At 42.2% G+C, this 72,089-nt stretch overlaps 1 protein-coding gene across 2 annotated transcripts; it reads right to left on the bottom strand.

Moving 5' to 3' along the window:
* Positions 1 to 18,767: 18,767 nt before the first annotated feature.
* On the bottom strand, positions 18,768 to 63,636 carry ANKRD10 (ankyrin repeat domain 10). 2 transcript variants are annotated; one of them, XM_054011318.1, is made up of 6 exons: positions 62,116 to 63,625; positions 55,839 to 55,991; positions 51,616 to 51,707; positions 32,637 to 32,857; positions 23,271 to 23,366; positions 18,768 to 20,382 (listed from the first exon to the last, which is right to left on the bottom strand). In XM_054011318.1, exons 1-6 carry the CDS (start codon positions 62,314 to 62,316, stop codon positions 19,916 to 19,918), a joined length of 1,230 nt encoding a protein of 409 aa, XP_053867293.1. In that variant the 5' UTR covers positions 62,317 to 63,625; the 3' UTR covers positions 18,768 to 19,915. The 2 variants fall into 2 exon arrangements, with proteins under 2 accessions (XP_053867293.1, XP_053867301.1); XM_054011326.1 differs by lacking the exon at positions 23,271 to 23,366 and having other exon boundaries at positions 62,116 to 63,636.
* Positions 63,637 to 72,089: the final 8,453 nt, after the last annotated feature.

The raw sequence follows: 72,089 nt of genomic DNA, 5'->3' as shown, positions 1-72,089 counted from the left end.
GCCCTGCAGTTTAACAGCAGGTGTACCTCAGTCCCCAAGCCCCTTTGAAGCATTCACCTGTAGTGTCCAGCCCCTTCTCCACTGAACACTCACAGTGAATCCCATGTCTGCTTTCCCGAAGAGAACAGTGTGCATGCCAGCTTGTATGGGTCAACTCAGGATCAGCATTTTGCTTAATATCACAGCACTGAGACATATGTATAGTGAAAACAACAATAAGTTTATCATCAAAAATTCAAGAAATAGTGAGTAAGGATAATGGAAATAAAGGGGTTACATATAATACAAAACCATAACACGTCTTCTAGAGACTAAACTTAACTTAAGCTAACCTCCTCTCCCCAATCAAGGCTACTGAAGATCCCGTTTTCACAAAGGTAAATGCACTGCCCATTTACTTCCTAGGTGCAGCATAAAAAGGTGTGTTCCTTGCCTTTTCCTTATATCCACAAAGTTAATGTCTATACTCAGAGGCAGTATAACCCTCCCCCCACTCCATGGATTGTTTTTCTGGTGTGCTGCTGCCCTGTTGATCTCACGTCCCTCTGGGAACGTCGTATGTAGATGCGTAGCCATTGTGTTGGCTTACAGTGCTTAATTTACATGCTGACAGACAGGTAAATAAACATCTTCTGTCTGACAGAAAACCTGTTTGTCAACGCAGGAGAAGCAGGAGAAAACTGCAACTAAAATATTTTCTGTCCAAACTACCCTGAACTCAAATGGGGGCATAGGTGTGGGAGGTGGATAGACCTGTGAAAGCAAATAGAAATTTGGGACCATCCTTGGAAAAATGAGGGCAGGGTTGGTGCCATTGTGTGGGCAACAAAAGAGCAGGGCCCCATATATTCTGCAGTCCCATGACTGTACCGTTTACTAAACTATCTACTACTTCATAATTTTGTAACAGATTCTAAACTTTTCTTTTTAAGAAAATGTTTTCTCTTTATGGTTGCAAAGAAATTTTTTCCTGTTTTCTTCCAGGCTCTGAGGGCAGCTTGAAACAATAGCTGTGAACTGTCCCACTTATTTCAATGGTGTGTTAAATTTGAAATTTAATGATCGCAATTTCAGTGTCAACATTGCTAATTAGTTCACTGCTAACCCTTTAGTGAAAAATCTGCCTAACAAGCTTATCCATTGTTGCTGGGAAAATTCTGTTTTATCTGTGAATTTTCAGTTAAGGATGCTCCATCTCTGACAGGTGTCACAGTGGGGTGTTCTTCATTTCCATGGCAACTGAAAGCCGACCAGATCTTTGCTGTGAACCTGAGCTTAGAACCACCGCTCAGAAAGATGGCTCCAGAACAATAGCTTTCAAAGCTGAAAAATATGAAGTGTATAAAAGTGCTATTTAACTCAAATCATTTGCAGCAGAGCCTTGACACAAAATTTAGAGATTTCCTGGAGAAACACTCTCTTCCTTTTCAAACTACTTAACAAGTGAGGGCGTAGCCAGGAAAAAAACCTGGACATAATACAATCCTCTAAAGGAGGTTCAGAATTTCTGGCGTAGGGAGTCCTAGAAAGAAAAGCAGTATTGCCAACTTTTGCAATTTTTTCCCCCCACAAGAGACAGGATTTTGGAGGGTTTTGCAGCCCGTCTCACAATGACCTGAGAAGCTCCAGCGTCCAGTCCCCTCGAGAAGTTCAGCCCTGCCAGAAGCCAGCTGAGTCTCCCCCCATCCACTCTGTTTTCAAAGGAGGGGATTGGGGAGGAGGGAGCAAAAAGCCCAGCACCCCAGCACAGCTCCCCCTCAGCCTCACCCCTGTGAGAAACACAGACACTGACAGAATAGTACCTCTGCATCTCCCCTCTGCAGCACCCAGTCTGGGAAGGAGAAAAGGGGGGTGAAGAGCCCCTGGAGCTGTCCGTCAGCCTGGGAAGGGAGAGAAGGGACTGTGCTGCAGCGCCTCCCCCGCCCCCCAGCTGTGGGAGAGGGAGGTAAAGAAAACTAGGAGGAGCAGAGGTAAGGTTGGAGTGGGCAGAACTGTGGGTTGGGAGTTGATGTGGGGGCTGAACTGAGTGGTGCAACCTGGACTGTGGGACTGCTGAGCCCTCCAAACCCACCAGCCTGGGCTGCCTCTCACCCGGTGTTGCTGATGTCAAGCTGCAAGCCTCTGACAGGCACTGCCCTCACACAGACATCCACAGGCCAGGACACAACCAAGTTACAGGAATGATCTCCCAGCCACTCATAAACTATCAATAGAGAGGCTCCAGTCAATTCCTCCCAGCTCTCTAGTCTTGCACCCCAGAACTGTATTGTCTTGCACTGGTCAGAAGCCTGGCCAGTGTAAATTCATTACCTAGTTCACCACCCTGTCAAAGGAAAGTGGACATGCACCAGCCTTCGTAACCTCAGCAGATTTCCCAGGCACTTTAGACAAACTCACTGGTAAGGATAAAATATTAAAATAAGTTTATGAACTACAGAAAGATCGATTTTAAGTGATTATAAGTGGTAGGCATAAAGGTCAGAAATAGTTACCTTAAGGAAATAAAAAATAAACATGCATTCTAAATCCTAAACTTTTAGACTAAGCAAGAGCTGAGTCAAACAGCTTTTCTCACCCCAACAGATGGCACAAGCAGCTTCCAGTTCTTCAATACACAGATTGGACCCTTCTCCAGCCTGGGACAAAACTCCCTCAGTTCAAAGTCTTTTTCTTCCAGACCTTCTTCCAGACGTTGAGATGGGTGGGGGCAGAGGCCAAGTGATGATGTCACTGCCTGTCTTTTTACACCTTCTTCCAGCTGCTAGAAAGATCCTTGCTGTGACGTGGGGGTCAGGCAGTCCCCATTGCTCAAGCAGGTTTCAGGGTATCATAGAATCATAGAATATCAGAGTTGGAAGGGACCTCAAAAGGTCATCTAGTCCAACCCCCTGCTCAAAGCAGGACCAATTCCCAGCTAAATCATCCCAGCCAGGGCTTTGTCAAGCCGGGCCTTAAAAACCTCCAAGGAAGGAGACTCCACCACCTCCCTAGGTAACGCATTCCAGTGTTTCACCACCCTCCTAGTGAAATAGTTTTTCCTGATATCCAACCTGGACCTCCCCCACTGCAACTTGAGACCATTGCTCCTTGTTCTGTCGTCTGCCACCACTGAGAACAGCCGAGCTCCATCCTCTTTGGAACCCCCCTTCAGGTAGTTGAAGGCTGCTATCAAATCCCCCCTCATTCTTCTCTTCTGGAGACTAAACAATCCCAGTTCCCTCAGCCTCTCCTCATAAGTCATGTGCTCCAGACCCCTAATCATTTTTGTTGCCCTCTGCTGGACTCTTTCCAATTTTTCCACATCCTTCTTGTAGTGTGGGGCCCAAAACTGGACACAGTATTCCAGATGAGGCCTCACCAATGTCGAATAAAGGGGAATGATCACGTCCCTTGATCTGCTGGCAATGCCCCTACTTATACAGCCCAAAATGCCGTTAGCCTTCTTGGCAACAAGAGCACACTGTTGACTCATATCCAGCTTCTCGTCCACTGTGACCCCTAGGTCCTTTTCTGCAGAACTGCTACCTAGCCATTCGGTCCCTAGTCTGTAGCAGTGCATGGGATTCTTCCGTCCTAAGTGCAGGACTCTGCACTTGTCCTTGTTGAACCTCATCAGGTTTTTTTTGGCCCAATCTTCTAATTTGTCTAGGTCCCTCTGTATCCGATCCCTACCCTCTAGTGTATCTACCACGCCTCCTAGTTTAGTGTCATCTGCAAACTTGCTGAGAGTGCAGTCCACACCATCCTCCAGATCATGAATAAAGATATTAAACAAAACCGGCCCCAGGACCGACCCTTGGGGCGCTCCGCTTGAAACCGGCTGCCAACTAGACATGGAGCCATTGATCACTACCCGTTGAGCCCGACGATCTAGCCAGCTTTCTATCCACCTTACAGTCCATTCATCCAGCCCATACGTCTTTAACTTGGCGGCAAGAATACTGTGGGAGACCGTATCAAAAGCTTTGCTAAAGTCAAGGAATAACACATCCACTGCTTTCCCCTCATCCACAGAGCCAGTTATCTCATCATAGAAGGCAATTAGGTTAGTCAGGCACGACTTCCCCTTCGTGAATCCATGCTGACTGTTCCTGATCACTTTCCTCTCCTCTAAATGTTTCATAATTGATTCCTTGAGGACCTGCTCCATGATTTTTCCAGGGACTGAGGTGAGGCTGACTGGCCTGTAGTTCCCCGGATCCTCCTTCTTCCCTTTTTTAAAGATGGGCACTACATTAGCCTTTTTCCAGTCATCTGGGACCTCCCCCGATCGCCATGAGTTTTCAAAAATAATGGCTAATGGCTCTGCAATCTCACCCGCCAACTCCTTTAGCACCCTCGGATGCAGCGCATCCGGTCCCATGGACTTGTGCACGTCCAGTTTTTCTAAATAGTCCCGAACCACTTCTTTCTCCACAGAGGGTTGGTCACCTTCTCCCCATGCTGTACTGCCCAGTGCAGCAGTCTGGGAGCTGACCTTGTTCGTGAAGACAGAGGCAAAAAAATCATTGAGTACATTAGCCTTTTCCACATCCTCGGTCACTAGGTTGCCTCCCTCATTCAGTAAGGGGCCCACACTTTCCTTGATTTTCTTCTTGTTGCTAACATACCTGAAGAAACCCTTCTTGTTACTCTTAACATCTCTTGCTAACTGCAACTCCAAGTGTGATTTGACCTTCCTGATTTCACTCCTGCACGCCTGAGCAATATTTTTATACTCCTCCCTGGTCATTTGTCCAATCTTCCACTTCTTGTAAGCTTCTTTTTTGCGTTTAAGATCAGCAAGGATTTCACTGTTTAGCCAAGCTGGTCGCCTGCCATATTTACTATTCTTTCTACACATCGGGATGGTTTGTTCCTGCAACCTCAATAAGGATTCTTTAAAATACAGCCAGCTCTCCTGGACCCCTTTGCCCTTCATGTTATTCTCCCAGGGGATCCTGCCCATCTGTTCCCTGAGGGAGTCAAAGTCTGCTTTTCTGAAGTCCAGGGTCCGTATTCTGCTGCTCTCCTTTCTTCCTTGTGTCAGGATCCTGAACTCGACCATCTCACGGTCACTGCCTCCCAGGTTCCCATCCACTTTTGCTTCCCCTACTAGTTCTTCTCTGTTTGTGAGTAGCAGGTCAAGAAAAGCTTTGCCCCTAGTTGGTTCCTCCAGCACTTGCACCAGGAAATTGTCCCCTACACTATCCAAAAATTTCCTGGATTGCCTGTGCACCGCTGTATTGCTCTCCCAGCAGATATCAGGGTGATTAAAGTCTCCCATGAGAACCAGGGCCTGCGATCTAGCAACTTCTGCTAGTTGCCAGAAGAAAGCCTCGTCCACCTCATCCCCCTGGTCTGGTGGTCTATAGCAGACTCCAACCACGACATCACCCTTGTTGCTCACACTTCTCAACTTTATCCAGAGACTCTCAGGTTTTTCTGCAATTTCATACCGGAGCTCTGAGCAGTCATACTCCTCTCTTACATACAACGCAACTCCCCCACCTTTTCTGCCCTGCCTGTCCTTCCTGAACAGTTTATATCCATCCATGACAGTACTCCAGTCATGTGAGTTATCCCACCAAGTCTCTGTTATTCCAATCACATCATAGTTCCCTGACTGTGCCAGGACTTCCAGTTCTCCCTGCTTGTTTCCCAGGCTTCTTGCATTTGTGTATAGGCACTTAAGATAACTCATCCATCGTCCCTCTTTCTCAGCATGAGACAGGAGTCCTCCCCTCTTGCGCTCTCCTGCTTGTGCTTCCTCCCAGGATCCCATTTCCCCACTTACCTCAGGGCTTTGGTCTCCTTCCCCCGGTGAACCTAGTTTAAAGCCCTCCTCACTAGGTTAGCCAGCCTGCTGGCGAAGATGCTCTTCCCTCTCTTCGTTAGGTGGAGCCCGTCTCTGCCTAGCACTCCTTCTTCTTGGAACACCATCCCATGGTCGAAGAATCCAAAGCCTTCTCTCCGACACCACCTGTGTAGCCATTCGTTGACTTCCACGATTCGACGGTCTCTACCCCGGCCTTTTCCTTGCACAGGGAGGATGGACGAGAACACCACTTGCGCCTCAAACTCCTTTATCCTTCTTCCCAGAGCCACGTAGTCTGCAGTGATCCGCTCAAGGTCATTCTTGGCAGTATCATTGGTGCCCACGTGGAGAAGCAGGAAGGGGTAGCGATCCGAGGGCTTGATGAGTCTCGGCAGTCTCTCCGTCACGTCGTGTATCCTAGCTCCTGGCAAGCAGCAGACCTCTCGGTTTTCCCGGTCAGGGCGGCATATAGATGACTCAGTCCCCCTGAGGAGGGAGTCCCCGACCACCACCACCCTCCTCCTCCTCTTGGGAGTGGTGGTCATGGAACCCCCATCCCTAGGACAGTGCATCTTTTGCCTTCCAATCGGTGGAGTCTCCTTCTGCTCCCTTCCCTCAGATGGGTCATGTTAGTCTGTATCTGCAAAAAGAACAGGAGTAGTTGTGGCACCTTAGAGACTAACAAATTTATTTGAGCATAAGCTTTCAAGAAAGGTGCCACAAGTACTCCTGTTCTTATTGCTCAAGCAGTCTCCACTGCGTAAGTGCTTTCTCCAAGAAGTCTCTGGGATAGTCAGGGCCGGCTCTAGGCACCAGCAAACTAAGCACGTGCTTGGGGTGGCACATTTTCAGAGGCGGCATTCCGAACATCTTTTTTTTTTTTTTTTGCTTCGGGCGGCAAAAGCCTAGAGCCGGCCCTGGCAGCAGCAGCGCGTCGTGCATGGGGGCAGCCTTGGGGCCGCTGCGGTTCGCGCTGTGGGGGAGCAGCACCCACACCTTGTGGCTGGGTCGGGCAGGCTGCGAGCGCGGGACACTCGGGCTGGGTGCCGCCCCGCAGGGCACACGGGGCCGCCTGCAGGTGCCGCAGGGCAGCCGCCCCCCAGCGCCGCAGCCGGGGCTGGGCAAAGCAGCCCGAGCCGCCCAGGGACTGCAACAGGGCGGCCAGAAGAAGCAGCACCAGCGGGGCCATAGAGGCCGGGGTGCTGCTGTGCGGGGCCTGCGTCCCACTCTCTGGGGCTCCGCTCCCTCTGGGGCTGCCCTGCCCCGGCTCCTCAGCCCCCTGCCGGGGCGGTCCCCCGGCTCTGCCCTCCTGCGTCCTGGCCGGTCCTGGAGGCGGAGCCCTGGCTGGAGGGACCCTGGGTTGAGGCGCGGCCCGGGAGCCCCGTTGCTTACCCCGACCCTGCCAGCGCCGGACCAGCTGGAGGCGAGGGGGGAGTGGACGGAGTCAGCACTGGGGGGGAGCCCAGAGCTGGGGCAGCAGGGGGTGGGGTTGGGTTGGGGTCGGGGGGAGAGCCCAGGGTTGGGGCTGCAGGGGGTGCAGGTGGGAGGGGGAAGAGAGAGTCGAGGGCTGGGGCAGCAGGGGGTTCGGGTGGGAGAGGGCACTCGTGGGGGGAGGTGAGAGCCCAGGGCTGGGGTGGGGGCTATCAAAAATTTTTTTTGCTTGGGGCGACAAAAAACCTAGAGCCGGCCCTGGGGATAGTAGATTGGGTGTTAATGAGCCATTAACGATCATCTGATCGGTGATGGCTACTCTTTTGTTGTAACTGAAAGGCTGGTGGTGGGTGTTCCCAACCTCACAACATATGTCAGTAACATATATATAGCAGTACCTCATAACTTCCCATACAATGATAAGCACATACAATCCAACAGGATATTATGGTTCAACAAATCAAGACCTTACAAAATGATACCCCACAAGGCATACTTTGCACAAAACGTATAATCATATCACAAAGGTGAATATGGGGTTTTCAGGGTGCTACTTTGAGGTACAGAGTGTCACAACCATGTAGAAACTGAACGTGAAATATAGACTTACTGAAGCACTCTGTTCCATAACACCCTTCTACCAAAGGCTGTCTCAGCAGGGGTGAGGATATCTACTCCCAAGCATTTGAAAAAGTGTGGATGGAAGAGCCTGTAGGAGCCTTTCAGACCGCCTCATAAAATGCGTGTGATCTCTCTGCCCACAAAAATCACTGCTTTTTTTCCACAGAGCTTTAGGAGTTGTACAGGGTTTTCAGAGAATCCCAGCCTTGTTCTGCCAACTCCCTAAATGGCAGTGGCCTCTTCCTAATGTGTAATCTCTACGTCAGACCCTGGAGAAGCCACAGTTTCAAAGGGAACACATGCTGAGATAAGGGAGCTCAACAGTTCTCTCACTAGTGGGAGGGAATTGTTCCCTTGTCTAAAGTCTCAGTGATGGCTTTGTCTCTGTTCCCCCCAAGAGCAAATAAGCACAAATGTTTGGAAGGATATCAGCTGTGAGCCTGCAATTCCAGTTTCTTCAAGCAGAGCTATAGTTGACTTCCAGGACACATCTTTGGAAGTTTTTGAATGTACAGCAACTCAGAGCCAGGTGAAGCATCAGCCTGAAAGTTGCTAGTGAGATCCAGTTTAAAGTAGATTGTGTGTAGTGGTTTTGTTGTTGCTGTATTTTACTTTTAGGTTTTTTGCTCACACTCACAAGGACATCCCAGTTGAGCACAAATTCCACAATAAGAGATTACAGCCAACAGTTTAAGGGCTGAGGCTGATGTCTCCAAATTTAGTCTGAGAGATCTTATTCTCCTGTCTGTGAGTATGGCAGAAATACTCCCTCAGCTAGTATTATTTTCCCCTTCACTAATGAGGCCACAGCAGGCTTAACATTATGCAGAGTAATGAAGACCTTTAATCCTTAGGCACAAGAAGGACTTGCTAGGTAATTTCCACTCCACCTTAATTATGTCCTCCTGAACCAGATAAGGAAGGATTATACAGCTCTTCAGCTTTGCAAGGTTGTTGTTGTTTTTTTGCAAAAAGAACAGGAGTACTTGTGGCACCTTAGAGACTAACAAATTTATTAGAGCATAAGCTTTTGTGGACTACAGCCCACTTCTTCGGCTGTAGTCCACGAAAGCTTATGCTCTGATAAATTTGTTAGTCTCTAAGGTGCCACAAGTACTCCTGTTCTTTTTGCGGATACAGACTAACACGGCTGCTACTCTGAAACCCGTTGTTTTTTTGGTTTGGGGTGTTTCATTTTTTAAAACCATAAGCATCTATGAAGTTAGATTCCCATTCGTGCTTAATTCTGGGAAGTTTAGTTGAGAGACGGCGGTGCCTCGCTTAAAGTACCCCAGCTTTAGAGATTTCTCCTTCTCTGTAGAGGATCCAGAGGGGAGACTCCCTCCTGAGATGTGTTGAGACTTTGTGCTGCCCTTTTAAGAGCTGATTGAGAGCAATATCCTTCACCAACCCCTGGGCCAAACCCCTGAGAGGAAGCAGAGGAGCCTGTGAGGGGCCGAGTGCGTTATCAGGGAGATTGAAAGGACAGGGCAAGCATATGTCCTGTATGTCTCCCTGGGGACACTACTAGCCGCCTGATGGCCTCCTGTGGGACTCCTGGAGGCTGGAGGTGAAGAGGAGTTAGGCTCATCTCCCGAGGAAAGGGATCTGAATCACTTCACACTGTGCTCCCTGCTGCTGGGGCAGGGCTGAGTGGGGCCTGACTGCACAGAATGAGCAGTGAGCTGGAGCTGCTGGACACCAAGGACTCATTGGTATCAGAGAGGTCACAGGAGCTGGCACCTTCAAGGTAGCTGAGGTCTTGCAGGTAAAACAGCTTCTGGCATAGCTACAATGCTGCAGTCACCCCAGGGCCCATGATATTAGAGGGGCGCATCCAGCAGAGCAGCAGGAAGTGGCCCTGCTGGGTGGCTGGGGAAGCTCTCCACCCCTTCCCCAGCCACTCCTCATCCTCAGCTCAGGCACTGAGCAGCTTGGGGCTGCTCCTAGCAGCATCTCCAGCGCTGGTGGAGCTTCATCCCCCACAGGGCCAGGTAGCCCCTTGTCCTTGCCCTGGCCGGTGCCATTGCCATGGACTCACACTGTGGCTGCTACTTCAACAGGGAGAAGCTCATCCGAAAAGGTGGTGGGGGTGGACTGGGGTTTGCAGAAGTTACAGGGGCCAGACAGGGGGTGCCCATGTCCCGTTGTGGTTGAGCTGAGCGGCTCCAGGGGAAGGGTTGGGCGGGCAAGGGTCTCTGGCCCCAGGGATGAAGGATGAGGAGGCCAGAGGAGGGGGGAACCTAACCTATTCTTGCACCAGGGCCTCACTGTCTGCCTTCTCTGGGAGGAAAGGTGCTGTCCTTCAAACCCACCTCAGAAAAATACTTTTTTATTTTTTGAGTATCAATTTTGAGGAGAAAATCCTCAAAGCCAATGAAGAAACTGAGTGACATTTGGTTAAAAGTCTTTTTGAAACTCCTTGGAATCTGCTGCATGTGCCGCCTGGAGGCAGAGTTCTGGAGAGCTTTTCCCAAGGGACAGTCCTACTCCCAGGCTCAGAGCAAAGATCTCCAGTTTGCCAGTTAGACAAATCCCACTGTGAAGGCTGCCTGACATGGGGAGGACTGACAAACAATGGGGCATATGAGAACGGGGCAATTGGGGCAGCTGGCTGTCAGGCATTCACCAGGCTCCCCTCTGACAGCACTTGAAAGGGAAGAAGTCGGAACATGAAAATGTGCCCCCTCCTTACCCACTGCCAGAAGGCTCAAGAGTGTGGGTTCCAGATTCTCAAACTGTTCTTATGACTTTCTGGATCCCAGAATCCCCAACCTGCTTCTAGCCTCTCCATTTCCTTCCCCCTACCTCTTCCCCCCGCCCCCGGCCGCTCCACCCCAAAATGGCAATGGTTACAATACAATTGTGCGTTTTCAATACAAAATTTTGTGGCACACTGGAAATTGAAAAGCTGTGTTGGAATAGTGTCATATAAGTTTAATTTAATATCAAAATAAGTAACAAAGAATACTGATTATTCATTTACACAGTAATTAAATAATAATAAAAATGCTAACTTGTGGAAGCATTTCTAGTTTGCTGCAGAAAGCAGCATCAGAATTTAGGTTCAGACCACATGGGGGCTTCTGGGAGACACCCATCAAGCACTAACCAGACACAGCAGCACTTCAGGTAACGCCGGGAAATTATGACTTGCCACATCATTTGATATTAAGCACATGCTGGAAGTCTACAACTTGTAAAAAATAATCTTTAGGGACCATTATTAAATTCTATCTGAAATTTTCTTCAATATTTTAAAACATAATTTTAAGTTTAAAAAAATGTTTTTCTGACTCTTAATGAATTGTAGTGCTTAATATAAAGCTACTCTGGGAGTTGAAAATACTATGGGCCACATGAAATTCACCGGGCTTCTCAGACTCACAATGCTGTTGCCAAAATACATGGCAGAGGATACAAGACACTAACTTTCAAAGGGCATCTGCTCACACAAACTCTATTTTGGAAATATATTGTGTTGGAATATCCTAAAAAGATATAAAATATTTTCTTCAATGCAGGTTCTTACAATAATGTCCATACTTACCATCTCAAAAATGGATAGAGAACTGAATCTACAATCTATTATATCTCCTACACAGCCATAGTACATCTGGGTACTATAACAAGGAATACAGGAAACAATAATTTACTTCACCATGCAACATCAAAGAAAATACCAATCCACCTACTGGCTTTGTATAGGTTCAACTCCGTTAGACTTGCTATGTCATACCCAGCAGTAGAAAACAGAGTTCACTGTATTAATGAAAAGCAAAAGCTTACCTTTAAATAATACACATATTATAGTTATACATATGTAGTTAAGCACTGGAACAAATTATCTAGGCAGGTTGTGGAATCTATCACTGGAAATTTTTAAGAACAGGTTAGACAAACACCTGTCAGGGATGGTCTAGAAGATAATACCTAGTCCTGCCTCAGTGCTAGGAAGAGATAACCTTTTGAGGTGTGACAAAGTGAGAATTTTTTGTAATATTTTTATGAAGCCTATGTGTGCCTCAGTTTCCCCTGTAAGCTGCATTGTTATCTTGGAGTTGGAAAGGAGCTGTTTGCTCTCAAGGCAGATGAAGATGTAGATATGGGGCTCGCCGAGCTGTCTGGGTCTTGGTCCCCCATTGATGAAGCCTCTGAGAAGAAAATGGCAAATCCAGTTGCCTAAACAGTGAGACCTAGCACACAGCGACCCAGAGAGCTATGGACTTCCTCACCACTCAGCAGCTCAAGATCAAAGGACTGGAGAGGTATGTGGTGGGGGATAAGTGTTCGCCGCTAGAGGCAGTCAGGGCTCTAACCTGAGGTTCTGACCACAGAAGTCTAACAGATGGAGAGACAGAAATTGAACAGTGGAGATCACGAAGCTTAGCTTGGCTTGGTGCTGAGCTACCCAGAATGGACTATGCTTTAACCTTCAGTTCTGTATGCTAACCTAAGCATTTCCTATGCTGTGTTCCAGATGACTAATAAACTTTCCCATTCTGACAATGCTGTGTCAGTGAGGTGCATTCATCCCTGAAGAGTGTACAAGTCTCCATCAAGGGTCTGTTTCAGAATTGTAACTTGTTAAGTTTTAGACACTAGAACATATGATTATACTTTTGTTTTATTTGTAACCATTTTCTGTTTCTATTGTCTCTACTTAGTATCACTTACATCTCTGTTGTTTATTAATGAACTCATTCTTGTTTTATTATAAATCCACCTCAGCACTGTTCTGTTAAAGTGAAGTGTGCATCGTCTGCTGGGCCAACATGCTGGTGTGCAGGGCCGGTGCAAGGAAGTTTCGCACCCTAGGCGAAACTTCCACCTTGCGCCACCTCCACCCCCCCCAGCTAACCACACCCCCTCCCCCCCGCGGCAGCTAACCACACCCCCCCCCATGGCAGCTAACCCAGCCCATCACCCGGGGAGCTCCCCCCCCTGCAGTAGCTACCCCCACTCTGCAGCTAACCCCACCCGGGGAGCCCCCCCCCCGCAGCAGCTAACCCCGCCCGGGAAGCCCGCCCCAGCTCACCTCCGCTGAGCACGCCGGCGCTGCTCTAATTCTCCTCCCCTCCCGGGCTTGCAGCACCGATTGGAGGAGACTTAGAGCGGTGGCTGTGTGCTCGGCAGAGTGGAAGTGATCTGGGGCGGGGAGCGGTTCCCCTGTGTGCCCCCCCCATTACTGCGGGCAGCCCTCCCCGCGACCCCCTGCCTCAGCTCACCTCCACTCCACCTCTTCACCTGAGCGGGCTTTTAGGCGCCCTCAACCACTAGGCGCTCTAGGCGGCTGCCTAGTTCGCCTAGTGGTTGCACTGGCCCTGCTGGTGTGTAATCTGTCTCCTTGGAGACAGTGGAGTTGGTATTTTCTGTATGTGTCCAGTGACGGGCTGAATACTGCTGAGAAACCCTCTTCAGGGGGGTTCAGGATCTAGGGACATCAAGCATTTCCTCGGGCTTCTGCCAGTCTTTTTCTTGCCTTACAGGTGTTTGTTGGACAGGCTAACAGACTGGAATGTCTGGTAACTGACACACTGTTTAGCAGCAGCAAATCTCTCTCTTGTTGAGGCAGAAGAGTAACAAGGTTAGCGAACAGGGGACTGTAAACAGGGGAGTTTGAGAGGGAGTTTGTAAGAGGGAGTCATAATATAATTGCTATGGTTAGGAAGGGCTGCATTGCCAGTGCCAATGCTGCTGCTGCTGCTGTCTCCTCCACCTGCACCTGTATCCAGACAGACAACCTAACCATGCATGCCTCTACCTAGATCCTGGTGTGCATTTGCAGAGACTGTAGCCTGCATTTCCCACCCGCAGAAAGCCAGGCTGGGGGGACCATCCAGTGTGAGAGGTGCCTGCTGGTGGAATCTCTCAGGAAGCAGGTGGGAGAGCTACAGGAGGAGGTGGCTAGGCTGAGGAGCATCTGTGCCCACAGGGAATTCCTCAAGAATATTCATAAGGAGACATGCAAGGCTGAGGAAGCTATCCAGCTAGAGAGCATTGCTGTCACACCACTGGGGGAGGAGGATATGGCTCTGTCACAGGGAGGACACTGGCTGCTGGTTACTTCTGGCAGCAGGCAGTGCTCCACCCCTACTCCCACCCACCCACCATGGTGATGGAAAATCTATCTGCTGCCTTAACAATGAGCGGTGAGGAATCACCCCCAAAGGTGGAGGAGGAGAAGCCATGTACCCCCAAGGCTGGGAAGATCACAGCCACCACTCCCCAGAGGAAACATAGGGTAATGGTGGTTGGTGACTCTCTTCTGAGGGTGAGAGGCACCCATCTGTTGCCCTGACATGGCATCCCAGGAGGTATGCTGCTGCCAGGGGCCCATATCTGAGATGTTACGGAGGGATCATTGAGAATCATCTGGCCCTCTGAATACTACCCCATGCTACTCATCCATGTGGGCACTAATGATACTGTGGGGTCTGACCCTCAGCAAATCAGAAGTGACTACAGGGCTCTGGGAGTATGGGTGAAGGAGTTGGGAGCACAGGTGGTGTTCTCTTCAGTCCTTCCAGTCAAGAGTAGGGGACCAGGCAGAGACAAATGCATCCTGGAGGTGAATGCCTGGCTGGTGTCGTCAGGAGGGCTTTGGCTTCCTTGACCATGGGATGCTGTTCCAGGAAGAAGGACCGCGAAGCAGAGATGGGGTTCACCTATCGAGGAAGGGGAAGAGCATATTTGGATAGACTGGCCAACCTCTGGCTTTAAACTAGGTTTGAAGGGGGCAGGTGACAAAAGCCCACAGGTAAGTAAAAAACATGGAGACCTGGGAGAAGGGTTGGAATTTGAGGGGAGCAAGGGCTGTTATAGCAGGGATAAAGGAGAGACAAGACAGAATTGGGGGCGTGGGAATCAGATCAGTAGTTTAGATGTCTGTATACTAATGTGAGAAGTATGGGGAATAAGCAGGAAGAATTCAAAATGCTAGTAAATAAACACAACTGTGACATAGTTGGCATTACAGAGACTCGGTGGGATAATACGCATGCTCCCAGCCTCTATAGTAGGGGTCGGCAACCTTTCAGAAGTGATGTGCCGAGTCTTCATTTATTCACTCTAATTTAAGGTTTCACACGCCAGTAATACATTTTAACGTTTTTAGGTGGTCTCTTTTTATAAGTCTATAATATATAACTAAACTATTGCTGTATGTAAAGTAAATAAGATTTTTTAAATGTTTAAGAAGCTTCATTTAAAATTAAATTAAAATGCAGAGCCCCCCAGACTGGTGGTCAGGACCCGGGCAGTGTGAATGCCACTGAAAATCAGCTCACGTGCCACCTTCGGCACGTGTGCCATAGGTTGCCTACCCCTGCTCTATAGTGTTCCCTGCCCACCCATTTCCTCTGGCCCTTCAAAGCTTCAGGTTAGGCCCCTACCCTGCAAGCCCCTCTCCCTAGCTGCTTTGAATTTCCCATATAAGCCAACTCAGTAAGGCCTGGCTGGCCTGATTCCAAGCTACATCAGAGGGACATCTATACAAGCTTATGCTCCATGCTATTAATTTCTTCACCCTCATATCCCACCCCAAGATGTAATGGTGGGAGCTGTTGCCATCTATGGAGGGTGAGGAGTCTTGGTGGGCTAGCCTGTATTCCACCTGGCTGCCACAGCCTGTCAGGAATTTAATTTGGCAGTTCCTTCACAGAGACATGAACAGAGGCCTATTGTTGATGCAGTTTTTGGATTTCCCTTACAGTTGTTTTCCTTGTGGTGAGAGGAAGACCCTGGCACATGTATCTTGACAGTGTGCAGTCCCTTTTCTGCCTCTTCCAGAATGTCTTGTTGAGGTTGTCTCTTCACTTTTCCCCACACCTTTTTATTTATGCATGTCCTATCTATGAACCCACGAAGTTGCAGAACCTCCTTGTCAGCCTCCTTCTGGCTTTCAGCTAATAGGCCATATATCCAATCAAGAAAGAAGAGGTTGGGTGGAGGGGTTATCTGAGACCAAGACTGTGGGGGTTGATTTTGTGCACTTGTCTGTTCAAATCTCTGGGAAGTTTCTCTGGGCAGCATCCATTAGCTCTCTGAACTCTTGAGGAGCAGTGGACATTGTCCAGGGATCTCCACTTGGTCTCCCCCTCAGAAACACTGATTGTAAACCTATGAGCTTCACTTCCATTCATGTTTTTTCATTTGTCGTCCCACAGAATCAGTTGAGAACATATATTTCTTCTGGTCCTTTCCCTCTAAAGAGAGGAAGGTCCTTTTTGGTTCACTAGATAAGTCGCCTTCAGGGATCCATGTAAGTACATAGGGAAAATATAGGCCTAACCCTACGCTGAGACACCTGACCATAATGCTAGGCCTGAGACCCTCACTTGCTCCAGACCTAAGCCTAGACTTTGGGTTCCTACCTGCCCCAACCCTAACCCTGGGAGTACTATCTACCCCAGCCATAACCTGAGAGACTTTTTCTGCCCCAATGCTAACCCTAGGGCAGGAGGCCCTACCTGTTCCAACCCTAACCCTAGGCTTATGGGACTGTACCTGCCCAAACCATAATTTGTGAAAGTTTATCTACTCCAACCTCTAACCCTAGAACATGATGCCCTTCCTGCTGGGGGGCGGGCCCTACCTGCCCTTCAATGTAACCCAAGCCTGAAGCACTTTTCCAGCCCAATTTTAACCCCAGCCCTCATTCTCATCTGAGACACTTTCTGGTCACACTCCAATCCTATACTGGGGTACCTCCCTGCCTGCCCCATCTCTAACACTGGACCAGGGGGACCCTACCTGCCCCATCCATAACCCAGACCAGAAGGAACACTACTTCTAAACCTGACCTTAGGATGAGGTGCCCTATCTGCCCTTCACCTAACTGTGGGCTGGGGGGACCCTACCTGCCCCAGCCCCAACCTTAGTCCCCGGATACCATACCTGGCACTACCTCAGCACCAACCTACATAATTTTGCAATAAACTGATGCATGCTAGTTCCATTTTTAGGGTATATATGCTTCCCTTTCCTTACACTGATTGGGTAGGAGCAAACCCCAATCACCTCAACAATATTACACAGCTCACAAACAGACCTCTACCACCTAGTCTCATCTATTGCATATACAATTCAATATAGCTACAACCCAGTGACTTCAGCTGCAGTGCATGCAGATAATTCCCAGTGGGTATTACCATTGCCATGGGGCAGAGTCAAGGTTGGGTGCATGTTTACCTTAACAGTGTATTTCTTGGTTTTCAGTTTAAATTTTGCTAAACTCAATATTCTGGAAGGATATGAGCTGTCACTAGGAAACTAACTGCATAAACATTTATTGCCATTTGATTATATGTAGTTCAAATCTATCTGCATTTTTTTCTGCCAAAAGCAGCACATTTATTCCATTTGCTTTTCGTTAAGCAAAGCTGCAGCCCATATTCTGCCATCTAACACAAAATTACCATTGAAGGCAATGGAGTTACAAACATGTAAGATAGCAAAATTCATCCTCTTATTCAAAGCAGCAAACCTTATTTATACTAATAATTAAAAACAGCCAAATAGCCTTTAACTATTCATATCAGTGTTCACTCTCAGACCAGGAGTATGCTCCAACTCTCTGCCTCTGTACAGTAGTGAAAACAGGGCTATGTTAATAGCCTGCACTTCTCACTTTCAATTCCAGCATATAAACTCAAAACTGCCTCATCAATCTCCTTCTTAACTCACATACTACACTCTTGCAACCTTATTTTGCTTTGAGGACTTCAGTGGACTTTAGAAGCATACAGACGACATCTTAAGAATTTACAACAGGCAGCAATCAAGGACCTCAAGTTTCAGTTTTGGAAATTTAGTCTTGGAAGCAATAAAGTATTTGAATGAGAAGAGGGGTCTGAAGAAAATGTTTCACAGGTAGGATATAGATACTACATTATTCAGTCAAATATTTCTGAAGAAAAAATGAGTGTCTGAAATCTGTTTAAGTAATAGTGAATGGAAGCTGAACATAGTACATATTTCCTTAAAAGCTTGTCTGACAGGAAATTTAAGTCTTGAGTTATACTTCACTTGGGTATATAAAACCTCATTGAAAACTATAAAATGTAGCCAAGCAACATGTGTGCAAGATTAGTTGTAACCTGAGGAGGAAAATCCAGACAGCACACTGCTATAACTACTAATGGCTTTGATTTGTCCAAACATGTCTAAACAAAAGCATTTGTAAAACTCTAAAATAGCACTTGGAAAAATGTTTTAATCAAGCTTTAAGTCTGAAGTGTTAGTTTGACCAAAATTATAGAATGCTAGAGGTGCCATGCTTCAGGTGAGATTTAGGTTCCGCTGCACATCTCATTTGTCCCCAGAAGTTAAGTGCATTATTCTGGCCAACTGCTCCATTTGCTTATACTGTTATTGTAACTCAACTAATATCTAACTCACTACACTTTAATTTGCTTTGTGGGATTTTATCAGAATGGTGATATATGAAACAATATTGTAAGTTCTATTAGAAAATATTGATTTTTCAGACTTTCCTAATAAAATGTTTAAGGGAAAACTGAGTACTACACAATTTCAGTGTGAAACTCAGAGCTAACATTTCTGATCTTTCTTTGGAGCTCAGGACTGATATAGTCTTTACACATACTGTAGAAAACATGTACAAGTATCTTTGAAAGAGCGAAGAAATTCAGTCAAAGATAGCTTGCCAGCCTATTTACCTTTTTTTTTTTTATAATTCCACATAATGAAAATAAACGAAAATTCCACACAGGGATTAAGAAGGATTAAGTAGGTAAGTGAGATTTGACTTTAAAATTATTAAACACTTGTTCATATAATCCATGAATGTATCAGTTCTAAATAAAATAAATCCAGATACAATAGAGTTTTTTTTTTAAATCCAATTTGTAAACATCCCTTTTAAACAACAAAAAATTGATACAGTTCAAAGGACTTACTGGCTTTCTCTTGTTTAATATATTCTCCCACCGTTCGTTTATCAAATCACAAAAGTAGTATCTTACATTATTTAATGTTTGTACAGAGCACTTGTATGAATGTTTACTTTTGTAATAAGCTTTAAATACAATGTATTTTCAGTTAACATAGCCCTAAAAGTATCTTAACTGGCTAGATATACACAGCATTAGATTTTCAAAGCAGTTGTAAAAAAAACACAAAGCAAACAAAATATATGTACAGTATATCAAAATCAGTCAAATATTTTGACCTGACGATTTCTATAACAAGTAGCAGTAATTTTAAATTGCATAAAAAGCAAAAACAGTGCCAACATGCCTCCAGGCTGTGAGCTATGGTAAAATATCAAGCACACATTTAAAGTAGAGAAGCAAAATAAAAAAGGCCAAAAATCAGAACCAACCGTGACTTGCAACCAATATGGGTAATCTGCTTTTCCACTTCTATAATGCAAAGGGCCCTAACAAAGAAGAAAATAATTCCTATGCTACATTAAAGTGAAACATTTTTCAAAAGTTTGTCGTTGCATTTTTAACATTTAATTTGTCATAGAAAGTAAAGATGAACTTTCAATTCTATTAAACGCACAAATTTGTAAATCAGAGAAACTCCTTTAAGAACACCACTTTTCAAACCTTGCATAGTGACAGCTGGCATTGATGTTGCTACCATAGCTTCAGCAGAAAATACAAAAAAGGAAAATATTTACTTCAAGAGTGATGCACAAACACACAACTTGTTTTCTGCACAAAATTCAATACAGTGTGATCATATTAATAAGAGGGAAAACATTTTTAAAAAAGGGGAAAGATAATGTTCACTAGCTTGGAAATAAAAAAAATAAAAATAAAAAAAAAAGTACAAAACCACAACATTCCATAGTAAAATGCAAAGAATAAACATTTCATTGTAACACCACCTACTTGCATCACTAAATAAGCCCCATACATGCAACAAATTAGAACTATAGTAGAAGACTGTCAAATGAAAGGTTTACTTTTTATATAAACAAAGTGTAAAAATAGTAATAGTTGCATTCTTCAGATTTAATGCTAGGTGAGAATTTTTTGTCACATTTGCTAGCAATTTCAACATGAATTTGACAAACAAGAATATGTTGATTTAGGAACCATGATAAAGATACATTGTGCCTAAGACAGTATTATCGTATTTCTGTTCAACTTTAACAGAATTGGAATGCTCAACAACACTGTTAAGTTCAGGGATGCTTTCAGCAGTATCCCCAAAACCATGATAATGTCCATAGTGCAAAGTATCTCCAAGATCTTCAACCCATGAGGGCCTGTTAGACACAAAGCTACTTGGGCTTCCATTCAGATGCAGTGAACCACACATATCGGCAGAAGTATTCATGACTTTTTCTGGTTCTTCAGTACCATTACTGGTGTGAATTCTGTGCCTATTGGCAGAAGCGACACCAGGAGTTATTCCATTAGGTATTAATGTTAAACATTCTTCATGCCTGGCATCCATTCCATTGAACTGTGTTATGGCGGTGAAGTCCAAATGTCCATTGATGGTACATCCATTTGTCAATGCATTCAAAACGGAGCTACTGCTATTCATATCTGCATTAAGAAATACATCTGTCACCAAAAATTGAGAATCAATGGAAATACATAAAAATGTCTCCACTGCACTCCACTTTGTTTTTCAAAACTTATGTATGGAAACTTGGGGGAAAAAAAACCAAAACAAAAAAAAACCAAAACAACCACGCACTTGAGTGCAAACCTAATTTTTATATTCCATGTCAACACAGGTGGTTTAAAAGTAATGTAATCTGGCTTTGATCAGTAAATTTGAAAGCTAATTTCAATTTCAAAAACATAACTGCTAACTAAATTAGAAATGTAAATATATATATAGCTATGCTAATCTTTCTAAGACAGTGTGAATTTTAGAAAAATAAGAAATTAAGTGACAAGCGTAGAGTAACAAAGCAGACAAAATTCCAAATAGTATTTTGAGAAAGAGGACAAAGGCTTTTGAAGTTAAGATACCTTTTTACACAAATTTAAAATCCACCTGGAATTAAAGAATCTCTGTGTAAGAACTGAAATTTGAGTGGACTACAGTTTTTAGCAGTGGTGATTAATTTAAAGTTTCTTGCCTCCTCTTTAGTGACAGATCTCAGGTAACAGTACACATCGAAGCAGGCAATATGAACAAGCTTATGTCAATGGGGAAGCTAATGTAAAATGTTTCCTAAGGTTGTATATCGAACAATTAATTTCAGTATAACTGGTAGTTTACTTGAGAATATATTAAGCAGGAAAAATATGTTTTTTCTTAATGATAGATTTGTAACATCTGTACAATGCACATGCAAAATGCCATACAACAGCAAAATGCACAGAAATACTAAAAACATGCATGCAAAAAAACAGACTGCTTTAAGCAATTTCTCGTTTGAATTTTAGTAATTAGTACACTAACGACCTTTTTGGTAAAACTAAATTTCAGTCAAGTTTCAAATATAGGTTTTTGCAGTTGTACTCAAAGTACTAGCACAAAAAATAGATTACTAGGTGTGTCCTAGAATTACCTATTGGGGTGTATCTGCATGTGTGTGTCTCTAATGATAAGCAGGGCAAACCTAGAAACTTGAGCTCTGTATTTTGATATTTGAGCATTTTACATTTTCTGTCTCTCTCTGAACATATACACATACATTTATGTACATATTAACACAGAAATCTTTGTGTAGAAAAGTATCATTTGTTTTATTTCTAGCTCAGGACAGTTAAGTATTCTTACTAAATTGCCAGATTTTAAAACATGGGGTCCTTGTTTGAAGGAAAGGTAATGAGTACCACGGTTTTACACCGAAGAAGTGGAAAGTTGTGGTTCTCCACGTAAATATAAACTGATATACATAATATGACATTGGTATTTCACATATAGTAATGCACAATGCCAAGAAAGTGAATGAATTGAGAGTTATCTGTGACACTAAAGTGCAGCAACTGAAGTTTCCTGCTTTATCCCTAAACTGCTTAAAATAATCACATTAACTAAACTTACTAGCCACAGAATCCTGTTGGAGGTCAAGTTAAAAGGGGGAAAAAAAAAAAAAAAAAGTCAACACATTATGCCTAGTAATATTGTGACGAAGACGCACATAATAAACACATTATCAAAATTTTAAACTGGAAAAAGTGCAGAGTTCTGTTTTAAAATTGATAATTTAGGCTACCTTGCCAAGTGGATGACGTTAACAATGGCATTTCTGTTAGTGAATATTCAAAAGCAAATAGTGAATAGTTCTAGTGATAATTATAGCATTTTTATATTTGTTGAAAATAAGGATCCATAACAATACACAATATTTATGAAAGAGAAAGTCAAGTACTTTTCAATAAATATAAACATTTGGCAACTATCACTGGAGCTTTTCATCTACTTTTGGTGAATCCGACCAATGGTATCAAGCAGAAACATTTTATCATAGTATGACTTACAACATGAATATTCATTTCAAAATTTAATAATACACTAAAATAGTAACTCCTCCCTTTACCTACCAAGTGGATGGACAAGCTGACCCAAGACAATTTTTCTTAAGACAGCGTAACTCTATATACACTCTCAGGTTATTAAAAAGCATCTTGATCAAGCGGCCCCTGAAAAAATTAAAGTACTAATATGCACTACTACTAACAATGTGGCTGTTTTCATGAAGACTGATACAAAATCCAAAACAGTTTCCAAGATTGTTCCAAATGGCAACTCATTGAAAGTTCCATGGCATCAATAGTCTTTTATCCACATAAAACAAAAGCAATAGCTGTTCACTACATGATTTCTACAGTCATATTGCTGTGTTTGAACAAATATTGAACAAACAGTCGCTAAGTTTGGACTATTATTTTTAGCATATGTTGAGCTAGTTTGAAACTAGCTAAGAGGCACCACACATTGTTTCAAGAACTATATAAACCATTAGGATATACTTTTCCTTGTACAATATTGGCAATTAAGTCTAGTTGGTACCAATTAACCCAATCATTTAAAATACCTCTGAATTTTCCTTTAAGCTGCAAACATAGTAACTAAAAACAAGGCACATGAAATGTAAGCCTTTAATTAAAGTGAAACAGCCATAGTGAACTTCTGTTTAGATTAGATCTATCAATAAGGTCTCCCTTATACCCTTGCAGTTTGTTCTATGAAACAGCTAATCTTCAATATCTACTTAAAAACCCAAATATAATAGCTGTTACAGTAATACAATAGTTTTCAAGACTCTGGACAACAGTGTGCAAAAAATAAGATGTTTTATATTTAAATTAGAAATAAAATGCATATTGATTCTTGCAACGACAGGGAGTTTGCATTGCAGAAACTGTGTAAATTTCAATCTCTTTTGGTCCAACAGAACCACTCTCCTGTTGTTTGGTGTCTTCAACCATTTGTATGTTGTTGTAGTTAACAGGAAACTGTCCACTCCCACCTGATACAACAGCAAGCTCTTTATCAATGTGCATATTGTCAGCATCATCCTCATTTCCTCCATTCATCATTGGTATTAAGCCATCAAAGCTATGAGCTGATAGAAAAAGAAGGTTAGATTTAGTTTCCAGAGCACATTTGAAAACGCGTAGCCAAACCACTAAACTGAAGTGTAAATATTCTCATTATTAAAATGAGAAAAAACTTGCTATATGGAAAGATTAATTGTATGCGCATAAAATAAGAAATCTGAGGGGTGCATGAAGGGAACTCTGGCTTAGAAGTGACTGACTGTGGGAGAATTAAGGATTTGGCAGGTGACAGGAGTTGGCAGCCCTGGGGATCCTTTCCAGTTTATATCTTGTTTTTAAAGCTTATGCTTCAGGCTTCAGCTGGTCACACACAGGGGTCAAGAAAGGATTCTCACCCCCAATGTATCCTGGGAGAGTGGGGGTTAGTCACCCTCCTTTGAAGCATCAAAGATGGCCACAGATGGAGATCAGATCCATATGTGGGTTTGGCAAGAAATATCCCCCCAGGTCAGATTGGCAGTGAAACTTCAGGTTTTGCTGTTTTTGCCTTCTTCTGTAGCATAGAGCACGCAGGTCACTTGCAAGGATTATCTCACTTCATCAATTCCCTGCCATTGCAGGGACCTCAGGCATTGATGTATACTCAGTTCCTCCTATTTTCTCTGTCAGTGGCAACATAGTAGTTTAGTCTCCTGTGTGCGGTAATACTTTAGTTGTTGGTTTTAGCGTTTGTTGCCCATCGTATACAGAAGACCAGACTAGATGATCTGGTCATTCCTTCTAGCCTTAAACTCAACTCAACACAAACTAGATGCTCCATGACATTTAAGTACATTAGATTGATTTTTCTGGTGAAGTGAAGTGAAATAGTTGACATTTCAATTACCCATCATTAGGCTTCAGTTAGCACAATGATATGAGAGAGAGCAATTCAGACTTCTCAGAGAACATTTCTAGCTTGGGATCAGACACCGTATATTTGATGCAGATTCTGAATGCTATCTTTGGAACCATAAAGACTATAGACAATTAGTCTAGGACAGTGTTTTCCAAACTTGGGACGCCGCTTGTGTAGGGAAAGCCCCTGGAAGCAGCGGCCATTACGTCCCTCAGCCCGCGCTGCTTCCAGCAGCTCCCATTGGCCTGAAGCAGCGAACCACAGCCAGTGGGAGCCGCGATCGGCCGAACCTGCGGACGTGGCCGGTAAACAAACCGGCCCGGCCCGCCAGGGGCTTTTCCTACACAAGCGGCGTCCCAAGTTTGGGAAACACTGGTCTAGGACATGAAGCCTACCTGCACCAGAGAATATAGGTGGCCTTCCCTCACCAATGCTCTCCTTGTTTCTCCTCTGCCTCCAGAACACCTAAATGTAACTGGGCTCCAAAAAAATAGCAGAGGGAGAAAGAGAGCGTGACCCAGTGTGGTGCTCTAGAGGCTATACAGTCACAGAACAGGAGTTATGTAAGATAAGCAATGCCTTCCTGGCTTTGCCTCCATAGAGCTTTGCTAATTGGCCAGTGGATTACGCACTGTGCTCCCCAAACTGCCTCTGTTCTTGCTACATTGTACAGAGAAAAGACAGCTACCTTTTCCGTAACTGGTGTTCTTTGAGATGTGTTGCTCATGTCCATTCCATATTAGGCATGTGTTCTCGCCACATGCACCAGTGCCCTCAGCAGTATCCGTAGAGGACTGGCACCCAAACGGCACAGTGTAAGAGGTGCTGCTGGCTCCCCCAACCCTCAGTTCCTTCTTGCCAGAAACTCCGACAGTGGGGAAGGAGGGCGGGTTGTGGAATGGACATGAGCATCACATCTCAAAGAACATCAGTTATGGAAAAGATAACTGTCTTTTCTTCAAGTGCTTGCTCATGTTCATTCCATATTAGGTGACTCCAAAGCAATACCTCTGAAGGTGGGTAGGAGTTCACGGACATGTAAATTGCATCACAGCTCTGTCAAACCCAGCGTAGTCTCTGACCAGCTGAGTGATGGCATAATGAGAAGTAAACGTGTGAACAGAGGACTATGTTGCAGCTCTACAGATATCCTGGATAGGGATGTGTGCCAGGAAGGCCGCTGAAGATGCCTGCGCTGTAATCGAGTGGGCGCTGACAATCAGTGGTGGCGGAATCCCAGCCAGGTTGTAACAGGTCCTTATGCACGAGGTAATCCAACTGGAAATCCTCTGCGAGGACACTGGGTGACCCTTCATCCTATCCACTGTAGTGATGAAGAGTTGAGTTGATTTTCGGAAAGGCCTGGTACATTCTAAGTAGAAACCCAAGGCCTTCCGGACGTCCAGGGAGTGAAGATGGCTCTCCTCACTGGTCTTGTGCAGTTTGGGACAGAACACCGGGAGGAAGATGTCCTGGTTCATATGGAAGGTGGAGACCACCTTTGGCAGGAAGGCAGGGTGGGGCCACAACTGAACCTTATCTTTGTAGAAGACTGTGTATGGAGGTCCTGAGGTCAGGCTTTAATTTCAGAGACCCATCTTGACGACGTCACCGCCACCAGGAACCCGACCTTCCATGACAGTGGGAAAGGGAGCAGGAACCCAGTGGCTTAAGGAGCGGGCCGGTGATCCTAGAGAGGACCAAGTTAAGATCCCACTGCAGGACAGGAGTCCATACCTGCGGTAAGTCTCTGGTTGAGGGTTTCCTGCTTTCCAGGAGGACCCGTTGGACCTCACCCTTGTAAAGGTTTCATCTGCAGACATGCAAATAGGGTGAGAAGTCTGCAGACGGTCATTGAGCCCAACTTCCTCAGAAAACTGCCTTAGTAAGTTCTGTCAACTTGCCCTGAAGTAGACAAAGCTAAATCCCTTGTGAAATTTAGGACAGACATTATGAAAGTCAAAATCTTAACTGGAATAAGGTCTGATTTTTTTCTTCACTCAGACCAAGAGAGTCTTGAAGATGGAACACTTCTTTAGGGCATAACTTAACCCATGTTAAGATGAAATTCCTATAAGCCAGTCATCTAGGTATGGATAAGTCTGTAAGCCCTGATGATGCACATGAGCTGTGATCACAGCCAAAGACTTGGTGAATACTTTAGGAGATGCCACTCTCCCAAAGGATAGTGCCATCTATTGGTAATGATCATGGTACATCACAAAGTTGTGGTACTACTTGTGCTAATCAAGTTGTGTAAGTAAGCAAGTAAACAAAGGACCCAAACCAATGCAGAACCAAAAAGGGGTTATGTTCCCCAGAAGAAACCATGTGGAATCTGATTTTCCCTTGGGCATTTGTTCAGTTTGGGGAGGTCTATAATAGTATGCAGGTCACTCTTCCTTTTATGAAAGGAATAATACTGGGAATAAAATCCCTTTCTCCTGTAAGGGTCTGACATTCTTTTCTCAAATTTTACTAAAGCCAAAACCTTGTCCTGTAAGTTTCTTATGAGAGGGATCCTTGAAGAGAAAAGAGAGAGAGCGAGCGCAAGAGCGAGTGTGTGACAGACAGAGCCTGGAACTGGAAGTCAGACCCCCGTTTGATAATTTCCCGGCTCCAACAGCCCAAGAAAATGGTTTACTATGGTCAAAGAGAAAACACACCCTAAGGACAAATGGTCTCCAAAAGGGAGGCACATTGAAGGATCTGTTTCCTTGAAGCCTGGGACAGGGTCATCTCTCTCATCTTCAAATTGCTGCTTTGCAACAATGCTGCCTGAAGCAGAAGTGAAGTTCCTTCCTCTATCTCCCCTGAAGGCATAAGGCTACTTCCTAGTTTGGATTTCTATGCAGAACTGACCCATAAATAGATGGCTGAGGCCTGAAGCAGTTGATTTAGTCACTTTCAGCTTCTCCAGGATCGCATTTGTTTTTGGATTAAGGAGGTCCATACACCCACAACAGAGATCCAAAATCTGTGTCTAAGTCTCAGAGGAAATGCATAATTCCTAAATCATACATGTCTTCCTAAAGACACTATTGAAGTTAAAGATCTCTCAGCAGTGTCTGAGACAACGGGGATCTTTGCCAGCCTGTGCCAGAATCTGGCTTTCCTAAGGAAATGGGAACTGAGCAAGGAGCAGAAGTCAGTCTTCTCAGTTCCAACCCTTCACATCACCAACCCATAAAACTTTAGCACCGGCCTTCTCTAGAACTAGTGCATTAAGGATGCACTATTATCACAGATCCACAAAGTCCAGTGCTCTAGAACAGCTCTGGAATAGTCCCTGGGAGGACCCCTTCATCTGCCAATTGACTCACACTGTGCAAATCCTTGGGCTTCCTGTTCACTAACCACATTGTCAGCCTGTGTTGAGAACACAACTCAATCTTGCTCCAACCCAATCAGGTTATACAAATCCTCCAGCACGGTGACCCCTGCACTCTTACCCCATCTGTCAAAACACTCTCCCATCAGGGTGGTGGCTTCCAAGTAAGTCACATCCTAAGTCTTTTGCACACTCTGAAACCTTTTCCTAAATGCCTCAGGAATCAATTCAAACCTGAGCAGCAAAGCTTTTTTGAATAGTTCATAGTCCCCAATATCAACTCCATCCATCTGGCTGTAAGCCTGTATGGGTTTGGGACCGAGTAAGGGGGTGAGACAGCAAAGCTAGTCCACAGGGTTAACCTGGTTCAAATCACAAGCCTTTTCAAAGGCAGTGGGGTAGGCATCTACATCCCCACCTCCTTAAACTGGGGCAGCAATTTGGTATCTAGGTTCCTTGCGGACTTGGCATCCCATGGCATCTCCTCACATATTCCTCTGTGGGTCCTCTTGCTCCTCTGCTTCTTCATATCCCATTCATGCTTTCATTGCTTCTTGCAGTTTTCCAGCAACTTCACTCTCAGCTCCAACTCCCATTGCTTCAAATCTGTTCATGGGGAGCAAGGTCATGAAGGTCCCTTGCTGGATGGGGAACTGGGTCTTGTGGACCCCCTGCTGCTGCCCTGGCTGCTCTCTCTGGTGCTGTTTCTGGACTCTGTTGGGGACACATTTGGGGCTGGAACTTGCCTCTTAAACTGATCATTCTTCTCCAGCCATGCAATTAGCTGCATCTTCTTGATCTTCCCAATGCCTAATCCTCTCCATGCGCAGGTTTGCAATTTTCTTTTTAGGGAGATGGTTATACACCATTTTCTGGCTATTTCCTTTGACTACCCTTGTTTTACTGATGCTAGACACGTACAACAACATACTTCTGGTGCATTCAGCAACCAACCATCCTCTTGGTGCATTCAGAAGCCATCCTCTGCTACCACCTGTCATGGATCCACAGATCCAGTGCTCTGAAACAGTCCTGGGAGGACACCCCTCAGGGTACCAGACCTCCTTAGGATCTCACTTTTTCACTAGGGTAAGATACTTGGCTTCCCTGCGTCCTTGAACTGAACCTCAGAGCCTCCAGCACCCCTACTTCACACCATGAGCTCTCTTCAGTGAGTCCACCTGAGTTGGACACCCGAGAGAGATTTGCACACCCAAAGGGGGTAATGCACCCCCACCTTCTGCATCTGTAGTGGCTCTTGGCAGGCATTGCAAGAACAGCAGGGTTTATTAGACGTCTGGAACATAGCACAGAAAGTCCTTGGTTAGCATAAAGAAAAAAAGTTAGAGCATGCTCCACTCTGGTTACCCAGAGCCCAGCAAAGCAGTGTCCACCCCTGGCTCCCGCTCTCTCTCTCTCTCCAGCCTCTTTGTTCAAGTTCCCAAGCCAGTTCTATCAGGCCCCTCCTCAGTCATTTGTTGTCCAACTGGTCAAATACAGCTGGCATCCTGCAGAGGCGGTGGACCATTCATGGTCATTAGCTGCTAGGTACCAAAAGTCTTGGTGATTGGATTTGCCATTGTCTTCACAGACCCTCCACTGAACTGGGCCCCAAACCCGACAGAGCTAGGCGCTATTCACACCATTCACATGCCTGCCCAAGAGTAAACAGCCTTTTTCCAACCACCTAGTTATCCATGCAGCATATAGGGGAAAACTGAAGTGCACACAGTATTCATAAAAAATATTAGCGAAAATTCCTCACTTCATCACAACTACCTTGGCAACAATGGCAGGGCAATCAAAAGCTAGCAACCCCAATAAGGAATAATCACAGCTGGGCACAGAGGATGGTGTAGAATCTTCAGAAAGCCCTCTTCTTTGACATCTTTAGAGGCATTTCTTGGAAATCATGCTGGATGTATCAGATGGATGCCTTAGTGCAGGAGACTAAACCAAATGGCCCAGATACAAGGAAGTTTTCTCCTTGAGGACAATTAAGATCTGGGAAGGCTAACTGCACCAAGGTCTGGCTGAACCTCTTAGAGCCTCACCTTAGCACAGAGCAATTTTTGAAGCCATAGAACCCAGAGAAGTGCTACCCCTAGTTTCCCACCAAAATCTCAGATACTGCAGCCTCTGAAACTTCTTGAAGAGTTCCTACAAGGCTATCTTCTGCAAAGACTGACTTCTCTGTCTGAGAATCTAGGAAAATGTGGTGTGGAAGACCACCACTCATGCCAAAAAGATTTTTAGCAAAGGCTTTTCCAACTTCAGGGCTGAAGGAAGTGATTTTGGAATACCACTTGCTGGTCTCGCTGGTCTTTTGGGACCCTTTTAAAGAAGAGCCAGCAGATGTTCCAGGATTTTTGCAAAACTATCTTCTTTCAAGTACGTAAAGACATTGCTCAAGCCCAGGTCAGTCATTTGAAAGGGAAAGAATCACATCTTGTGAATCTCTGCTTTTGTAATGCTCCAAAAGGAATCCTGTTGGATCACTAATATCTGTGACTTCTGAAAACAAACAAAACCTTCTCTTATCATTGGCAATCCCTCTATTCGAGGATGATCTCTAAAATGGATTTACATATGGGTCCTGAGATGACTTACGAGTCTGATCCTGGAACCACAGATCTCCCCACAGTAGGTATAGACAACTCCTGGTGGGTCAGCTGCCTGCCGAGAAAGTTCTTTTTCCTTCCTTCTCTCTCTCTCTCTTTACAGCGTCGAGGGCAAGGTGCTTCTCCTCGAAGAGGACCACTGCCTGATGGAGGATGCGCTGCCATTGGAGTCGGTTGGTGGCTTGCTCCTTCCAGCTTATGATGTCCACATCAGTTTTCTTCAGATTCACTTTCAGGGTGTCCTTGTAGCGTTTTCTCTGACCACCACGGGATCTCTGACCACGAGCGAGTGGAAAGTAGAGGACTTGTTTTGGGACACAATGTCCAGCCCAGAAAGCATGAGGATCATTGCTTCAATGATGGGGACATTAGCTTCAGTGAGGATACTGACGTTAGTGCAGTGATCCTCCCACTTGATGCGAAGGATCTTTCGGAGGCATCGTTGGTGCCTCTCCAGACTCTTGAGGTGCTGTTGATAGGTCACCCAGATTTTGCAACCATAAAAGGAGTGTAGGAATAACAATTGTCTCATAGACCTTGGTATCCTGCTGTAGGTCACGGTCTGTGAAACCATGTTGGAGCAATTTCCCAAAGGAAGCACTTGCAAACTGGATCCTGTGCTGGATCTTACTGTCGATTTTTGCATTTTGAGAAAGTTGACTACCGTGGTAGCAGAAGTGCTCAACTGTCTCCAAAGTTTGTCCCTCGATGATGATTTGTGGTGGATTGTGTGCAAGGCCTGAAGCAGGCTGATGGAGCATTTTAGTCTTCCCAATATTGAGTGAGAGTCCTAAGCTTCAATAAGCTTGTGCAAAAAAATCCAATGTGGACTGAAGGTCATTCTCAGTGTGCGCGAGGATGGCACAGTCATCAGCCTACTGAAGATCAGTAATGGACGCCCTGAGGACTTTAGACTTCAAGTGAAGACTTCGAAGATTAATAAGTCGCCCATCCATTCTGTATTGAATGTCAACTCTATTGGGGAGGTGGCCTTTAAAGAGGACCAAAATGACTGCTAAATAGATGGAAAACACAGTTCGGGCAATAACACATCCCTATTTAACCCCAATTTTGATGACAAAAGCGTGCATCTCCAGGCCATTATAGAGAGTGGTGGCAGTCATGGAGAAGCCTTAGGACCTTAATAAATTTTTGGAGTGCAGCCAAATCTGGCCAGGACCTTCCACAGGGTTTCACCTGTGGAAAATCTTGTCTAACAAACTATTTATACAGCATTTTTTGGGAAGTTTTTAACTACTGCATAATGCTGAAGGGAAGGAAAAATGTCCCCAACTACAGCATATGGAAGACAGAAAAACAGTGGGATTGTTGGTGAGGGCAGCTATTTATATTCTGGGTCCTTTAAGAAGGCCATAAGCTAAGCACACAACTCCTATTGAGAAGGCAGTCAACATGACATATATTATATTAAGCAAGAACTAGGCAATGGCAAACAGTTGAAGAACAAACAAATGATGGTTATGAATTGGACATGGCACTGGTGAGGCCTTAGCTGGAGTACTAAGCAGGACTGGACAATTACCTCCCGTGTTGTAAGACAAGCGAGGCAGATGTCCTGCTCTACTAGCACTGGTGAGGCTACAGCTGAAGTACTATATCCAATTCTAGATATCACACTTTAGGAAAAAGATGTAGACAAACTGGAAACTGCCCAGATGAGAGCAACAAAATGATAAGGTTTAGAAAACTTGATCCATGAGTAAAGATTAAAATACTGAGCATGTTTAGTTTTGAGAAAAGAAGACGGGGTAGGGGGGAGGAACCTGATAATAGTGTTCAAATATGTTCAGGGTGGTTATAAAGAAGATGGTGATCAATTGTTCTCCATGTCCACTGGGATAGGATAAGTAATAATGGGCATAATCTGCTTCAAGGGAAATATAGGTTAGATATTAGGAAGGGGGGGGGGGGAGAAATCATCTTTGACTCCAAGGTTAGTTAAGCATTGGTATGGACTTCCAAGGGAGGTTGTGGAACCCACATCATTAGAGGTTTTTAAGAACAGGTTAGACAAACATCAGTCAGGGATGGTCTACATTTACTTAGTCCTGCATCAGCACAGGGGTCTGGATCTGACAACTTCTCCAAGTCCCTTCTAGCCCTATATTTCTGTGATTATATGATCTTTATGACAGAAAGTAGCCAAAAAATGCTCCACAATCCTTTTATGAATCAACATCTGAGTCAGAAGAGGGTGCACACATTCCCTCCAAGTTACTTCCTGTCCATATAGCTCTAGGACTTGCAGAAGTGAGGCATGTACTCGCTAAGAGTGGGAACCTAATTCTTTAATAATTTTTTAAGGAGGCCGCCAGTCTTGTTTTCATAATTATTTTATTCATATTTGATTCATGTATCCCTTTTTAGGGATGTCAAAAATAAACTGTATAGCCCGGAGTACCGTCTCTTACTCTCACAGTCAACAGTGATAGTGCCCCTCCCACTTTTAGCTCTGAAATCTCACCTTCAGTCCTAGCTTTCTTTACTCCAGCAGAATCCACATCTTCAAAGGATCTCTTTCGACTTGTCCCACCATTGACTGGATTGGGACCTCCATTTAACGTGCCATTGCTAAAGAAACGGTTCAGGTGACAGTTCTGGAGATTCAAGAGAAACTGGGCACACTCTTGGAAGCCCTGGGTATGTGCAAGATCTGCTGCTGTCAGTCCACTGGCATTTCTCAAGCTGCACAATACAAAGAAACTGAATTAAACTCATTCATCAACCCACCTTGACTGCTGCTGCTGCTCTTACTGACTAACTATCTGCAAGTGATGAGAGAGAAAGAACATAAACTTAGCAAATTTCCATTAAGGAATTATTTAATCAATCTTAGTTTTAAAACTAACTTAGCCTTTGCACATATCTGGCTTCTAAGCAAAATTTGGGAGACAATATACTTTTCAATAAAATCAATATACTATGTGCCTTTAAAAAAGTATCTTCCTATTTAAACATCTCAAAATGCTTAATTTCTAAAATTACAGTCCGAAGCATCTGACCTTTACACAGACTCCAGACTCCTAAATCTAAATCTTGAAATCTATCACCTTCTGTAGCTTATTTTGACAATCTATTTCTTATCTTGAGTAAAAACCACCCTCAAAACAAACTTAACATGACTTAGCAATTGTCCATGGCATTCTGGTATCTAAGACAACAATAATTAACATCACTCATCTTCCTAACAATAAAATATAAAAGCTATGCTTAGTTATGCTTTCCTTATGATTTGTTTTTTGCTCTTGTTTCTTATTTCAAAGTGTGTGACATTATAAATGCTGGGGACTTGTTCTGTTATTTCGCTCAATATTAGTCCAAGATGGAACACTGGCATTGAATTTTCTAATTTAGCGAGATTATGAATTAAATGGAGCCAGATAGGACACCAACAGTTACAGACAAAAGTTTCAATTTGAAAGAGTTCTCCCTTTGCCCTTCCCCACTGATAAGAATTTACATGAATGGCCTCTGACAACAGGAAGCCTATCTTTAGAAATACGAACATTGAAGGGTAATAAGAAAATGTAACAAAAGAGTGTAGACAAAGGGGGTTGGCAGCAGCAGAATTAGAGGGAGGAATAGAGAATGCTGATGAATCTTTTCTAACTAGATACACCATGAAACAAAACTTCCCAGCCAGAAAACTGGATCTTTACTTCTTAGATTTTGTAGTTTAGGCAAGAAGCTTATTACTTTAAATTCCTGAAAATAAGGAGATGGACCAACAGAGGGATAATTTAGGAGATTAACATACCCAATCCATTGAACTGTCTCCTTTGTTGAAATTCCCCTGAAGTATAATAAATTGATCTTGCCAAATACATGAAAACAAAGGAACTGAGCAAGTTATAGACAGGATCTAAATTATACCAATGCGACATAGGTAGAATAATGTTCTTTTCAATTTAGTCAGAACTACTATTTCACTATTAACAAGCATGATGTAGGAATAATTCAGAAAGGCCTGTGAAGGACAGCTGACTAGGTCCAGCATGAAACCCTAAACCTTGACACAGACTGGACTATGGAATTTGAAAGGCTATGGACTAGGGTTGTTTTCTAGAAGATTGTAGTTTGCTTGCCACACTGATCAGAAAGGAGGTAAAAATCTTTACAAGCAGAACTACCACTATACCAAGACCAATTCCTTAACAGAAGGATATAGCTAAGCTTATATAGATAGATAGAGAGAGAGCGCGCGCACACACAATTTGGTTCACTTCCTTTGGTCTCCACAACCAGAAACACCACTGACTTAGAGAAGGAGACCTTCTTAATTTCCCTACCAGAATACTCAAGCCATCCCCTATGGGCCTTGCTTGTGCTAGCTTACCTGTCAGCACAGATATTATTTAACAGGTGCTACAGAAAACCCAAGATTAGAGACTTCAAACAATGCAAGTTTCAGGAACATATCCTTTGTTGAACAAAAAGTTAATAGCTCCCTCCGATCAGCTCAGGATCAAGTGAAACCCATAACCACTTAAGTCAGTGTCTCCTAAAGAGTGGGTCATATTCCCTCGCCTCACTGGAAAAGGGGCATGTATGCAAAGGACTAGATGAATGACAGACTGGTAAATTTCCTCCTGAGTCTCAGCTTTTATTAAAAAAAAAAAAAAAAGGCTCTAGCTGTTATGGTTGTGAAGAAAACCTTTTAACATTAGGCAAATGCAACTGATGCAGAAACACCTGCATGGGTTTGCAGACACCCTCAAGCAACAGCTCTGAGATGTGGATTGCTCCATTCATTTCAATGAACTCAGATACCAATGATAAATAACTATGTTGACATTTAAAAATATTATTAAACTATTTCACTGCTCTAAGCAGTTAAGAAAGGAGGGTAAAATGGTAAGAAGAGCTACACCAGCATTTCCCAAAGTGGCAGATGAGGAAGAAAGACTATCCAGGTGGAAGATGTACAAATTAAGATGCTTAGGCCTTTAACACCACATAGCAAGGTTGCAGAAGGGCACACCTACTTTCATTTTTCCTGAAAGAGGTGTTAAGTTTTAAGTTACTAATTCCGAAACTATTTAAATTAATGGGGGAGAAGAGAAAACGAAGACAGAACTAGTCAGAATTTGTTTTTAAAAGAATGGTTTCTCCCTAACTTGAAGGTCCAGGCACTTTCCCTTCTATGAAAGAGCTATCAGACTACTACTAGTAGTATTGCAGTAGCACCTAGGGACCTTGATGTGCTAGGTACTATTAAAAAAAAAAACACCCAACAAAAACAGGTAGCTGCACCAAAGAGCTCATAAATACATCTTGCAAAAAAAGGATGAAAATTTCAAGTCAGGTCTTAACTAAATAAAGCAAATGGGAATTCCCTACTTCAGGAGGCTAGTAATGGGAAGAAAGAAGAGGACACAAACAGGAACTGTCTGAGGGGGTTCCAAGAATCCAAGAGACCGTCAAAAAGTAAAAAAGTCGAGTAAAAAATAAACCTAAACAGGGCCCAAGTTTGGGTATCTTTTCTTACACATATCTAGAAGGGAAGTTTGTTGACGAGCACAAAGTGACAAAGAGGCCACAGCACTGTGAAATACTAATGGAAGCTAACTGATAGAAAGACTGAAAATGCTCAATTAGCAATCTGCATGGAACAGACAGGAAAGAACCATAGGGATTATTATAGTTATACAATTTGCATAGAGGTCACACACCTTACAGATTCAAAATTAACCTTCATAAGCAAGCAAGTGGATTTTCCAAGTAATGTCACGGAAAAGACTGGTGAAAGCTGCTGCCATCCACCACTGAAAGCAATCTGAGTACACAATAAATTGCAATATTCTCACAGAATCTTCTAAAGGCCCTGAGTCAGAGCATGAAAGAGCATATTAAAAAACTAAGAGCTCCACTGTACCTTTTAAAAGCACTGGCCTGGATGGGGGCTGGTGCTGACCTGGTCTGCACTACCTTAGGAGCAAGCACATCCATTACTATACCCCTTCAGGGGCTGCAGCAGGTATTCTCTTCTGTGGCTAGCCAGTGGTGTTGCAGATTTTCAGAGATGTTAGTAGCTAGCTCTGCCCATCCTTGTACTAACATGAACATAAAACCCTAAACTATGCCCAGATCCTGTAGAGGGATGGGCATGATTCACTGCACCATCCCCTGCCCTTTCCTTACACTGTGTCCAAGAGGCTGGCTACAACTTGCTTCTCACGTCATTATGATCTGAGCTCCTATATTAAGTCTCCAAAAGGCATTTCCAGATGAGAGTCAGAGTTCTAAGTTTCCTCTAGCAGGAAGGGAAAAAGGAGTGGAGTGGTAAGCTGAATACTCCTTTATTAAGTGAGGTGGACTGTGCCTCTTACCACTGAACAGTAACTAAATGACCTGTATCAATTTCTGAATTAGCACAGGTGGCCAGGAAATAGAAGGCAAATCCAAGATTGTGGAATGTGACTGTATGCCAGCGTTCACTGGAAAACAGAAAAGAGGCCACACTGTTTCCAACTAGAAGACTTACTGGAGGCTAGTACTAAGGACTACAAGAAAGATTATTTCTTTAAAGGCGAGTCAGATTCTTGGCCATGACGCAATCAGAGGTGCCTGGTCAACTGATGAAGAGAATACTTCACACTCTCTCTCATACCTACTTGAAAAAGCAGTAAGTCTTTATAAACAACACAGATTCTAACAAGGCCTTAAAAAAATAAGAATGGCCATATAGGGTCAGACCAAAGGTCCATCTAGCCCCAGTATCCTATCTTCCGACAGTGGCCAATGCCAGGTGCCACAGAGAGAATCAACAGAACAGATGATCATCAAGTGATCCATGCCCTGTCACCCATTCCCACCTTCTGGCAAGCAGAGGCTAGGGACAGCATCCCTGCCTTCCTGGATCAAACTCTGAAGGGCAAAGAAATTTAAGAATACACGCCAATCTATGGGCAACAGGGAAGGGAGTTCTCTCAGACTTCAGGTTTCCCCTAATCTACTGTCCCAAATTTTTAGAACACTACAGAATACTCTAAAACCAAATTTTAGACATGGCTCTGACCAAACCCTGACAGGCCTGAACCCTGGGCTTGGACACCTCTTTCAAAAGAGCCCAAAGGCATTGGTTAAAGATACACTGCCATCATGCAGCTGCTGATCACTAGCAGCAGATGGGATTGCTGTACTTAAAAGTTTACAATACAGAATATGGAACCCAATCTGACAAGTCTCACAAAAGACTGTAGAGAGAGGATGAACTAAATTTCTAGAACAAAATTACAGAACTAGCCAAAGGTAATAATGTGGGACTTTAACCATGCAGACACCTGTTGGAAAAGTAACGCAGCAGAACACAAAATGCCAAATAAGTTTTTGGAATATACTGGGGACAACTTCTTGTTTCACAAGATGAAGTAATCAACCAGGGGGACAGTCCTTTAGAAGGGTTTCAGAGTAGTAGCCGTGTTAGTCTGTATCCGCAAAAAGAAGAACAGAAGTACTTGTGGCACCTTAGAGACTAACAAATTTATTAGAGCATAAGCTTTCATGGGCTACAGCCCACTTCTTCGGATGCATGTAAAATGGAACATATATTGAGGAGATATATATACACACATACAGAGAGCATAAACAGGTGGGAGTTGTCTTACCAACTCTGAGAGGCCAATTAGAATTGATTCAGATTAACAAGAAGGAATTAGTTACAAATCTGAAGTCGGAAGGTGATTTGGGAAAAAGTGACCATGAAATGATGATTTCATGATTCTAAGGAAAGGAAGGAATGGCAGCAGCAGAGTAAGGACAATGGATTTAAAAAAAGCAGACTAAAATTCAGAGAACTAGTAGGTTAGGTCCAATAGGAAAACAATCTAAGGGGGAAAAAATGTTCAGGAGAGCTGGTGGTTTCTCAGAGCCAATATTAGAAGCACAATAGCAAACTATCTTGATGTGAAGAAAAGATAAGAATAGTAAGAAGCCAATACTGCTCCAACCAGGAGCTTTTTAATGATCTGAAAAATTAAAGGAACCCTACAGAAAGTGGAAACATGGACAAATTTCTAAGGAGTAAAAAAGAATAGCAAGCATGTACATGCACAATCAGAAAGGCACAAAAGGAGTTACATCCAGCAACGGGCATAAATTTCAATAAGAGAAAATTCTATAAATACATTAGGAGCAAGAGAGAAACAAAAAGAGAAGTGTAAGTCCACTACTTGGCAGGGAAAGAGAGCTAACAGATAACATCAAGAAGGCTAAGCTGTTTAATGCTTATTTTTACTTCAGTCTTTGCTAAAAAGATTAATGGTGATCAGACACTCAACACAATTAATATTAGCAACAAGAGGGAACCAATATACATCAAAATAGGACCTTTGAGAGCTCATGGAGGACAGGTGAGTCAGATCCCAGGCTACTGGAAAAGGGCAAACATAGTACCTACCTTTAAAAAAGGTGAATAAAGAGGACCTGATGAATTACAGACCTATCAGCCTAACTTCAATACCTGGAAAAATATTGGAACAAATGATTAAACATCAATTTTTAAGCACCTAGATGATAAAAGGATAAGTAATAGCCAACATGAATTTGTCAAGAACAAATCATGCCAAACCAATCCAATTTCCTTTTGGCAAAGCTACTGACCTAGAGGATGGGGGTGTAGCTATAAATGTGATATCTTGGTTTTAATATGGCTTTTGACACAATCCCACATGACAGTTTCATAAACCAGCTAGAGAAATGTGGTCTATATGAAATTACTATAAGGTGGGTACACAACTGGTTGAAAGACCGTACTCAGAGTAGTTATCAATGATTCGTTGTCAGACTGGGAAAACGTATCTAATGGAGTTCAGCAGGGTTCCATCACTATGTGATATCTTCATTAATGACTTGGATAATGGAATGAGGTGTATGCTTATGAAATCTGCAGATGGGAAGGGTTGCAAGCACTTTAGCGGCCAGAATTAGAATTCAAAACAACTTTGACAAACTGGAGAACTGGCCTGAAATCAACAAGATGAAATTCAATAAAGACAAGTACAAAACACTATAGTTAAGAAAGGAAAAACAAAAAACAAAATCAAATGATCAACTACAAAATGGGGGAATAACTGGCTAGACAGTAGTACTGCTGAAAAAGATCTGGGGGTTATAGTGGATCACAAATTGAGTAAGAGTCAATATGGCGATGCAGTTGTGCAAAAAAAAAAAAAAAAAAAAAAAAAAAAAAGGCTAATATTGCGGGGTGTATTAGCAGGAGTGTCATATGCAAGACACAGGATGTAACTGTTCCTGTCTACTCAGCTAGAGTACTGTGTTCAGTTGTGGGAATCACACTTTAGGGAAGATGTGGAGAGAGACCAGAGGAGAGCAACAAAAATGATGAAGGCTAAGAAAACTAAGCATGTTAAGTTTGGACTAAAGAAGATTGAGGGGAAACCTGATAACAGTCTTCAAATATGTTAAGGACTGTTACAAAGAAAATAGTGACCAATTGTTAACCATGCCCACTGAAGGTGGAAAAAGTAGTAATGGGCTTAATCTGCAGCAAAAGTGATTTAGGTTAGATACTAGGAAAAACTTTCTAAATACATGAATAGTTAAAGATTGGAACAGGCTTCCAAGGGAGGTTGTGGAATCCCTAGCATTGGAGGTTTCCAAGGGACAGTTTAGGTTTACTTGTCCTGCCTCAGGCCAGGGAGCCAGACTAGATGACCTCTCAAGGTCCTTTCCAATCCTTTATTTCTCTGATTCTATGAACTTGGGCTTGTAGACAAGGACATGCTTTCCCTTCAGAGCAATTTGTTACCCAACTGACAAAGTTTTGAGGAGGGTGAGAAACACCACAAAATGCTTTCCTTAGAAGGAATCTAAATATGAAGGGGGAAAGGAGGAAGAAGAACAGTCAAGCAGAAAGATTGGGACTAATTTAGCCTTGAAAAACTACTGTAAGTTGGCCAGCCCAGTCACAAGTTAAATTCCTCAAACTTTTACTGTATTATGTATGATAAAAATGTCTTCATTAAGTTGCCTATCAAAAGGTTTACTTGCTCTAGGCAAGAACTTGCCAAGACTGGCCTAATTATTCACAAAAAACAAGTCCACACAACCCTTTTTTCTGTCCAAGAAATGGAGGACTTCTCTGAAGGAGCTCAGTCCATCTTTAGGAGCAGAATGGAAACTTAACTACAAAGGCAGCTCTAATGACATGAAGGTTCTGATTCCTTTTTGGAACATCTACCCTACTGAGAGACGCATAGAGCTGAACTGGCAAATATGACAAGGAACTTTTAGTTAACTTTAGATGTGGCTCTTTATTAAATCAGAAGGTCAATTCACTCTGTATTTAAAGAACAGTTTTGTCTGGCATCAATTTAAGAGCAACTCATCTGTTTGCAGGAATTAATGAGCAAAATTTAGGTTCTTTCTTGTGGAAATGTTTCAAGTCTGACATTGATTTCCCCAAAGACTTTACTTAAATTCTTGGATTAATGTAATGTAAAGACAGATATTTCCATTTTGCTCTGGAAAGTAAGGATGAATACAGTGGAGAGAGAAATCTCAGAAAAGAGGATATAAAAGATGGAGAAACCAAACAAGAAATTTAATTCCATGAGAAGTATAGTCTAAACATGAATAAAACTGGACAATTGTAATGTTTGCTTGTTTACATTTGACATTTCTTGAGCTATTTGGCAGCATATAGGAATTGTATACATAAACCGGGCATGTTTTTGAATTTAAACTGCTTAAATTCTCTGACTTGAGAAATACATTTATTTGTATACCTGCTCCTGAAGAGTTAAGGACAACATTCAGCATTGGATTTCTTCCCTTTCACCTGATCATTTTGCTGCATGCAGCAACAAGAGATGTCTACAGATTGGGTCCTCAGAACTGTAACTTCTCTTGGTATGATAGAGGTTTGTGGGTTTCACTCAATTGAGTTTCCATTTTCCTCCTACAGTAAAAGCACTTTACTTTTTGAAGAGCTTCATGCTGCAACTGAATTTACTAAAAAGAAAACTGATCAAATTATTTCCTGCAAGTGACCAGATTTTTGCTGTCTCAGGGAAAAGAGTGAGTTCAATAGTTGTAAGAAATCTTAAAAGATGTACCTCAAGGAATCTTCCACTTATAATGTCACATCCTTTAGAAAATAGAGCAAGTGTTTGCTACAAAAAATAATCCAACTTTTTTATATAAAAATATATATATATAAAATTCTCTGAAACTACCATTTTACAGAGTGATTATCACATCACCTGTTTTGTTAATGCCATGTGACAATCTAGGAAAATAAACCACAGTTTTCGTATATCAATGTAATACTTCTGTTAAAAAATACTGATCTCAACTTACTTATTGTTAGTTTACAAATAAAAATGTAGATATTGTAAATTAGGGTAAGCAAAAGCATGCAAATCTATAGATTCTATATCTGAATTCCTAGATTAGCATTAAAACCAATCACCGCAACAAATACCTCAACAGTATGCCTTGTGTGCAGAAAGGAAGCGATACTGAACATTCAATGCCACAACTGTAAGGTTTTCGGAGAAGCACCTGTGGCAGTTTCAGCAGTTTCTATATGGAATGCTCCCCCTTTCTAGGATTACTTGAAAAAATCAAGTCAATTCGAATTACGTAGCTGTAAAACATTGACATGTGTAGTTTTTACAGTTTCAGAATCTTCTGTTTGATTTAAACGGGCAATGGTGCATAAACAGGAAACTTATATCATAAGGGATCACATATTTGCAGGCAACATTAAGATTAAAAGTTACATTAACATACATAGAGTGCAGTAGCACGTTAGTCATTGTGTTTAAGCCATCACCATGTGACCACCTTAACAACGAGACACAGAGCCTTTCTGGCTTTTAAACATTATTACTTTCATGCTGAAGCCAATTTAATTGTCAAGTTCTTTGATGAAATTTAAATAGTATGGGCTAAAAACTACTGATCAACTCATGGCTTCAGTTACTTTAAATTTAATATGCTGTATCTCAAATGAATTAGTACTATGCTTATACAAAAGTTAGCAGAGACAAGGATTAAAAAGGATCAGAACACTATGTCCACAGTGAGAAAAATCTTTTCCTACAGACATCATCAGTATACTAGCCTAAAGTTTCTAAAGCAAAATATTTAAAATGCTAAACTTAAAATGTTTTAACCCTTTGGTGTCCAAGTACAGAAGTTGCAAAATAATTTTTTTAAATGCATGTTCTTCAGATAGTGGTAGTAGAAAAGGGAAAAACACTCTTAATTAATGGCCTTTTAGATTTGCTGGAGAAGTTGTGAAATGTTTTGGTAGAAATACATACTGGGCTTCTACACACAGACATGAGAAGTTGGTGCCAAATTTTCATTTCACATCCAGTGTCATGGTATAATGACGATTAAATGTTAATGAAAATTATTTTAAAACTTTTTAAACCATTGGCCAGATTCTCAGTCTCCCCTCACATCCCCACAAAGAGTGTGCTAGAAGGAGGAGTGGAGCGCCATTCTACTAAGGCAATTCTCATACACTAATCTATGTCAGGGCTACGGTAGCTTATGAACCATGGAGCTGTAACATTCAGAAGAAATTGACAGATTTTCCACATATGCTGTATTACACAATAAGTGTTTCCTAAGCACTGTTCAAAGACAAGATAAATGGGCCTACAATAGTTTTCAAAGTGGTAATCTGTTCACCTAAGCAATGCACCATAATGGAAAAGACTTTCTCCGCTAAAAAAGAAAAAGATCACAAAGACTTCCCAGATTGTCGACAGCAACGCTCAACAACAAAACCTTTACAGCATCACCACAGTACTTTGCCAAATTGATCCCAAGGAACATTCACAGGAGAATACTAGAAGTTATAGAGTAAAAGAGAAACCCAGGCTCCAACAGAATACCCACTTGATACAAATGCAACTGATGAAGTACCACCATTTCTGCTCTGTCAAATACACGAACCAAAGTAGATCATCCAGTTTAACATTAGCAACTCAGAAGAGAGTAAGAATTATTACTGCTGCTATTCAGGGACTAGAGACAGATTAGGAATTCAAGTTAGACTTATTTCCATAATGGAAGTGTGTTAAGGAGGTGTCATCAAAGCAGAAATTGCAAGGAGTGTTTGTTTGTGTCTATCGAAAGGCAATAAAGTTGTATTTTAAGTCTCAAACCTACTCAGGAAAGACTACTAAGCAAATAGTTCTCAAAAAAAATCAAGATAAAACACAAACCTGAGAAGCTTAGTAGTAAAAATGCTGCTGCAAAAGAAGCAGAGCTTTTACATGCCACAAAGGACAGGCTGTGCATGGTTTTCGACCATCACCTCAACACTGCTCAATATACACAGAGAAGACCATTGGCAACATATGGATAGACAGTTTAACCAAGAAAATTTCTCGTGTCAGAAAGCCTGAATCAGGTGCTGTGGAGCTCCCTTGGACAACAGCCTATATAAAAACAAGTTATACTAGAGGCGACTTTTTAATATAAAAATTGTTCTACATGAAGTAGAACAAATGATATGATTGACGTAGGTCATCTTCTTAGAGAAACTTTTCTTTAATGTCAAGTGAAAGTGAAGAAATAGATATACAATGCAAAATTGGACCAATGGCAGTTAATTACAGATCAAATGATAGATCCACTAGTTTCCACTAGCAGTGAAAGATTTTCAGATTCAGAGAACACTGGAATATCTTCTGCAACAAGATGAGTGGATGTGATTATGTACATTTAATCTGACAAAAGACCTTTTGGGTTCAAAACTAGCAAGGTTTAGGAGCAAGATTTTGATGAGCAAGAACTCTCTCATGACAAACTCAAAGAAAACCAAACCAAAAAACCTCCAAGCTCTGCCACATACATAAAACAAGACAGAAAAAACAAACTGTTCTAAAATATGAGTATTAATATACTAAAGCAATGGTTCTCAAACAGTGTCCAGTGAAGCACTTCTAGGCAGTGGGCAGATATGCTTTTGTCAGAGATAAAGCATGTCAGGTTTTTATGCAAGAGATACCTCCTGCAAACTATAATGAAGTCAGACACAAAAGGTTTTTCAGAGCCTTTTTGACCAATTAAACTTAACATTTCTATGTTTGCGTGACTGCTTCATGTTTTTCTTTGCCAGTTGTTTCTCTGGAGTAAGTTCAGTCATTATCAAACCTGTTGAGAACACCAAAATTAGAACTGCAGACAAAAATATGACAAAACCAACTTGGCAAAAACTACCTGTAGAGATTAAAGCAACAGGGGCTACAGTGAAATATGGTATGAGTTTAAAATCATACACTCAGGCAGAGGGTATCAGTAGAACAAATACAGCAAATTCTACCTCTTCTCTTATTGTCACAGGCCTATAAACAGCTAGTCAGAACCTGATTTTCATGGGCAACGGTGTATTTCCCCACCACAGCAGCTGCTAAAATAATGCCCTACTGAACATTTTCAAATCATTATTCTCTTGGTCATCCTGAGGTCTCTGTTGCAAGTAACTATCAACTTATTTTACAGAAAAGTTCCCCTGCATCTGGATTAGTCCATCTGAAGAATTGCATGTTGAGAACAAGCCCAATACGTTCCATCTTAAAGTCCATTTTCTTAACAAGGAATCCTAAAAACACTACAAGAAGCCAGAGCCATGATCACCAACATCCTTTGAAGACAGAAACCTACTACCTGCACCTTCAAGTAATCAATCCAGTAAGTATTTAAACCTCACTAGAGCCGGGGGGGGGGGGGGGGAAGCGCAGGGGGAAATCTATCAAATTACCACACAGCAGCATCTAAACTCCCTTTTCTAAGCAAAAGAATCAAGAAATGTATGAGAAACTAGCTTACAATTCAATTAGGCTTATGCCAATATACTACATCTTCTCCACTGGAGTTCCAGGCAGGTGCATGGAAAAAAAGTTTCTGTTGTTGCTTGGATGGAGAACTTCCTTTCTTCTATGGCAGGGGTTCTCAAACTTCATTGCACCACGACATCCTTCTGACAACAAAAATTACTACATGATCCCAGGAAGTGGAGCCAAAGCCAAAGCCCCACTGCCCAATCACCTTCAGTTTCTGACTTGACTACAGCTATCAATGAGTGTGACTCTCCAGCCTTAATGGACTGTGATGTAAGAAAGCTTCCAATCTTAAAGCACCCATTACTCCAAAATGAAACAGCCCCCACTTACCAGAAGAGGCCTCCAAGAGCACATTAACCTGATGGTCTGTTCTCTCTACTGAATAGAGTCAGGTTTAAGGTTACTTATTTTCAAAAACTTCCTTGAAATTGGCCTAACAAGATCCGTGTAACAAAACTGAGTTTGATTTCAATTGCATCTTCTTGATAATGTCCTAAATTACTTTAAGTAACTAAGAGGTATAGATGCCACAAGGAAGGTAAGGAATTGAGTTTGGAAAGGAGGTACCTACAAGATAGACCCTTTTCAAACTAAGGACTATGTAGTGGTTTATCATAAATATGAAACACTGTGCTAAGAAGTATTTGAATGAAAGTGAGATGGAAAATAATCAATAAGAATTAGAAGTATTTGGGCATAACAAAACTAGTAGATTCTTCTATACTGAGTGTCAGTACTGCCATGTATACTCTAGTGGAGAAGAAGTGGTGTAGGAGAAGCATTTCACATCAAGAATACTTAATGATAGCAAGCTCCCATTCAACAATGAAGGCATGATAGTTAAATTATTTGGGTAATGAAAAAAAGAATATTAAAAAAAAAAATGCAACTGTAGGCACATGCTACAGAGCACCAGGAGTCTAAGAGACCAAGAATAAACAACTTCACATACTTGAAACTCCATATACCTGCTAGGTGACAAGCACAGACCTATATGTGAAACAGGTTCCTAAATCCTGAAGTAGAGAATCCAACCAATGGAGAAATCTTGATTTTTCCCCTCAAAATTGATGAGGATCTGACTGACAGATAGAAATCTTATAACCTGATCTTTTATACTATCTAAGGTATCTGTCACCATGAAATCTAAGCATTCCTGTGGTTTCACTGTTGGAAGGCAAAATTTGGAAAAATTAAGTAATCTCTTATGGTAAAATGAGACAACCAGCATGCATGAGGGCTAAGGAAATCCTAAAAGAAGTAATAATTAAAATGCCAACTAGAATTCACCTTAAAAAGAATGTGATGATAAATGTGGCTACAGAGACTTCAGAGAGCTTCTCAAAGGATCTAAAAGAAGCTGCCATTAAAAAACCTGTTCCAGTACTTCCAAAAAAAAAAAAAAAAAAAAAAAAAAAAAAAAAAAAAAAAAAAAGGAGGAAGCAGCCAAATAAGAATAATTAAAACCTGTGGGGGGAGAGGGGGGAAGGGAGGAATGCAAAAGCAGATTAAGTCAACAGTACAAAGGTGAGGGAGGAAGTTATGATAAACTGAGGAAGTACTATAAACACCAAGCTAGTAACATAATGAAAGGACTGAATTCATTCACTCAAATGTACTCCCAATCTGTTCTGTAGCCAAGGATAAAAGATTGAGGTGAAATAGAAGTATTAATTATGTTATAACAAAGGGCCTACAGGCCTGTAAAATATTTAGTTTAGACAGACAAGGCCACAGGCCTGAAGAAACACCTGATATAAGCAAGTAACATTCATATCCAGTAACTGACCCTAGATCAGAAGTTGTCATAAGATAGAATGCTGCATCAAATATGTGTATCACATTGCTGATATTTAGGAATTATATATTGCAATGTACAAGTTAAAACTGGTTAGAGTATTTTGGGGATTTTGCAGACAAAAGGGTGTCAACAACATGCTAGCCACAAGTTATTATGGTGACTGAGTGATGTAAATCTTAATGAGGGGAATGAACAAGTTAGCCTATGATAAGTGGGGCACCTTAGAAGAAGGGTGTGGAAGTTCAAATAAGGAAAAGGGACTAAAGCACAGTGGGCATCATCATAATTCAATATAAAAGCTATATCCTGGCCTGTGTGCCTTGAGAGAAGGCAGAATGACACCCACTGGTGATGATGGTAACGATGAAGAGAAGAAAGATAATGACTGATACTTCGCGTTTCTCCGCAAAGGATGGAGTGAGTATATGAATGCTCTGATGCCAGAGGTCTTGATCATTCTGAATTATCACAAACATTCCAACCCAGTAAAGTAGGTAGAGATCTTGCTAACCGTATTAATAAAAATATTACAAAGTCAAAAGGCCCTTCCTAAGTGTAAGTATTTTTCCTCTGCACATCAGGGCTCTCATCATATTGAGAACTCTTTTCGAGCTCGAGGCTGAGCCCTGGCAAACCACAGAATGCTAACTGGGAATTAATACATAATCAATAGATCAGGCAACAATTCTGCTGAGAAAGTAGCTGAAACCTGTGTGTCAACTAGAGCTGAATGCATAAAGTATCATCATGATGTAGGTCATTCACCCAACAGAAGCAGATGTACTACTGATTTCACAGTTTCAAAAGCCACTGGTCTCATTTTGACTTTGGCTATTGACATGTCTATCTCAGCACTTCAATATCTTCCCTTGGAGACCAAATTAAGTTATCCCAAACCAGGAAGGAAAACACTTTTTCCTCTGTAACTTTTCTTTAATGGCCATAGACAACGGTACTGGCTCATCACTACCAGGCTTTGACAGCAGAACATATAAACTATTTTTCTACAAGATTTTACAGAACTCTTCTTCAAACAAATGAACCTTTCACTTGTATTTCGGTATTCAAGAACTCTGAACAATATATCTGAATATTTCAAGAACAAACATGGTATGGAAAAAAACGTGGAATTTCTTCGGTTTTGTCAATTTAAGCAAAACAACTGCCCTTAGCAAGATTTAGTGTGTTCATCTGAATGAACACGTATCAAACCACGCCATGATCTCAAGTGAAGAGTTCTCTCGCCACCATAGCAGGATACAGATGAAGCAACAATTGGCCATTGGCAGAGGGTCTCTTCCGTCAATCCAACTCAAGACTGAGTCATTGAAGTAGTACAGTGTGGCTGCTCAAATGGCAGTTGCAGAAGTCTGAACTGTTCATACAAACAGGAAAAAGAATGATGTGATCAGAAATGTGCTGATATGATGCACAGATGCAAAGTGCCAGAAATCGTTTCAAATGATCACGGTCAATAATAACAGCAGATATACTGATGTGTATTTCTTTCCCATTTATCCAACATTGCGTGTTCAGCATTTATATTTGGGTATTTTTTTATGAATGAAATATTATAAAAGTGTATTTTTAGAAGTTATCGAATAAATTTGGGTGTGGAAAAGATATATTAACAGGGCAAAAGAAAACCTGGCACCAAGAAGTCTTTTCTTTGTAGAGTTTTGTGAACACTTGCTTCATCATTATTTTTAATGTGCACAATTTTGACAAATATATAAATTGTGCTACTATGCAATTTTAATAAAAATCCAGCAGTTGTTATTGATTACTTTAAAAGGTATTATCCACATTAATAAGTCAGTTACACAGCAAACCTTTTCACTCATATGAGGACATTGTGACCACCTGCTTCCCCTCTTCAAGATTCCATAGTTAGAAGCAATCATTTCTATGGATGTAGGACATACTGTGCACAGAATATGATTCAGCTAATATGAGAAAGAAAATACCACCAAAAAAGTCAAACTATTTTCAATGGGGTACATTTAAAATTGTTTTACAATTAAAAATTTACATAGGAATGGAGACCCATTTTTTTTTCATCAATTAGGGAAATAATGCAAATCTTAGTCCAGTTTAGACTGCAACATATTATATTTATTTTATAGGAGTGGTGAACTACTACGCTGGAAATAAAGTAAATTTAGAGAACTTCAAGAAAGTAAATTTATTCAAACTAAAGTTATCATTATCTGTCCAGCAAGGATAAAATTAAATACAGTCAACATCCGTTAGTTTCCAATTTAACTTAATGAGTAATAAGAATACTGTAAAAACTTATCAAACATTGTGGTAGCCCAAATTAGCTTTTGTACTCAATTTTAAAAGAGCATTATTTCAATTATCAGGCTTTAATAAGAGATATCCTGATGAAAATATTATACTACTAATAGTAGTAAGTCCATAGTAAAACAATGAAGTCTTAGTATCCTTGTGTTACTTCCCAGGCAACACAAGTAAATGATGTGAAATTCAGCATACATTGTATACCTGTTTATATCAGGTGTCTTTATATTTGCCTATCTGCAGTCATAGCTGTATTCTCTGCATCTTCATGCAACTACAGTTTTTAGTAACAAAAACACTGTATAAAGAAATAAACAAGAATTTATTTATAGAAAACAGAATAAGTAGTGCATATTACTATGAACCAAGGGCCAAGTTCACCACCAGGACCTATGGGCACAGTTAACTAAAATCAGAGACATAATAATTGCTTTACAACATCAGTGTATTTGGTTCAATGTGTTTAATTCTGTATTTAAAAATAAAACTTCTTTTGATCCCATATAATCAATCATTTCATTTACTATATCCATGGTTGAGTTAATTAGTATAACATAGTGGGAAGAGTCCAATTTTTTCTTCTTTAAGACACAGAATAGATAAGAATAAAAATTTAATACTTAAGGTATTCTGAATTTTCAAGAGGTTACATAATCAACAAGACCATTAACTGTGGGTCCAGATTCAAACCTGGATGCCTAAAAATCAATACCCTTTTCAGATGTTTAAATATGGATATGGCTTAATTTTAGCCATTTAAATTTGAAAAACTATAAGTGAAATCCTGGCCCCACTGAAGTTAATGGCAAAACTCTCATTGAGTTTACTAGGCCCAGGATTTCACTCCATATGAAACTGATTAATCAAATTAAGGCACTGATTCTGGAAACTGATCTACAAACACAAACATGTGGGCTTACACAGAGTCCAACTGCATTCAGTTAGGGTCCATGCAGACTAACAGTCCACAGAAGCAAATGAGATTGAAAAACTGAGGCCTTAGACTATTATCCCCTCAGAGCAGGACCTATTATTTTACTGGTCTATAAAGCCCCATGAAACACCTAAAGCACTGTACAAATAATGAAATTACCAATTTTGTCTATTTGGTAAGCTATTACATCAAATTGTCATAAATCTGCACTATTTCTTTTGCACTTTAGATTACATTAGAAAGACCAAAAATAGTTTTGGCTAAAGTTAGATACCCTCTACAAAAGTTTATAGCAATATTTTGCCTACACAGCACAATGACATGTCAATATCAGGAAAGATTAATGCAATTATTTAAATTTAGAGCAGTCTTTCTTAACTGTACTGCTTGTATAAGGAAAATTCTATTAGTGCTATTAGTTTATTTTACTTCGAGAATCTTATTTATTTCAAGTACTTTATAATAAAGTTCTATACCACTTAACATTATCCTTTCGGACAATTTCAAAATCAACTGGTCACCTACTAATTGATGATGATAATTAAGGTTTCCTCAATTCCACAGTAAATTTTAATTCAAGTTTGCCTCAAGCATTCACTTTCAGATGTGTTCAGTTCAAAATGGGGATTTATAAAATTAAGTTTGATTTCAAGGAACATGTCAAAATTCTACTCAGAGTTTGCATAACAATTTTTAATTGAACACCATTATACTAGCAAGACAGTTGTGTTTAATATTATTAACCTGTAAATTATGCTTTCTGGACATTATATGGTACCGTAACAAAAAACTAATTAAGGCAGATTTCATTGATGCAGCATTACAAAAAACAGTAAGATGGAAACCAAAGGGTTAAACAAGAAATTAACTCTGATTCTTACTTCACTTATAACTCAGAGATTCACATTTCAGGTTAAAATACAAAAACACACTAATTATCATTTAAATAATAAAAGCTAGTTCTAATTATAAACAAAGTGCTAAAGTATTTACATTATTATAAGCCGTAGAGCTTATACTCAACATGTCTAGGTGAAAACTGCATCCATTTTGTCCATGCTGTAAGTTGCAAAAGTTTGTGAAATTTTCTGAATGTTTTTGCAGTACATAAACCTTTAAAGAAAAAAGTTAACAGTGCAAATACACAATATATACTAACAAAAGTTATTACACTAATAGCTGAGTGAATCTTTTTTTGGCAAATAACTTTGCTCTAGCTCTTTTGTAAATTTATTCATTAATATGATGTAAAGTGTTGTAATAGATAACTACATAACAGACAAGATGTAAAATTTGGGGGCATTTTACAGAGGTGTGATAAATATGGTTTTAATAACTTAAATATACACTCTGTTTCATATATTGCACTGATTGATATCACTTCAAGTGCAATATTTTTTATTACTAGACATGTTAAAAATCTTAAGTTTTACAATAAATGAACATGTCTAACTGAAGTTCTCTTAATAAGATGTTTGCTGTTCTGATTTTTTTCAGTTTTATTAGTATCTATGTTTGCTATCCTATGTTAGTTAGTTAGACACACAACAACCAAGCAAAAAACCCCACTTACTCTATTTGAGCTCCATGAGCTACAAGGGCACTTATGGAATCCATACTACCAGATCGTGCTGCTTTATGAATAGGGGTTTCACCAACATAATCCTGCAAAGACAGAGCACATTTTGTCAGGTATAACTGCTCCAAAAAAATAAAGTTACATTATTTCTAAACATTCAGTGTCTTTTTCCTGATATGAATTAAAGAAATGGATTAGTAAAGGTAGCCAGTATCCAATTATGAATGTGACCACTACTTTAATAGTGTTGTAAAGGTTGTTCTGGGTTTCTCTATTTTGGATGCCTCATAAGGAAACTAATGCCACGTGATTATGGCAGAAAGAGAAAATTCCTTTTTTCATAAAACACAACTAGCATGATTTCCACAGCAACTCCCAAGAGACCTGGTTCTCCTCCCAAGAAGTGGAGGTGGGGAGCTCTTCTTCCAGGGCAGAATAGTGCCCAGGGTTGGGAAGAAGCTTATAAACCAGGGGTTCTCAAGCCGGGGGGCCAGGACCCCTCAGGGGGTCGTGAGGTTATTACATGGGGGAGTTCGCGAGCTGTTAGCCTCCACCTCAAATCCTGCTTCGCCTTCAGCATTTATGATAGTGTTAAATATGAAAAAGTGTTTTAATTTATAAGGGAGGGGGTCGCACTCAGAGGCTTGCTGTGCGAAAGGGGTCACCAGTACAAAACCCTTAAGTTCACAGGAGCCAACAGTCCTTGCTACTGCCTTATGACCTACCATTCAACCCAGAGTCTCCTTATAGACCATGAGAGGGCTGAATGTCTTATTAAGAGGAGCAGACAGAGGTATGCTCCTTAAATGGGTCAAGGAATTTTTTTTCTCCTGCTGTCCCAGACAAAATTCCTCCAACACTCCTGAGACCATGGAGTGGGGTGGTAATGCCACTCTAATTACAGACATTTAGTGGATTAAGAGAACTACAGAAAATATGATCATTGTGCTTATTTACAGCATTTGTTTAATAGCAAATCCTGTACTTAAGGTGGCAACATTTAAATTATAACTATTATTCACTTGCTACTTTTGAAACAGTCTTCTGGAGCGATGAAATTATTTACAATTATATTTAACTAGAAGATGATTGGTTTGTTTTGTTAGATTATGAGGAAAAATCTCAAGCATGTTGGGATTTACATCAGACTGGAAAACACAACCCACTTGCTATTGAAAAAAGTTATTCCCCATCCCTGAACTTTAAAAAACCCCGGAATTTTGAAAACTAGCAAGTAAATTTTATTCTTTCGAAAGGACATCTGATATCAAATTTAAGGGAAAACTAATGAATTCTCCCTACCTCCAAAATCACTCTTTTTATTCGGTACAATACTCTGGATATAATACCAGATAGAATGGGTCAACAAGAAGAACCAACCTCTCTTTTCCAGTGGCCAATAGGCTGCACAGAGTACAGTTCAATGGCAAGAAAAAAGTACTTCTCATCCATACCCTTTCTATGAGTCTATTGTTACTACAAGGGAAGGCTCATCACACTAAATCAAGACAAGCAAAGCTAGTTGGATAATGAAATTATAAGTCTAGAAATTCAGTTCTTACTTTGAGCATGCTCAGTTATAGCAGATCCTAATTAAGCCCCTTTTGTGACAACAAAAATGCACATTTCTGAACAACAGCTCCAGAGGTTGATGATGGGGTAACTTTTGTGTGGGAAATTGTTCATGTCTCATTGAAACAATCATAGCACAGTCCTTCCTCAAGGTACAAGCTAACCTCTTTCCCTCATGCAAGCCTCTATTAACAGTAAAATGTGACCTCAGTGAATGCTCTACTACCCCATTTGTCTTAACAATTGAGACCATTTGGATATTAAAATGCTCACACACAACTTTTTCTTTTAAAAAATTACATTTGAAGTTAAAGTTGCACAATTAAAATAAAATTTAAAAATGAAAGTTAAAGTTCCTACAGCAGAATTAACTTGACAATATTGCACATCCTATTTGTTTTATGGTAAATATTTTACAGCATAAACAGATAGTAACCCTTTTGTTGTTGTTGTTAAAAGCGAAGTATTACAATGCAACTGTAAAATTTCTGATCCACCACTGTAGATTTTTTTTTTAAATCTGTTTATATTAATTGCCACTCCACAGCATTATAATAAATGTTTTCATTGCTGCTAGAACAGGGGTTTTCAAACTTCATTACAGCGCGACCCCCTTCTGACAATAAAAATTACTACACGACCCCAGGAGTGGGGACTGAAGTCTGAGCACACGTGAGCCCCACTGACCCGGGTGAGGTGGGGTGGCAAAGCTGAACAAGGGCTTCAGCTCCAGGCATGGGACCTGTAGTCTGAGTCCCAACATGCAGGGCTAAACCCCTCAGGTTTCAGGTGGTAGGGGTTGGGCTTCAGCCTTGGGCGCAAGCAATTCTAAGCCAGCCCTGGCGACCCCATTAAAATGGGGTTGTGATCCACTTTGGGGTTCCAACCCACAATTTGAGAACCACTATGCTAGAATATACATGGCAAATTGTTCAGCACTGAAGGAATTTATGGTCATGCTTGCTGTGCATTAATAACCACATTTTTTGCAAAGGCACAACAGTACAAACCTGTAATTATTACTGTTTGTCTCTATTACTGTTAAGAAAGTTCCAGAGTACAAGTTACCCACACAATTTCATTGCCTAATACATCCTCTAACCACAAATAAATCTTAGTCCAGCCTCACAATATAGTAATGAAGATTAACTAGCTCAGATAAAAATCTATTCATCCACCCATATTATGATGATGAAAAATGTAGGTTTTTAAAAAAGTTTAAAGAAGTCACTTGTTGAATTTTATAAGACCTTTAGCCTCGGAAGAGAAATATTATGAAAACAAGTACATCCTAAAATAATCCCAGTCAGCTCCTATTAATACCAGTTGGAATTTTGATTGAATCATGTTGCATTAACTGGTGGTTTCCATGATTTAATTAGATATGGTGGCTTGACTTACAGTTGTATGTTTTACATTCTTATCTGTTTAAGAGATGCATTGTAACAACAGAATTGTGGTCATGCTGCTAATAACACAGCAACTTGATAAAGACAGTTTTACTGAAAACAGCAGCCAAACCTCAAATCTTGGAGCAGAAAAATGGGTTATTCAAATCTTCAGTTGAGTTAAAACATATTTACTCTAACGGTCATTATAATTTCTTTATAAATCTCATTTTATAAGACACTTAATCATTAACTGTAGAAAGCATGAGATACAAATAATTAAAACTTTTCCAAACTACCCTTCATTAAGGACTATGGTCCAGAGCCACAAAGGTACTTAGGTCCTTAAGTTCCCGTTTTTAGGCCTCACTGTAACCCATAAAACTCCTGCTCAGTTGCTGCCTAACCTTGTAGGCATCTGAACTCACTCGGTGCCTAAGTTTTCAGCATAAATATTTCCTAGGTGCCTATGTTTCTGCCCATGGGCAGGTGTGCTGCTTCCTCACTTCCACCTAAGTCCAAGAGCAATCCACAAACTGGCAAAGGGAAAGACAAGTGAATGCCTATTTTGTTTTCGGGGCCCGATCCAGGTGTGTGGTACCATTCAAAATCCACCCACGTTATAACATTCAACCCAACGACTGGATTACTCAACATGGAAAGTGGGAGAACCGAGTTCAATTCCCCACTCTGAAAGGAGACACTTATTCAAATCCTACCTCTAAGCAGTGTGCTCTAACTCCAGAGCTATGGGATATTTCAATGTGAGACTACCTCAATCTCTGCTGTTGAAGCTTTGGCAGAGTTACTAGAGCAGTGGGGCTGGAACCTGGATCTCCCACCTTCTAAGTGATGCACTAAACACGAGGCTTTAGAGTCTCGCTCTCCACCCTCCCATGGTGGGTCGCTAGCAGAGATAGTCACCTACATCCAGGCTGCAGAGAGGTGCCTATCTCCATGAAAAGGGTGGAGCTTAAGAAACCTCTCCCATCGGCTTGTTTAGGTTGCTCCTCGCCTAGCCAGCTAGCTTATGGGAATCACATTCTAAGATGCCTATCTCTCCCCATTCATTGTGTACCAGGTTCAGACACCTAACTCAGGCTTTGTGGATTGCACCACTGTTCCTGTGACATCTTAGGTGCCTAGAAGTTAGGCACTGCAACGCTCAGCATCACAGCACAAGTCCCTTTGTGGATCCAGAGCTATGTAAGTATTTTTAAAAACTAAACCAATATCAAAGCCAACATTAATCCATACCTGCTTGTTTATGTTGGCCCCTGCTTGAACCAACCAGATCAGGCACTGAGGATGTCCTCCAAAAGCAGCAATATGGGCTGGTGTTTGGGCAAAACGTGTTGTACAGGCATTTACAGTAGCGCCAACTCTCACTAACTGCATTAGACACTCCAGCTTAAAATAGACAAGGGGAAAATAAATTAGAAATTACCCATCAAATATACCCCGATACTATATACATCATTGATTAAATTAAAGGAGAAAGTGGAACAATATCAGTTTAAACTGACCATTAGTGGAAGCAGGCTGAACATGACTAACAAAATAATAAACTGGGCCTTCACCAACTCTTCCAGGTTTCTCAGTCACTAAAGAAATAGCCAAAAGAAATGTAATTCTTGAAAAAAAAAAAAAAAAAAGTTTTAAACAAATCCAACACCATTAATTTGATAGGGAAAAAACTGATACTTTAGAGATGATTACAGTAGGGATTTGTATTCTGTTTGCTTCTGTCAGAAAAGGTGCTAAGTTTCTGATCTGGAAAGTTGTGAATGCAACTTTAAATAGACACTGTCAAGTAGCATTTGCTAGAATTTTAGTTTTTTGAATAAAAAAACCTACTGTGAACTTAAATGTTTTTAGGAAAGTTTAAAAGGAAAGGCGCATGAAGAGTATGCAATAAAGAATGATAACTAAAAATTCTACTTTAGTATTTCCCTGCAGTTTTGGAAACTCATACTCCCAAAATGCTGAAGAATATGTGTATTACAATTCTTTCCATTTAAAATGTCTGTAGTGCAGTCACTGGTAACATAGCAAAAGGATCTGTTTGGGTTTTTTGGTTGCCTTTTCAAATATGATCACGTTGGCAGTGTCTCTTTATTCTGACAATCAATCTCATATCATACTATGCTGAAATTTTTAATATTTCGACCTTAAAATAATTCTGAGAATGCTTTGAAAAGATGTCAGATTAGTGTGTGTGGGGGAGGAGGGGGGAGTAGCAGAATTGGAAAGGTAATGGCTTAGAGAAAAGTGGTTGGAAAATTGTGTCACGCAATTGCCATAAATTGGTGCCTTCAGGAACAGGAATCACTAGGAAATTACTTATGTACAAACACACATTTGTTTTATACTAGGTGGCACTGTACTAGGTGTCACTGTACTAGGATTAATTTTATTCTGAAGATTAAGAGCATGTAGATCAAAGTTTTCAAGTCAAATGACTAAAATCAGGCATCTTGGTTTGAAAATTTTAACAAATACATGATCACTACATATATTTTCTAAACTTCAACTGTAATTGGGCAAATGTGTTGTAGCATTAGTGACTGTCCCTACCAGTTTAATAAAAAAGTTAAAATTAAATCTGTAATTTATTAATTTATAGGTTTAGGTTTAAGAGAACTTTGATTACTAACTGTACTTCTCTGCTGAGAAAACAGGATGTATGAACGGCATACAGAAAATAAAACGCATTAAAAACTCTCAGTGGATTTAAGATTGGGTATAAAGGAAATATGGTAACTCACCATGCAACAGAGAGGGTTCAGAGAAGCGCCATAAGAATGATTAAAGGATTAGAAAACATGCCTTATAATGACAGACTCAAACAGCTCAATCTATTTAGCTTAACAAGGAGAAGGTTTAGGGGAGAATTGATTATAGTCTATAAGTATCTACATGAGTAGCAAATATTTAATAATGGGCTCTCAATCTAGCAAAGAAAGGTATAACACGATCCAATTCTGGAAGCTGAAGCTAAACAAATTCATAGTGGAAATAAGGTATACATTTTTAAGTGATGGTAATTAATCATTGGAACAATTTACCAAGGGTTGTGGTGGATTCTCCATCACTGACAAATTTTTAAATCAAGAATGCATGTTTTTCTAAAACATATGCTCTAGGAATTATTTTGGGGAAGTTCTATGACCTGTGTTTTATGGGAGGTCAGGCTAGAAGATCACAATGGTCCTTTCTGGCCTTGGAATCGGTGAATAAAAATATCTTGGGGTGAGCAAAGAAGTATACTGCTAATGAACCTAGCTCCCACAAACCCTAACATTCAACACAGGAGAAGGTATTCTTTGAAAAGATAAATAAATAAATAGATGCTAAAAAAACTGCAGTAATAATTAAGAGCTATATCGAGAGATAATGAACTTAAAGAGGCTGTAATAGAGATACAGTTGTAGTGGTGGTGTGAACTCTGCAAAATTTGCCCACCATTACCAACACTGGTTTGCCTCCACTAGTGTTTACACACCAAGGCCCCCAATGTCGTTGATTGGTTACCATAATCAAGCAGGGGTAAATAATTTGCTTAAGACACCAGTGACAGCCAGCGGCCCACCTACCAAAGTTACAAAGGTGAAGTTGAGCCAGCATTAGCAACCGTAAGAGATTTTGCAACATAAAGGCTAATATGTCTAAAGGTTCTAGTGAAAGTGTTACTCTTTCATTTTGCCAAGAGCAAAGGATTTTTCTTTTTTTGTCATATAAATCCAGATTACTGGCCTGAAGAGAGGCAGGGAAACCTCAATGACCACTTGTTGTGAGTTACACGTAAGTTGCAGTCTGTCAATTCCAAAGAAAAAGCAATGGAATTGGAGAACCAGTGCCCTTCTTCTAGCATTTAAGGTTGATCTGTCACCCACACTAGCATGGTTTCAAAGCCTATAACTTAACAAGGTGATTTTTAAAATGGTTCTTTTTTCTTTTTTTTTTTTTTTTTTACTTCTTCTCTAATTTTAAGAAGTCTAATAATAGAGAGGATGAGTTGCTGCACTTCATTAGTCAGAACACGAGGCCTTCTGCCTCATGGACTGAGAGTCCTGCTTCTCCGAGTCCCAACTCCATCAGAAAATGGAAGTAGCTGCTAGTCAGGAAGAGGCCAGAACTTTGGTTTCTTTAATAAGTTTTATATATATATATATATATATATATATTTATATTTATATTTATATTTATATTTATTTATTTTTCCCCCAAGTTCATGATATAGCTACTGTGGGGATTGAGAATCAGGGTTAATCAAGGAAGATGGGGAGGGTTCCAGGGATTTACAGGACAGGGAAGGTAGGACACTGGATTATGTATTTTTTTTAAACAGCCCAAAGAGGAATAGAATTTACTTACCTTAAATTATATACAAGTAAAGTAAAATAGTCCAACAACAACAGTCAAGGATCACTAAACAGTCAAGGATTACAAAAGCAAGAGGCAAGCTGATATGGTCATAGAAAAAATATGGCCAATTAGTCAAGGATTTAAAAAAACAAAACAAAAAAACACAAATATAGAAGGAAAGCATTCAAAAAATCCACTATCTTGGTGCTGTATCCCTGCCCTCAATTGCCTTGTCTGGATGTTGGCTATTTAGAGCATATATTCTTTTATATACTGACCTATCTTATAGCTTTGTACAACACCCAGTGTAATTCAAGGCACTATATAAACGAACTAGACAATATTTTCTTGAATACTAACTAATTTGGATGTAGTTGATTTTGTAGGACTCCATTAGTGTCCCAGGAGACAAGTATATCTCAGTTTTCAGGGAATATACAGAAAACAGTGACTGCTCCAGAGGTATCTAAGATAATAAGGAGCAGCTTGGGATTGACTGTGGTTTATGTTCATGAACATACTTCAACACCAAATCCTACCAGTGGAAGTCCGTACTGGCAAATGAGCCCTCAGACCTTATGAATGCCAGGGCATAGTTACCTGCTACTACAATTAATCATACATTTTCTTACTGTTTTTTGTTTTGGAACTGTGCTCTATTTGTAATACTTTCTTAGAAACTAGAATACTGCATTTCTCTTCCTACTACCTTTATCCTTTTCCATTTACAAATATTGATCCTTGTCATCCCTTCCTTACCTCCCTAACCCTCCAAAAAAATGTAGTCTCTTTCTAATAAAATTAAACTTTTCAGTTTGCTTCCTTGTGGAGGCAGTCACCAACAAGACAGTTCTTGTTTACTGATATTAGTCAAAACACCTGATTTTTTTTTTTTTAAATGATCTGTGAAGATAGCAGGGCAGAGTCTCTTCTGTGCCCAGTACCTGCTTGGTGCAGCAGGAGGGAGTGGGTGTCTACAAAGGTGCAAACTGGGGCTCTACAATCTTGGGAATTATTCTACACAAGTCCCAACATACATAAGAAAGCTGTTCTAAGGTTCGCCTGATGGCTTTGGCACCCATAAGGGGTATTCCACCAGTCAGGGATGACCAGAGCACGATAATGTTTCAGCTACATCCCCTACACAGAGTTGAGGGTAGCCTAGGAGCTGGATTCGCACCACTGGGTGACTACCCCATGCCAGGAGACTCAGTAGCTGGGATGGGAAGATCTGTCACATTTATGGCCTTTTTGCTCTACTGGAGCAGCAGAAAGGGGCTAGAATAGGGAACAGAGTCAGGTCCAGTAATTTAATTTTTTCAGAAACTAATATTTTTAAAATCCACAATATGTTTAGAAATGCAATTAATTCAACCTCCAGTTATAATAATTTTGAACTAGAATAAGCTCCATTAAAGAAAACACAAGAGCAGGAAAAAAAAAGTATGTGCATAAGTTCAATGGAAGTAGTAGCTATTTTCATTTCTCAGCAACATGTTGTATTTATTTTTATCTAATGAAAGGTGTTCCAGGTACTTTTGTACTAGATGACAAATTCAGGAACTAATTATCTGATAATGTCTATTTAAAATGTTTTATTTTCCCTTATCACAAATATAAAAAAAAGGTTTGTAATTGAAATATACTACATCAATGTGTACACAAGCTCTTCATAAATCCAGATAGAGCAACGCTCTGCTACGGCAAAGGAATTCACTGAGGTTTAATGACCCAGCTCTGCCCCTACCCTTGAAAAATTGAATTGAGGCTCCTTAATTTACTGGTATCCTGCTTATCCTCTTTGTTGGCTTGCCCTCTTGTCTCTCTCCTCAAAGGCTTAGCCTCCTTTAATTGGACTAATTGCTCTGATTTGTGATGCTGCCAAAAGTGCAGTAATCTAAGAGCACTAAAATGTTAGGTATGTTTTCATGTATCCTATCTGTATGCAAAACTGTATACAAACAAATATTCTGCATTCCCTTTAGTATTTTCGTTAAAGACATCTGGCCACGGGGCATTTTGGTTACTATCTAGCATTAGCTTGCAGGCCTAATTGTTCCCTCTACAAGTTCCTTTAAGAACCTTATATAGCCTGACATAAAAAGCAATGGTTTGGAGACACAAGCAGCTGCTCTCTCCCCATACCAGAAAGAAAAGAGCCAGAATGAGGCTTGCAGACAGAAAAGTCACAAAAGATGGGGGGCAGGGGGAGGGAACCATAACAGGGACTGGGGGAAATAAGGGAGTTAACGTTCAGATGTTTTGGGGCCACCGCACTCCCTCACACGGGGCCACGTCCTGCCCGCAATTATAACACAAAAGTGGCTCAGGGGACCCAGACACGACACAACGGCTGTGGCGCGACGCATCGCGTCCTGTCACCTCCCCGGCACTGCAGTGAGGGAGCCGTCAGGGCAGATCCCCCCGGCGCCGCTCACACTCAGGGCCCCTGGGCCGCGCTCCGCCCAGCGATCGCCTCCGTCCCAATGCACACGCCGGTCGTCATAACACGGGCCCCAAAACAGAGCAAAGTCTCCAGGTGGAGCCTGCGCGCGCAAGAAGGACCGTTACTGGACCGGGGGGCGGGGGTGGGGCCTCCCGGGCCCGCGGTAACTCAACCCCCCACCCCGCCCCCGCGCGCTGGGGGAGGAGCACCTGCCCCCTCCTCCTCCCCATTGGCTCCCGCCGCCGCTGCCGGTGACCCCGGCACCTTTCGAAAGCTTGGCCGAGGGCCACGGCTCTGTCCCTGGCAATAAAGCTCCCGGGAGGGGCCGGCCGGCCGGGACCATTCGCGGCACCGGGCCCTGTGAACTGCGGCGTTTCCTCGCCCCACCAGCACGAGCGGGCTGCCGGGGCCCGAGCCGCCGTCCCTCCCCCGGGCCCGCGCGAAGGCAGGATGCCGCGGCAGCCGCTGGCTCTCCCCCGGGACGTGGACAGGCCCCCACGAGAGCCCGACGCGTCCCACGTTGCTCCCCGGGGCCGGTGGGAGCGCCCCCACTGCCCGGCCCCTGGCGCTCCCCGGGGGGCGCGGACGGTACCGAGACCCCCGCCGAGCCGGGCGGCGGTTCCCGGGCCGCCCCTCCCGCGGCAGCGAGCACAGCAAGATGGCGCCGCGTGAGCCTGGGGGTCCCGCGGGGCAGCGCCCCCTCGCCGGGCCGGGCCGCACCTTGCCGAAGTGCGCGGCCCAGTGGATGGGTGTCCAGCCGTAGAAGGAGTCCTCGACGGCCAGGTCGGAGCGGGGCGAGCCCTGCAGCAGCGCGCACAGGGTGGGCAGGTCCCCGTCGCGGCAGGCGCGGTGCAGGGGGAAGCGCAGGGTCAGCAGCTCCTCGCTGGAGAATCCCGCCTCCGGGCCGACTCCCAACGACATGGTGATCGGGGGCGACGGAGACTCGAGGCTGCTGCTGAGTCCCGACCGACTCCGAGCACAAAGAACCAGGCGGGGCGGGCGCGTGGCTCCTCCCCGAGCGGCGTGGGCGGAGCGCGCGGGGAGGGGAGCGGTTGGCCGGGAGCCGCGCGAGCGCTGGGTGTTCCTGCGGCTCCTCCCCCTGTCACCGCCTGCAGGCCGCCAGCCGTTGGTGCCGCTTTGGCCCCGGGCCGCGAGCTTGACCGGGAACTGGAGGGAGCGCGCGCAGCCTCGGAGCGTTGCCCCTGTGATGACGCAAGGCCGATCGCCCGGTGCCGCGCAGGGCCTCGCAGATCAGGGGGCCGCGGGCACTAAGATGGGTCTCCGGGGGCTGCAACGTGCAGCCCAGAGAAGCGTCACAGGCGCCGCTGCAGGGCGGGTGTGGAACGGTGCCTCAGGCTGATCGTGGGCAGCCTCGCATTAGTTCCGGGCATTCCTGGAGAGTCCGAATCGAACCAAATCTACCCATCGCTAATGGCAATTCACAGCTAGGCAAGGGGGGCCTGGAACCGTTTGTACAGTGAGGGCGCTGAGAGCCACTGAAGCAAACTGTAAATCGTGTATATAATGGAAACCACTTCAAGCCCTGGGATGCGGGAGCCCCCCTAGTTCCAGCACCTGTGCTAGGCACAGTTAGAAAAATGCTGCTTGAGACCGTATCACAATTGGCTTTAAGGCTGTTTAATTTGTATCCATTGACGTGATGTTGAGAATTTGTGTTTGTCATAAAGTTCTAACTTTTTGACTTTCACTATCCACTGCCATCAGTTTCGTTGTCGGATCTTCCCTTTCCCACAGCTTTGAACAGCTACATTGTTAAATAGAATAAAGCTCAAAAATAAATGGTTGGAATTATAAAGAAAAAAATGAATTCTGCCAAGGCTATTTATAGTCCAGCTGGTGTTTGAAGTGGTGAGAAAATGCACACTTGCCATCTCTCCTCCATCCAATTGTGCTGCTGCTGCTGCAACTTATATTCCGTAGTTACCATAAAATCAATGCTATCTCACAACAACCAAACAGAATTCTGGATCCTGAGCAAGAACAGAATTTTGCACTTTCAAAAGGAACATCCATTTTTCAAAATGGATGATATGGTGGTGGCGGTTCCAAGATATTGTGAAAAGGAAAAAGGACTATTGTACTTAAAATGATGAGTGGTGTAAGGTCCCTGGGTATAAAAACTGGCTTTGCAAAATTGATGAATTTATGGCTTAATGTATTTTGTCTCATCAAGCATTTTCAATTAAATATGAAAGGAGAAGAGCTGTTGCTATTCATGTGGAATGTACAAAACACAAAGATGCTGTGAAAAATCAGATTTTTTTTTTTTTTTTTGATCAAAGAGGACACACTTCAGGAAAGTCTAGTGACAGCAGCAGAAATACAAGAAGTTTACCATGGCGTGATTAATCATTTAAGTTATTTTAAAGAAGATTGGGGCAACAAATGGCTTCCAAAACGCCTATCAGATTCAGATATTGTGCAAAAAACCCCCAACAAAACAAAACCCACCAACCCAAGTCTTGTGGATCTACAAAAGCACCTAGAATTACTGAGACTGGCACTGAAATTGCAGCAACTTTTAGTTAATGATCTCAAATTTAGCATTTTTTTTCTCCTCAGTCAGAACAGATGCCTCAAATAGGGGAAATAAATGTTTCCCGATGACTGTTCGTTATTTTTCAAAGATGGAAGGGATTAAAAATGGCTTACTTGATTTTTATCACGATACCAATGAGGCAAGTAATGCTATTGTTGTAGGTATTTCAAACATAGAAGAAAGTGACCTTAGTATAAACTTAGTATAAACCACTTTGTGTGGTCTTGTGTAGCTAATAATGTCTCTAAGGGTACATCTTCGCTACCCGCCGATACGGCAGGTAGCAGTCGATTTATCCGGGATCGATATATCTCATCGTAATGAGACGTGATATATCGATCCCCGAACGCGCTCACTGTCGACTCCGGAACTCCACCAGAGCGAGCAGCGGTAGCGCAGTCGACGGGGGAGCTGTGGCCGTCAATCTCGCGCTGTGTGGACCCCAGGTAATTAGATCCAAGATACTTCGACTTCAGCTAGCTGAAGTTGTGTATCTTGGATAGATCCTCCCCCCCCCCCCCCCCCAGTATAGACCAGCCGTAACTTTGGAAAAAAGTGAGTTTACCAGAAACTAAAACAGCTGAATGACAGAATGATTCAGATTGGATGCAAGTGCAATATAATTCATAACTGTTAAAAATGGCATGAAAGCTATGAGTTTTGACATTGAATGTCTGATTCTGAAAGTGTATAGTGAGTTCTCTTCCTCCACTAAAAAGAGAATTTTCTCAGTTCATTTTTTTTGACTGCGTACAAATTGAATAAATTATGTGTCAGTAGAAGAGGTTTTAGAACAAACTGACAAACAGTTAAAAAGTCACCAGGATCAGATGGTATTCACCCAAGAGTTCTGAAGGAGCTTCAATATGAAATTGCAGAACTACTAACTGTAGTATATGTAATCTATTGCTGAAACAAGCCTGTGTACCAGATGACTGGAAGATAGCTAATATAACACCAACTTTTTAAAAGGGTTCCAGAGGCTATCCTGGCAATTACAGGCTGGTGCGCCTAATATCAGTACCAGTCAAATTGGTAGAAACTATAACAAGTAACTGAATTATTAGACACAAAGATAAACACAATTTGTTGGGGAAACATGACATTTGAGGGGGAAATTCTTTGAGGATGTCAACAAGCATCTGAATAAGGGTGATGCAGTCGATATAGTTACTTCTGCGGGAATTTTGTGCCTAAAAATTCTGTGCACAATATTTTAAAATTCTGCAAAATTCTGCATATTTTATTTGTCAAAATAACACAATATAATCCCACACGTTTCAATTATTTTTGGTCATTTGTTTCAAAATACCTGTCAGCAAGTATGTCTGTAATAATACAGACAACAAAACAGATTCAGGAAATGTTTTTTGACAAATAGATTCTTTACTAGGCATATTAATAGAGAACTGAGTAATAATTCAATTAAACTACAATACAGAACCATATTTCCCATGCCCCGCAGAAGAAGTGCAAAGGCTTGGGGAGTCAAGGGTAACGGAGGAGCGGAGGGAGAGGGAAGTAAATTGCTGGGAAGGAGCCTGTGTGTGAACTAGGAGGGTTGTTGGGTATGGGTGAGAAAAGTATGGAACATGGAGGGGGAAGGGGAAGGATTATTAGGGAGCTTCCCCCCTGCAGACCCTGGCTGATCCCTAACCTCTCCCATTCAGTCAGGCACATCTGCCCCCGTCCCCATGTGTTCCTGCACCTCCACTCAGACACCCACTCCCCCCATCCCCATATGGCTCTGTACCTCCTCCCCGGTCCCCATGTGTATCTGTGTCCCCACCCAGCCACTCCCCTGTCCCTATGTAGCTCTGCACCCCCTTCGCCATCACCATGTGGCCCTGCACCTCCCTCCCCCTTGTGGCCTGTGCCTCCACTCCCATTCAGCTTCTGCCCCAGTCTGTCCTCCCCTTTCTGCCCCCCCCCCCCCCGCCAGCAACCCATGCTGTCTTTCTCCCAATAGTCCCTGTCTCCTGACCTGGCCTTACAGGTACTGTGAAGAAGGCAGGCTCTTTCTCTTCCCTGGCTGGCTGGGAGCTGCTGCTTTGTTCTGTCGCCACAGAGCTCTCTGGTGGACAAAAGGTGGAACTGCGGCAGCATTTTGTCAGAAGCTTTTTTCTGTGCAAAAAATTAAAAATATGCACAGCTCTTTAATTATGTACATGCACAGTATTCTCCCAGGAGTAATATAGTGTACTTTTTTTCCCAGAAAGCATTTGGCAGGTTCCCTTACCACAGGCTTTTAAATAAGCAGTCATGGGACAACAGGGAAGGTCCTTTTATGGGTCAATAACTTGTTAAAAGATAGGACAGAACAATAAATATTAAGTTTTCACAGTGGAGTGGGGTCCCCTAAGGATCTGTCCTGGGACATGTGCAGTTCAACATATTCATTTGTGATCTGGAAAAGGGAGTTAATGTGAAGTGGCAAAGTTTGCAGATGGTACAAAATTATTCAAGATAGTTAAGTATAAAGCACACTCTGAAGAGTTACAAAGGAATCTCACAAAAACTAAACTAAAAAGAGCCTTTACACTAGATTTGGTGCATTTTTTTGCTACTGTGACATTACCTAGGGTACAACCTGGACTGTTGAACAGCTGTGTCCTCTCAGTACTCCAACCTGGGGTGCCTTTTACAGTGCTTTAGTGCAAGAGCAGCCACTCCTGACCTGTTCACTTAGACCCTCCAGCATGTAAATTACTCCCAGCTATATCATAAGAGTGATATAGTTAGCCACGCCTGAATTATATTACAGAGCAACATTAGCAAATTCCAAGTCCCAGACTTGTCCCCAGAAATGTGTCTTGTACTGCCCAGTACCCTCATGGATAATACAAGCTCAAAGAAAGTCCGTCATTTCATTAACAGAAAATGATATGCACAGATCTTGTTATCCCAAATGAAGTTTCCCAAACACTTCAATCCAAACACACACTGGTGTAGATAAAACAAGTTTATTAACTACAGAAAGCTAGATTTTAAGTGATTATAAGTAATGAGGCATAAAAGTCAGAATTGGTTACAAAGAAATAAAAGGGAAAACACAAACTAAAGCCTAATTTAACAAACTAAGTGAATTTAAAGCAAAAGGATTTATCTCACAACATGTTTACAGCAGTGTAGTTGGATTCCTTTCAGCCAGGACCCCACCCCAATTCTATGATGCTTCCTTTTCTTTCAGATGGTGTTGATGCTGTGAGTAGAGATGAGGGGAGAGAGGCGATTTGGAGCCTCTGTTACTCATTTTTATCCTTTTCCTCTTCTTTGAGAATCATCTCCAGCTGGGGTTCAGGAGACAAAGTCTGGGGACAAGAATTTCCATGGATTCAGCATATTTATTTTTGATTTAAATATTTTAAGAAGCTATAATAAATTTAGGCCTTAACAGATTTTGTATTAAATTAAGATTTCATTATAAACAGACTTATTTTTAAAAAGAAAAAATATAATTTAAATAACAATTAAATCCTATTTAAATAAAAAAAACCTGATTTAAAAAAAATATTTAAAAAAAAATCCAGTATTTTTATCCACATTGCTTTAATGCAGGCCAGCGTGGTAGGGCTCATTCCGTTGGAGGCAGAAGGACAGTTACCTCATTGGCACATTATGAAGAAGTTTCTTATTCGCATAAAAACTACCATATTGGGTCAGATCAATAGTTCATCTAGCCTAATATCCTATCCCCCAGAGTGGCCAATACCAGAGATCCAGGGGAGGGCAGTTTTGTAGAGATCCACCCCGTCTTCCCCTCCTGGCGTCTGGGGTTGCCCAGAGCATGGGGTTGATCCCTAATCAGCTTGACTAATAGGCATTGATGGACCTATCCTCCATGAAGTTATCTAGTTCTTTTTTGAACCCAGTTATGCTTTTGACCTTCACAACATCCCATGGCAATGAGTTCCACAGGTTAATTGTGCATTGTGTGAAAAAGTAGTTCCTCTTGTTTATATTAAACCTGCTGCCTATTCATTTCTTTGGGTGACCCCTGGTTTTTGTATTGCGGGAAAGGGTAAATAACACTTTTCCCCCCCACACCAGTCAAGGTTTTATAGACCTCTATCATATACCCCCAATCATCTCCTTTCTAAGAACAGCCCTAATCTTTTTAGTCTATCCTCTTATGGATGCCATTCCATAGCCGTGATCATCTTTGTTGCCCTTTTCTGAACCTTTTCCAGTTCCACTACATCCTTTTTGAGATAAGGCAGCCAGAATTGGGCACAGTATTCAAGGTGTGGGTACACCATGAACTTATATAGTTGGCATTATGACATTTTCTATCCCTTTCATAATCGTTCCTAACATTGTTAGCCTTTTGGACCATTGATGTATATTGGGCAGAATTTTTCAGAAAACAATCCATAATCACTCCAAGATCTCTTTCTTGAGTGGTAATTTAGAACCCATCATTATATATGTATAGTTGGGATTATTTTTTCCCCAATGTGCATTACTTGAAATTTATCAATGTTGAATTTCATCTGCCATTTTGTTGTCCAGTCACTCAGTTTTTGTGAGATTCCTTTGTAACTCTTCAGAGTGTGCTTTATACTTAACTATCTTGAATAATTTTGTACCATCTGCAAACTTTGCCACTTCACATTAACTCCCTTTTCCAGATCACAAATGAATATGTTGAACTGCACATGTCCCAGGACAGATCCTTAGGGGACCCCACTCCACTGTGAAAACTTAATATTTATTGCTACTCTTTCTGTCCTATCTTTTAACAAGTTATTGACCCATAAAAGGACCTTCCCTGTTGTCCCATGACTGCTTATTTAAAAGCCTGTGGTAAGGGAACCTGCCAAATGCTTTCTGGGACCCAAAAAGGGGCCCCACACCACCAGGTACAAATACCTGCCCCCAACCTCTCTCAATTCACTAGGTTTTGTAACGCATGCCCCTTGTCAAGTGAATGCTACTTAGTTAATGGTGAGTCTTTCTGTCATACAACAGTTCCACTGGCCTTGATTCACAGAATCAGGGTAACAAAACTTTATTCTTCCTGCCCCAATAACAGAGAAACTGGGGATCCCACACCAGCCAAAATAACCACTTTCAGTTGCTGTTGTCTCATGCCAGGCGGGTGGGTGTGTAAGCAGAGTCAGGATGAGCTCTACCCTGACATCTGGTGGTGAATTATGGTGAGTGTGGAAAAGAACTCCAGGGGCTGATCTTGTTTGCATAGGCACACCCACCCGCCTTTTTGTGAGCCTGAAACACCAATTGCACCTCCTCCTCTTTCCACTGTCGAATGTCAGAGCTAACTTTGATTCCATTAGGAGTCTAGTTACAGGCTACGGAGGTAAATTCACTTTGGGCCAATAGTGCACCAGTACTGGGGCTCCCCTACTACTAGCTGAAATCACAAAAGAGCTAAAGTTACTAAGAGCTGAGATCACTGAGTGCTGTGTTAACTAGTGGGGGAGCCTGAAGCTATATTGCTAAGTGGCTGGCGGAGCAGCTAGCAGAGCGGAGCCTTGCTGGGACGGTTGGAGCGGCCCAAGGAACGGCGAGCGGCTCACAGGTCGGTGAGTGGAGCAGCTGGTACAGCAGAGAAGTTTGTGGGATGGCAGGAGCGGCTCGTGGTGAAGGCTGCGGCAGAACCCCACGGAGAGGCGGCCGGTCGGCCTCTGATCATGTAAAGTGCCCCTTAATACCTTGCGCACCCCCCCCTTTGAACTCTGGAGCTGCACTGACCGAGGGCAGAGACTTTAGGGGTTGTTGGACTTTTGGGACTTGGGTGATTTTTGGGTTTCAAGAACCAACGGGAGAGGACACGGCCCAATTTGCTGGGGTGGGTCTTCACTCATGGTTTGGTCTATGAACTCTAGTTGTGGTGTTTTCCCAATTTAATGCTATGTCATTTACCTCATGTTATTAAACATTTTCTGATACACCGAGACTCTGTGCTTGCGAGAGGGGAAGTATTGCCAATTCGAGGTGCCCAGGGGTGTGTGTAAGATTTTCCCAGGTCACTGGGTGGGGGCTCGAGCTGGTTTTGTGTTACGCTGTTGGGAAGGGACCCCTATGTACTGAACCCAGCCCTTGCTGCTATCAACTCGACCTGGCAGAAGGGTTACAGTTGTAATGGTTATATCAGCCAATGAGAATGCACCTTTCTTTATAAAATAACTGAAATACAAATGGAAATATTTATTAAAATCAATTTATTTAAATCAAGGCTTTTAAATGCATGTGGTGATTTAAATAGCTGATTTAAATTGCCTTTATTTCAAATCAATCCACCCTGTATTAAAAGCATATTTATTTCAGAGGGGAGAAAATTGTGCCAAGATTATTTGGGAAGCATTCAGTGAGGATGATCAGGAATCTCTTTGTTAAATTTACTTCCTACATAACCTGATGGGAATATTTTTGAAGCACTCAAAAAGCTAGAATGCAACAATACCAACTGTATAGAATTAGACTGTCATGGAAGGTCTTCATTCTAAACTAAAGAAAAGGAAAGAGGACAACTTCTGTGGACCATCAGTGCAGGCTATTTTGTGCAATCTCTCTCTGTAGAACAGGAGAAAATCTGAGGAGGAAGCAGATAAGGGATTGTCAAGATGCAGTGCATTTGTTTAGAAATGGTATGATTTCAAGACCTTTGTTTCCAAACATGTGTCAGTCCTCTTACTGGACAATGAAGTGGAATGGTTTGATACTGAGAAGCTGTGACGGAGCAGGGAGCGGGGCAGATTTGATCTGGGAATGTTGCAGGGGGGTTGCATTGGGAATGGGGGACTTCCCTTGAAGAAAGCTACCTGAGCTGTAACCTGAGCCAGGAGGGGGGTTGGGAGAAATAACACCTTCTGCCCGGGAGACTGAACAAAGGAGAGGAGGAGCAGAGGGGAGGGGGGAGAAAGCTGCTGGAGGAGCTTTGGTTTGTTTTCAGTTTGGGCTGGGTAGTGCAATGCAGGGAACCCCAAGCTGGGGTCTAAGCTCCCTAAACCCCCCAGAAGGACTTGATTGAGGGGTTCTGGTTGTAGCTACACGCTCTGCTTGCGACTGTTCCTGTCATCTAATAAACCTTCTGTTTTACTGGCTGGCTGAGAGTCACGGTGAATCCCAGGAAGAGGGGTGCAGGGTCCTGACTCCCCCACAGTCCATGACAGAAGCGGACTGAAGTTCTTAACCTTGAGATTGATTTTGATAAGCTGTATGATGATTACAGCATTTTACAGAAAATTAGGGAAGTAATTTCAAAGGAGCAAAAAGCTGATCAAAGATGCTGGAAGTTTTCAAATAAATACCACACATTTTTAAACTTGTATCTTTCATGCTTTCAATTCCAGTCTCAAATGAAAATCTTTTTGCAGGTTTCTGACTCAACTTGGGAGGAAAGAAAGGAACTGATTAAGTGAATGTATTGTGAAAGCAAAGCTAGGTATAGGTGCACTAAAGTATGTCTTGTGATGACATTTATGAATGTTAGAAAGTCTCCAGAGTTGCTGAAAGCAGCAAGAAATTATAGGTTTAAGAAGAAAGAAACCATGAGCAAAGACATTCAACTACAGGAGAACCAACTTTTATAAGGTAAATGAAATAAAATGTGTTTATTTATTAAGTCTAATGAATGCCTTTTGGCTGTATCAGTCATTTGGTGATGGTATACTATTTTCGCAGCTCTGATAAATCTTGAGTTTTGTTTTGGTGTTGTATCCCAGGCGCAGCAGGGACAGAAGGATTGTGAGGAGGTTTGGCAGCATGTGACCTCCAGAAGAAGAAAGAGGAGCGTCCATGCACCAGCAATGGAGATACAGGTGAGGAATCGTTTCCATGTTCTCTCTACAGGTGCTAATGCGGAGAGTGGACTAGATGGCCCATCTGAGGGAAGGGAGCAGAAGGAGACTCCACCGATTGGAAGGCAAAAGATGCACTGTCCTAGGGATGGGGGTTCCACGACCACCACTCCCAAGAGGAGGAGGAGGGTGGTGGTGGTCGGGGACTCCCTCCTCAGGGGGACTGAGTCATCTATCTGCCGCCCTGACCGGGAAAACCGAGAGGTCTGCTGCTTGCCAGGAGCTAGGATACACTATGTGACGGAGAGACTGCCGAGACTCATCAAGCCCTCGGATCGCTACCCCTTCCTGCTTCTCCACGTGGGCACCAA

The sequence above is a fragment of the Malaclemys terrapin genome, chromosome 1, assembly GCF_027887155.1.
Source record: "Malaclemys terrapin pileata isolate rMalTer1 chromosome 1, rMalTer1.hap1, whole genome shotgun sequence".
Lineage (NCBI taxonomy): Eukaryota > Metazoa > Chordata > Testudines > Emydidae > Malaclemys > Malaclemys terrapin.
Note: the sequence above shows the minus strand (reverse complement) of the source record. Positions and strands in the feature narration are given on the sequence as shown.

Coding starts and splice junctions, on each gene's coding strand:
- ANKRD10 (XM_054011318.1), bottom strand. CDS start 62,316: ATGTCGTTGGGAGTCGGCCCGGAGGCGGGATTCTCCAGCGAGGAGCTG. Junction 51,708..55,838: donor GGGCCAACATAAACAAGCAG/GTATGGATTAAT, acceptor CTGTCTTTGCAG/GATTATGTTGGTGAAACCCC. Junction 23,367..32,636: donor AAAGAAAGCTAGGACTGAAG/GTGAGATTTCAG, acceptor TTTTTCTATCAG/CTCATAGCTTTGATGGCTTA.